This window comes from Camelus bactrianus, chromosome 9 (assembly GCF_048773025.1).
Source record: "Camelus bactrianus isolate YW-2024 breed Bactrian camel chromosome 9, ASM4877302v1, whole genome shotgun sequence".
Taxonomy (NCBI): Eukaryota; Metazoa; Chordata; class Mammalia; order Artiodactyla; family Camelidae; genus Camelus; species Camelus bactrianus.
In genome coordinates, this window is record NC_133547.1 from 20,707,910 (window position 1) to 20,770,771 (window position 62,862).

General features: G+C 39.6%; 1 pseudogene; it reads right to left on the minus strand.

Annotated features, from left to right (window-relative positions):
- Nucleotides 1–36,261: 36,261 nt before the first annotated feature.
- Nucleotides 36,262–60,456, minus strand: LOC105065079 (anoctamin-6-like; annotated as a pseudogene).
- Between the last annotated feature and the right edge of the window lie 2,406 nt (nucleotides 60,457–62,862).

The window sequence follows — 62,862 nt, forward strand, 5'->3', positions numbered from 1 at the left end:
TCAATGTGTGTGGAAGCCTTCCTTCAGGAAAGTTGTTGGGAACACATAGTTTCTGTGTTACAGTTACTGCCCTACCTATATATATCAGGTGCGGCCCTCCCTCAACCTCGGTTTTTGAGCACCAACATCCTTTACATTGATATCGGCTCTAGGAAACATGCTGAGAAATCAGGGTAAGTGCTTCTAGATATATTGTATTTAACCTTGTCATTTATGCTAGATGAATTAACGCTGCTCCACATGTTCTATTCTGGAACCCAAATGTCTGTGGAAGCCGTCCTTCATCTACCTTGTTGTGAACATATATTTTCTGTGTTAAGGGCACTGACCAAAATATATTTATAAGGGGAAGCCCTCACTTCAACTCAGTTTTCCTGTGAAAAATGCCTTTCCCTGAAACCGGCTTGAGGAAACATGCTGAGAAATAAGGGTTAGTGCTTTTTGTTGTACCCATATCCTTTATGCTACATAAAAGAATGCTGCTCCTCATGTTCCATTCTGGGATCTGATAGTGTGTGGAAGCCATCATTAAGCTACCTTACTGGGAACAGAGAGTTTATGTGTTAGGGGCACTGTCCTACCTATGTATAGAGGGGAGGTCCTCCCTCCAACTCGGTTTTCCAGCCAAAAATTTCTTTACACTTAAACCGGCTCTGGAAACATGCTGAGAAATCAATGTAAGTGCTTCTAGGTGTTCCCTTGCCCTTTATGATAGATGAAAGAACCCTGCTTCACATATTCCATTCTGGTATCTGAATGTGTGTGGACGCCGTCCTTCAACTAACTTACTGGGAACACAGAGTTTCTGTGTAAGGGGCACTGCCTTACCTAAATATATAAGGGTAGAACCTCGTTCTAACTCAGTTTTCCAGTGCAAACAGCCTTTACCTTGAAAGTAGAAATGGAAAAATGCTGAGAAATCAGGGTAAATTCTTCTAGAGGTACACTTGCCCTTTATGCTAGATGAAGTAACCCTGCTCCACATGTTCCATTCTGGCATCTGAATGTGTTGGAAGGTGTCCTTCAGCTACCTTTTAGGGAACACAGATTTTCTGTGTTAAGGGCATTGCCGTTCATTTGTATATATAAGGGGAGGCATTCACTCCAACCCGGTTTTTGCATTACACATTGCCTTTACCTTGAAACTGGTTGGACCAGTCTCAGAAATCACAGTAAGTGCTTCTAGTTGTACCCTTGCCCTTTATGCTAGATGAATGACGGCTGCTCCACATGTTACATTTTGGGATCTGAATGTCTTTGGAAGCCTTCTTTCAGCTATCTTGTTGGGAACACAGAGTTTCTGTGTTAGGGGTACTCCCCTACATATATAAATTTTTGTTGGCCTTCACTCCAACATGAAGCATAAACTCCAGCATAAACTGCCTTTATCATGATACCCTCTCTAGGAAACATGCTAAGAAATTAGGGTAAGTGCTTCTAGATGAAACCTCGGACTTTATGCTACATAAATGAATGCTAATGCACATGTTCCATTCCAGGTTCCCAGTGTGTGTGGGAGCTTTCCATTAGCTACCTTGTTTACCTTGTTGGGAACATAGAGTCTCTGTTTTAGGGGCACCCCACTTCCTATATATGTATAAGGGGAGACCCTTTCTCCAAATGAGTTTTCCAACGAAAATTTCCTTTACCTTAAAGTTGGCTCTAGGAAACATGCTGAGTTATCAGGGTAAGTGCTTCTTGATGTACACTTGCAAGATATACTAGATGAATGAACGCTGCTCCAAATGTTCCATTCTGGGATCCGAATGTGTGTGGAAGACACCTTTCAGCTAAGTTGCTGGGAACTCAGAGTTTCTCTGATAGGGGCACTGCCCTACTTATATATATAAATGGAGGCTCTCACTCCAACTCGGTTTTTCAGGGCAAACTGCCTTTACCTTGTAACTGGCCCTAGAAAACACGCTAGGAAATCAGCGTAAGTGCTACTAGATGTACCCTTGCCATTTCGGCTACATGAATGAACGCTGCTCCACGTGTTCCATTCTTGGGTCCAAATGTGTGTGGAAGCTGACCTTCAGCTTCCTTGTTGGGAACACAGTTTCTGTGTTAGGGGCACTGCCATACATATATTTATATATATAATTGTAGTCCCTCACTCCAAATCGGTATTCGAGTGCAAACGGCCATTACCTTCATACAGGCTGTAGAAATCATGCTTATAAATCAGTGTAAATGATTCCAGATGTAACTTTGGCCTTTATGCTAGATGAATGAACGCTGCTCAACATATTCTATTCTGGCATCTGACTGTGTATAGAGGCATTCCTTCAGCTTCCTTGTTGGGAACAGAGTTTCTCTGTTGGGGGCAATCCCCTACGTATATATATAAAGGGAGGCCCTTGCTCCAAAACAGTTTTTCAGTGCAAACTACCTTTAATTTGAACCCAGCTCTAGGAAACATTCTGAGAAATCAGGGTAAGTGCTTCTAGATGTACCCTAGCCCTTTATGCTAGATGAATGAACGGTTCTCCACATGATCCATTCTGAGATCCGAATATGTGTGGAAGCTGTCCTTCAGCTACCTTGTTTGAAACACAGAATTTCTGTGTTATGGGCACTGCCCTACCTATGTATATAATGGGAGGCCCGTGTTCCAAATCTGTTTTCCAGTGCAAACTGCCATTACATTCAACTGGTCCTGTTTTAGAGGAACTGCCCCACCTATATATATACAAAGGGAGACCTTCACTCCAACTCGGTTTTCCAGTGCAAATACCCTTTACCTTGCAACCAGCTCTAGGAAACATGCTGAGAAATGAGGGTAAGTGCTTCTGGATGTACCCTTGCCCATTATGATAGTTTAATGTACGCTGCTCCAAATTGCATTCTGAGGTCTGAATGTGTTTGGAAGCTATCCCTCAGCTAACTTATTGGGAACACAGAGTTTCTGTTTTATGGGCACAGCCCTATCTATATATATAAAGGGAAACCCTAGCTTCAACATGGTTGTCATAGTGCAAATTGCCTTTACTTTCAAACCGGCTCTAGAAAACATGCTGAGAAATCAGGATACTTGCTTCTAGATGTACCATTGCCCTTTATGATAGATGAATGATCGCTGGTCCACATATTCTATTCTGGTATCCTAATGTGTGAGGAATCCGTCCTTCATGTACCTTGTTGTAAATACAGATTTTTTGTGTTAGAGGCATTGAACTACCTATATATATTAGGGGAATCCATCATTCCAACTTGGTTTTCGAGTGCAATCTGCCTTTACCTAGAAATCGGCTCCAGAAAATATGCTGAGGAAGTAGTGTAAGTGCTTCCAGATGTACCATTGTTTTTTATGCCAATTGAATGAACGCTGCTCCACATGTTCATTCTGGGATACGAATGTGTGTGGAAGCCATCTTTCAGCTACCTTGTTGGGAACACAGAGTTTCTGTATTAGGGGCATTGACCTTCCTATATATATAATGGGAGACCTGTGTTCCAAATCTGTTTTCCAGGGCAAACTGCCTTTACATTCAACAGGTCCTATGAATACTGCTGAGAATTCAGGGAAAGTGCTTTTACATATAACCATGCCCTTTATACTAGATGAATGAACGCTGCTCCTCTTGTTCCATTCTGGGATTTGAATGTGTGTGGGATCCATCCTTCAACTACCTTGTTGGGAACAGAGATTTTCCGTGTTTGGGGCACTGCCCTACCTATATATAGGGGAGACACTCAAACTTGGTTTTCTAGCACAAACTGCATTTAACTGGAAACTGGCTCTAGGAAACATGCTCTGAAATCAAGGTAAGTGCTTCAAGCTATGCCTTGCCCTTTATGCTAAATGAATGAACGCTGCTCCATAGTTCCCTCTCTGGGTTGTGAATGTTTGTGGAAGTCATCCTTCAGATAACTTGTTGGGATCACAGAGTTTCTGTGTTACGGACACAGACCTACCTATACATATAATTGGAGGCAATCTCTCTAACCCAGTTTTCCAGTTCACACTGCCTTTACTTTGAAATCGGCTGTAGGAAATATGTTCAGCCATCAGGGTTATTTTTGCAAGATGTATCGATGCCTTTTATGCTATATGAATGAACGCTGCTCCAAATGTTCCATTCTGGGATCTGAATGTGTGTGGAAGTCAGCTTCAGCTACCTTGTTGGGAAAATAGTTTCTGTGTTAGGGGCACTGTCCTACCTATATTTACAAGGGGTGGCTCTCACTTCTACTTGGTTTTCCAGTGCAAACTGCCTTTACCTTGAAAACTGGCTCTAGGAAACATGCTGAGAAATCAGGGTAAGTGTTTCTAGATATACCCTTGCCCTTTATGCTAGATGAAAGCACGCTGTTCCACATGTTCCTTTATGGAATTTGAATGTGTGTGGATCCGTTCTCCAGCTACTTTGAAATGAACAAAACATTTTGGTATCAGGAGCACTGCCTTACCTATGTGTATAAAGGAGGCACTAGCTCCAACTCGATTTTCCAACACAAAATGCCTTAAAGTTGAAACCGGACTTAGGAAATATGATGAGAAATTGGGGTAAGTGCTTCTATATGTACCCTTGTCCTTCATGATACATGAATGAACACTGCTCTACATGTTCCATTCTTGGATCCATATGTGTGTGGAAGCCCTCCATCAGCTACATTGTTTTGAACACAGAATTTCTGTGATAAGGCACTGCCCTAGTTAGATATATAATGGAGAACCTAGCTCCAACTCAGTTTTCCAGTGCAAACTGCCTTTAAATTGAATCTGGCTTTAGGAAACATGCAGAGAAGTCAGGGTAAGTGATCCCATAAGTACCATTGTCCTATATGCTAGATGAATGAACTCTGCTCTACATGTTCCATTCTGGGATCCTAAAGTCTGTGGAAGGTGTCCTTCAGCTACCTTTTTGGGAGAAAAGAGATTCTGTTAGGGGCACAGCCCTACTTATATATATAGGAGGAGGCCCTCACTCCAAGTTGGTATTTCAGTGCAAACTGCCTTTACCTTGAAATTGGCTCTTAAAAACTTTCTGAGAAATCAGGATAATTGCTTCTAGATTTACCCTTGCCCTTTATGCTAGATTACTTAACGCTGCTTCACATGTTCCATTGTAGGACCCAAATGTGTGTGGAAGCCCTCCTTCAGCTACTTTTTGGGGAACACAAGTTTCTGTGCTAGGGGCACTTCCCCATCTATATATATAAGGGTGGCCCTCTCTCCTACTTGATTTTCCAGTGCAAACTGAGTTTACAATGAAACCGGCTCTAGGAAACATTCTAAGAGATCAGGGTAAGTGCTTCTAGATGTAACATTACCCTTTATGCTAGATGAGTGAACACTGCTCCACATGTTCCATTCTGGAATCTGAACATGTGTGGAAACCGTCCTTCAGCAATTATGTATGGACACACTGATTCTGGGTTACGGCCACTTCTCTACCCATATATATAAGGGGAAGCCCTCCCTTCAACTCAATTATCCAGCACAAACTGCCTTTACCATGAAACCGACTCTAGTAAACATGCTAAGAAATCAGGATATGTGCTTATATATGTATCATTTCCCTTTGGTAGATGAATGAACACTGCTCCACATGTTCCATTCTGGGATCCAAATACGTGTGGAAGCCATCATTCAGCTACCTTGTTGGGAACACAGTGTTTCTTTGTTACGGGAACTTCCCTGCCTATATATATATGGTGGATCCTCAGTCTTACTCGGATATGCAGCACAAACAATGTTTACAATTTAAACGGCTCTTGGAAACATTCTGAGAATTAGGGTAAGTGTTTCTAGATGTACCCTTGATCTTTATCTTAGATGAATGAACGTTGCTCTACATGTTCCTTTCTGGATTCAGAATGTTTGTGGAAGCCATCCTTCAGATACATTGTGGGAAAGACATAGTTTCTGTGTTAGGGGCTCTGCCTTACACATATATACATAAGGGGTAGCCTGCTTTCCAACACAGTTTTCCAGCTCAAACTGCCTTTACTTTGAAACTGGCTCTAGGAAACTTGCTAAGGATTCTGGTTAAGTGCTTCAGATGTAACTTGCCCTATATGTTAGATGAATGAATGATGCTCCACATGTACAATTCTGGCATTTGTATTTGTGTGAAAGCCATCCTTCAGATACTTTGCTGGGAGCACAGGGATTCTGTGTTGGGGTACAGTACTACCTATATATATCAGGCGAGGCCCTAGCTCCAACCGGTTTTCCAGCACAAACTGCTTATACCTTGAAACCACCACTAGGAAACAATGTGAGAAATCAGTATATGTGTTTCTAGATGTAATATTGTCCTTTATGCTAGATGAATAAGCTTTGCTCCACATGTTCCATTCTGACATCCAAATGTGTTTGGAAGCCTTCCTTCACCTACGTTTTTGGGAACATAGCATAGTTCCCCTAAAACAGGAACTCTGTTTTCCCAACGAATTAGGTGAAAGATGGCTTCCACACACATTCAGATCCCAGAATGCAGCACGTGGAGAGGCGTTCATTCATCTAACATACAGATCATGAGTATATCTTTAAAGACTTACTCTGACTTCCCAACATGTTTCCTAGAGCTTCATTTCAAGGGAAAGGCAGATTGTACTGGAAAACAGAGTTGGACCGAGTGCAATCCCATAGGTATATAATAATGTAGTTCTTGTAACACAGAAATCTGTGTTCCTTAAAAGCTAGGTGAAGGAAGGCTTCCACACACATTTGGATCCCAGAATGGAGCATGTGGAGAGGCGTTCATTCATCTAGCATACAGAGCATGGGTACATATAGAAACACTTTGATTTCTCAGCATGTCTCCTAGAGCCGATTTCAGGGAAAGTGGTTTGTGCTGGAAAACAGATTTTGAGTAAGTGTCTACCCATAAATATGTAAGTAGTGTAGTTCCCCCAACACAGAAACTCTGTGTCCCCAACAAGCTAGGTGAAGGAAGGCTTCCATACACATTCAGATTCCAGAATGGAGCATGTGGAGAGGCGTTCTTTCATCTAGCATGGTGGGCATGGGTACATCAAGAAACACTTACTCTGATTTCTCAGCATGTTTCCGAGAGCTGGTTTCAATTTTTAGGCAGTTAGTGCTTGAAATCCAGGTTGAAGTGACTGCCTCCCTATAGATATGAAGGTGCCTTAGTTCCCCAACACAGAAACTCAGTGTTCCCAACAAGCTAGGTGAAAGACTGCTTCCACTACTTTCATATCCCAGAGTGGAACATGTTGAAACGTGTACATTCATCTAGCATACAAGGCATGAGTACATCTAGAAACACTTACTCTGATTTCTCAGTTGTTGCCTAGAACCAGTTTCAAAATAAAGGCAGTTTGTGCTGGAAAACCTTGTTGGAACGTGTGTGTTCCCACAGATATGTAAGAAGCATAGTTCCCTAACACACAAAAAAACTTTGTTCCCAACAAGCTAGTTGATGGATGGCTTTCACACACATTCAGATCCCAAAATGGAACATTTGGACAAGCGTGTATTCATCTAGCACAAAGCAGAAGGTTACATCTTGAATCACATACACTGATTTTTAAAAAGTTTATTACAGCCAGTTTGAATGTAAAGGCAGTTTCCACTTGAAAAGCAAATTGGAGCGAGTGCATCCCTGTGTGTATATATATATATATATATATATATATATATATATATATATATATATATGCCTGTGCCTCTAACCCAGAAATTTTGTTTTCCCAACTAGGTATTTGAAGGACTGCTTCCACACACATTCAGATCCAAGAATGGAACATGTGGAGAAGTGTCCATTCTGCTAGCCTTAAAGACAAGGTTACATCTAGAAACAAGTACCCTGATTTTTCATCATGCTTTCTAGAGTCAGTTTGATGAAAAACACAGTTTGCGCTGGAAGACAGAGTCAGAGACTGTGCCTCCCTTTAGGTATATAGGCTGGCCTGTCAACTTAACACAGACACTCTGTGTTCCTAACAAGACATGTGCAGGAGGTCTTCCACACATGATCATATCATAGAATGGAACATGTGGATTAGCGTTCATTCAGCTAGCCTGAATGGCAAGAGTACAGCTAGAAACATCCTGATCTCTCAGTATGTTTCCTACAGGCAGTTTCAAAGGAAACAATTATTTCGCTGGAATACATATTTTGAGGGAGTGCCTCCCCTTATGTATTTAGGTTGGCCTGTCAAAACAACAGATACTCTGTATTCCCAAGAAGGTAGGTGAAGGAAATCTCCCACACACATTCGGATCCCAGAATGGAACATGTGGAGAAGAGATCCTTCAGCTAGCATGAAGTACAAGGTACATCTAAAAACACTTACCATGATTTCTAAGAATGTTTCTTAGAGCCAGTTTCAAGGTAAAGTCATTTGTACTGGAAAACTGAGTAGGACCGATTGCCTCCCCTTAGGTGTATACGTAGGCCTGTCAACCTAACACAGAAATCCTGTGTTCCCAACTAGGTATATAAGGATGGCTTCCAAACACATTCGGATCCCAAAATAGATCATGTGGAGAAGCATTCATTCAGCTAGCCTGAAGGACAAGTGTACAAGTAGAAACAATTATTCTGATTTCTCAACATGTTTCCTAGTGTCAACTTCAAGATAAAGGCCAATTGTGCTGGAAAACTGAATTGGAGTGCATGCCTTCCCTTATGTATATAGGAATGCCTGTCAAACTAACACAGAAACAATTTTTCCCAACAAAGTATGGGAAGGATGGCTTCCACACACATTCGAATCCAAAAATCGAACATGTGGAGAAGCATTCATTCAGCTAGCCTGAAGTGCAGTTGTACATCTAGAAACACTGATCCTGATTTCTAAGCATGTTTCCTAGAGCTGGTTTCAAAATAAAGGAAGCTTGTGCTGGAAGAACGAGTTGGAATGAGTACCTCATCTTATAATACAGGTATGCTTGTCAATCTAACAACAACAACAACAACAACAACAACAAACTGTGTTCCCATTAAGTTAAGAAAAGATCAGCTTCCAAACACATTCAGATTGGAGAATTCGACATGAGGAGAAGTGTTCATTCAGCTAGCCTGAAGGGCAAAGGTACATCTACAAATACCCTGATTTCTCAGCATGTTTGCTACAGACGGTTTCAATGTAAAGGCAGTTTGTTTTGTAAAACCGAGTTGGAGCGAGGTCCTCCACTTATGTATATAGGTAGGCCTGTCAACTTAACATATAAATTCTGTTCCAAACAAAGTAGGTGAAGGAAGGCTTCCACACACATAGGGATCCTAGAATGAAACATGTGGAGAAGAGTTCCTTCAGCTAGTCTGAAGGGCATGATACATCTAGAAACAATTACCCTGAGTTCTAAGAATGTTTCTTAGAGCCAGTTTCAAGGCAAATGCAGTTTGCAATGGAAAACCGAGTAGGAGCAAGTGCCTCCCCTTATTTATATAGGTAGGTCTGTCAACCTAACACAGAATCTTTGTGTTCCAAAGTAGTTGAACCTTGGCTTCCACACACATTCAGATTCCAGAATGGGGCATCTGAAAAATCGTTCATACAGCTATCCTGAAGAGAAAGGATACATCTAAAATCACTTACCCTGATTTTTCAGAATCATTGCTACAGCCAGGAGCAATGTAAAGGCAGTGTGCACTGGACAACCGAGTTGAAGCGAGTGCCTCCACTTATGTATATAGATAGGCCTGTCAACCTAACACAGAAACTCTGGGTTCCTAAAAATGTAGGTGAAAGAAGGCTTCCACACACATTGAGTTCTCAGAATGGAAAGTGTGGGGAAGTGTTCATTCAGCTAAACTGAAGCACAAGTATACATCTCGAAGCCCTTACCCTGATTTTTCATTAGGTTTCCTACAGCTAGTTTCAAGTGAATGGCAGTTTGTGCTGGAAAACTGATTTGGAATAGTGCCTCCCATAATGTATATATTTAGGCCTGTCAACCTAACACAGAAACACTGTGTTCCCAGCAAGGTAAGTGAAGGACGGCTTTCATGCACATTCAGATACCAGAATAATACTTGGGAAGAAGAGTTCATTCAGCTAACCTGAAGGGCAATGGTACAACTATGATCAATTATCATGATTTCTCAGAATATTTCCTTGAGTGGATTGCAAGTTAAAGGCCGTTTGCACTGGAGAAACAGTTGGAGCGAGTGAATCCTGTTATGTATATAGGGAGGCCTTTCAAAATAACACAAAAACAAATTGTTCCCAACAAGGTAGGGGAAAGACGGCTTCCACACACATTAGGATTCTAGAATGGAACATGTGAAGTTGCAGTCATTCAGTTAACCTGAAGGGCAAGGGTACGCTATAAACACTTACCTTGATTATTAAGCATGTTTCCTAGAGCTTGTTTCAAGGTGAAGGCAACTTGTGCTGGAAAACCTAGTTGCAGTGAATGCCTCATCTTATATATAAAAGAAGGTCTCTTAACATAACAACAACAAAAAAAACTGTGTTCCCTACAAGTTATGAAAAGTCAGCTTCCAAACACATTCGGATTCCAGAATTAGACATGTGGAGTAGTGTTCATTCACTTAGCCAGAAAGGCAAGTATATATCTAGAAACACTTACCATAATTTCTCAGAATGTTACCTAGAGCTGGGTTCAAGGTAAAAGCAGTTTGCATTGGAAAACCAATGGGAATGAGTACGTCCCCTCATGTTTATAGGTAGGCCTATCAACCTAACACAGAAACTCAGTGTTCCCAAAGATGTAAGTGAAGGACAGCTTCCACAAACTTTCAGGTCCAAGAATGGACCTGGTGGAGAAACGTTCATTAAGATAACCTGAAGGGCAATAGTACATTTAGAATCACTTACCCTAATTTCTCAGCATGTTTACTAGAGCCGGTTTCAAGGTAAAGGCAGTTTGTGCTGGAAAACAGAGTAGGAGTGAGTGCCTCCACTTATGTATATAGGTAGGCCAGTCAACCTAACACAGAAACTCTGGGTTTTCAACAAGGTAGGTGAACTACGGCTTCCAAACACATTGAGTTCCCAGAATAGAACATGTGGGGAAGCATTCATTCAGCTAGCCGGAAGGACAATAATACATCTAGAAACACTTATCCTGAGTTCTCAGCAAGCTTCTGAGAGGCGGTTTGAAGGGAAAGGTAGTTTGTGCTCGAAAACCGAGTTGGAGTGAGTGCCTGCCCTTATGTTTATAGGTAGGCTGGTAAACCTAATGCAGAAATTCTGTGTTTGGTAGATGTTAAGTTAAGGATGGCATCCACACACATTTGGATCCCAGAATGGAACATGTGGATAAGCCTTCATTCAGCTAGCCTGAAGGACAAGGGTACATCTACAAACACTTACCCTGATTCCTCAGCATGTTTCCTATAGCCAGTTTGAAGATAAAGGTGCTTGTGCTGTAAAACTAAATTGCAGCAAGTGCCTCCCCTTATATATACATGAAAGCATGTCAACCTAACACAAAAAAAATCTATGTTCCCAACAAGTTATTTGAAGGTCGGCTTCCACACACATTTGGATCCCAGAATTAGACAAGAGGAAAATCGTTCATTCAGCTAGTCTGAAGGGACTAGATTAAATCTAGATACACTTACTTTGATTTCTATGCATGTTTCCTCGAGCCGGTTTAAAGATAAGGGCAGTTTGCACTGGAAAACCGATTTGGAGTGAGTGCCTCCCCTTATGTATATAGGAAGGACTGTACACCTAACAGAAATTCTGCATTCCCCGCCTGATAGGAGAAGGACTGCTTTCACACACATTCGGCTTCCAGAATGATATGTGTGGAGAAGCATTAAATCAGCTAGTCTGAATGGCAAGTGTGCATAGAAAAAACAATTACCATGATTTCTCAGCATATTTCCTAGAGCCCTTTTCAATGTAAAAGTAGTTTGAGCTAGAAAATCGAGTTACAGCGAGAGTCTCCCATTATGTATATATGTAGGCCTGTCAACCTAACATAGAAACTCTCTGTCCCAACAACGTAGGTGCAGGATGTCTTCCACACACATTCAGCTCCCAGAATGGAACATGTAGAGAAGAGTTCTTTAAGCTAGCCTGAAGGGCAAGGGTATCTCTAGAAACACTTACCCTGATTTCTCAGCATATTTCCTAGAGCCGTTTTCAAGGTAAAGGCAGTTTGCTCTGGAAAAACGATTTGGAGTGAGTACCTCCCCTTATGTTTATAGGTAGGCCAGCCAACCTAACACAGAAAATCTGTGTTCCCAAAAAATGAGGTAAAGGAACGCTTCCATACACATTCGGATTCCTGAATAAAACATATGGAGAAGTGTTCATTAAGCTAGCCTGAAAAGAAGGGGTACATCTAGAAACACTTACCCTGACTACTCAGCATGTTTCATAGAGCTGTTTTCAATGTTAGGGCAGTTTGTACTGGAAAACCTAGTTGAAGCGAGTGCCTTCTTTTATTTATTTAGGTAGGCCTGTTAAATTAATACAGAAACTATGTGTTCTCAACAAGCTAGATGAAAGAGGGCTTCCCAACACACTCGGATCCCAGAATAAAAAAATGTGGAGAAGCATTCATTCATCTAGCCTGAAGGGTAAGTGTACATGAAGAAATACCCTAAATTTTCAGCATATTTCCTAGAGCCGATTTCAAGGTAAAGGTCGTTTGTGCAGCAAAACTGAGTAGCAGTGGGTGCCTCCCCTTATGTATATAGGTAGGCCTGTAAACCTAACCGAGAAAATCTCTGTTTCCAACAAGGTACTTGAAGGAAAGCTTCAACACACATTTGGATCCCAGACAAGAACATACGGAAAAGCATTCATTCAGCTAGCCTGATTGGCAAGCATACATTAGGAACACTTACCCTTATTTCTTAACAAGATTCCTAGAGTCATTTTCAAGGTAAAAGTAATTTGTACTGGAAAACTGATTTGGAGCAAGTGCCCACTCTTATGTATATAGATAGGCCTGTCAACATAACACATAAACTGAGTTCCCAACAAGGTAGGTGAAGGATGGCTTCTGGACACATTAACGTCTTAGAATGGAATATGTGGAAAAGTGTTTATTCAGCTAGCCTGAAGAGCAAGCGTACATCTAGATACACTTACCCTGATTTCTCACCACATTTCCTAGAGCTGGTTTCAAGGTAAAGGCAATTTTCCCTGGAAAAACGAGTTAGAGCGAGTGCGTCCCCTTACGTTTATAGGTAGTTCTGTCAACCTAACACAGGAACTCTATGTTCCTAACCCTAAATTGCTGGGAACTCAGAATTTCTTTGTTAGAGTTATAGGCTGACTTATATGCCTTATGGGAGGCACTGACTCCAAAACGGTTTTCCAGTGCAAACAGCTTTTACCTTGAAACTGAGTCAAGGAAACATGCTGAAAATTCATCTTTTTCTAGATATAACCTTGTACTGCAAAATAGCTGAAGGAAAGCTTCTCAACATGTTGCATTCTGTGATCTGAATGTGTGTAGAAGGGAACTTTCAATTACCCTGTTAGGAACATAGACTCTGTGTTAGGGAGACATGACTACCTAAATACATAAGGGTTGGCACTCTATCCAACTCGGTTTTCCAACTGAAATTGGCTTTACATATAAACTGTCTATGGGAAACATGCTGAGAAATCAGGGTAAATGTTTCTAGATGTACCCTTTTCATTCAAGAAAGCTGAAAGAATGCTTCACCTCATGTTCCATTCTGGGATCCAAATGTATGTGGAAGCCTTCCTTCCCTTACCTTGTTTGGAACTCAGAGTTTCGGTGTTAGGGAGACAGGCCTACCTATATATATGTGGAGAGGCACTCGCTCCAACTAGGTATTCCATTGCAAACGGCCTTTATCTTGAAACCAGCTCTAGGAAACATGCTGAGAAATCAGAGTAATTGTTTTTTAGAAATTTCCTTGGAATTCAGGCTAGCTGAATGAATGTTTTCCACATGTACCATTCTGGAATCTGAAAGTGTGTGGAAGCCGTCCTTCCCACCTTTATGGGAACACTGTATTTGTGTTTTAGGGAGAGAAGCCTACTTGTGTGCATAATTGGAGGCACTTGCTCCAGCTCAGGTTTCCAGCACAAACTGCTTACCTAGAAACCAGCTCTAGAAAACATGCTGAGAAATCTGGGTATGTGTTTCTAGAAGTACTCTTGCCCTTTAGGCTAGCTGAATGAACACTTCTCTGCATGTTTGATTCTGGAGTAGGAATGTGTGTGGAATCCGTCCTTTATGTTCTTTGTTTGGAACACAGAGTTTATGAGTTAGGGAGGCAGGCCTACTTATATGCATAAGGGGAGAAACTTGCTTCAACTCGGTGTTCCATAACAAAATTCTTAAACTTGAAACTGCTTCTAGGACATATGCAGAGAAAACATGTTCGATTCTGAGATGGGTATGTGTGTGGAAGCCGTCCTTGAACTATTTTATAGGGAACAGTGTTTCTGTGTTAAGGGGAAAGGCCTAAGTACACACAGAAGTGGAGGCACCCAGTCCAACTTAGATTTCCAGCATCAACTGCCTTTACTTTTAAACTGGCACTTGGAAATATGCTTAGAAATCAGGATAAATGTTTCTAGATATACAATTGCCCTTCAGGCTGGCTGAATTAATGCTTCTCCACATGTTCCATTCTGGGATTCAGATACGAGTGGAAGTCTTCCTTCACCACCCTTGTTGGGACTCCAGAGTATATGTGTTTGGGAGACTGGCCTACTTATAGGTATAACAGGAATCATTCACTCTGACTTGGATTTTGAGCTCAAACTGACTTTAACTTGAAACCAGCTCTACAAAACATACTGAGAAATCATGGTAAGTTTTTCTAGATGTAACGTTGCCTTTCAGGCTAACTGAAGGAACGCTTCTCAACATGTCAAATCAGGGATACAAATGTGTGTGGAAGCTTTCCTTCCCCAAACTTTTTTGAAACAAATTGTTTCTGTGTTAGGGAGACAGGCATTTCAATATACATAAATGGAGGCATTCACTCCAAAAAAGGATTCCAGCACATACTACATTTACCTTGAAACCAGCTCTAGAAATCTGCTGAGATATACACTTGCCCTCCAGCTAGCTGGGCATACACTTGCTCCAACTGGGTTTTTGATCACAAACAGCCTCTACCTTGAAACCAGCTCTAGGAAACATGCTCTGAAATCAGGGTAAGTGATTCTAGATGTACCCTTGCCCTTTGTGCTTGATGAATGAATGGTTGTACACCTGTTCCATTTTGAGAGCAAAATGTGTTTGGAAGCCTTCCTTCACCTACCTTGTTGGGAACACAGAATTTCTGGGTTCAGGTCTCGAGCCTACAAATATATAAAAGGAGAGGGACTCACTCCAAATTGGTTTTCCAGCACAAACTGCATTTACCTTGAAACTGACTCTAGGAAACATGCTGAGAACTCAGGGTAAGTGTTTCTACATGTAACCTTGCTCTTTGTGCTAGATGAATGAATACTTCTGCACATGTTCCTTTCTGGGATCCGAATGTGTGTGGAAGCTGTTCTTCACCAACCATGTTGGGAAAACAGAATTTCTTGGTTAGTCTCACTGGAGTATGTATATATAAAAGGGGAAGAACTCACTCCAATTCATTTTTCCAGAGCAGACTGCCTTTACCTTGAAACCAGCTCTAGGAAACATGTTGAGAAATCAGGGTAAGTGTTTCTAGATGTACCATTTCCTATTGTGCTATATTAATCAATGCTTCTCCACATGTTCCCTTCAAGGATCTGAATGTGTGTGGAAGCCTTCATTCACCTACCTTGTTGGTATCACAGTATTTTTAAGTTAGATGCACAGGCGTACCTATATTTATAAGGGGAAGTAGATGCTGCAAATCAGTTTTCCAGTGCAAACTGCCATTACCTTCAAAGCGCCTCTAGAAAACATGCTGAGAAATAATGGTATGTGTTTCTAGATGTACCCTTTCCCTTTGTGCTAGATGAATGAACGCTTCTCCACATATTCCATTCTGGGATCCGACTGTGTGTGGAAGACATCCTTCACCTACCATGTGGGGAACATAGAAATTCTCAGTTAGGGGCATTTGTCTACCTATATAGATAAGGGGAGAAACTCGCTCCAACTCGGTTTTCAAGTATAAATTGACTTTAAATTCAAACGGGCAACAGGAACCTTGCTGAAATTCAAAGTACGTGTTTTAAGACATATCCTTGCCCTTTGTGCTAGTTTTATGAAAGTTTCTCCAAATGTTCCTTTTGGGATCGGAATGTGTGTGGATGAATTCCTTCATCTATATTGTTGAGAACAGATATTTTCTGGGTTATTGTCACTGGACAATCTATACATATATGGGGAGGCAGTCGCTCCAACTAAGTTTTTCAGCGCAAACTGCCTTTAATTTGAAAAAAAGACTCTAGGAAACATGCTGAGAAATCAGAGTAAGTGTTTCTAGATGTACCCCTCCACTTTGTACTAGATGAAAGAATGCTTCTCCACATGTTCCATTCTAGGATCCTAATGTGTGTAGAAACGATCCTTCATCACCTTCTTGTAACAGTGATTCTGGGTTACAGGAACTGGCCTACATATATATATATATAGGGAGGGACTCGCTCAAACTCAGTTTTCCAGGCAAACTCTCTTTAACTTGAAACCAGCTCTAGGAAACATGCTGAGAATTCATGGTATTTGTTTCTAGATATACCCTTGCTATTTGACCTAGATGAATGAATGCTTCTTCACATGTTCCATTCTGGGACCCTAATGTGTTTGGAAGCCGTCCTTCACAACCTTGTTGGGAACACAGAGTTTCTGGGTTAGGGGCACTGGCCTACCTATATATATAAGGGGAGGCACTTGCTCCAACTCGGTTTTTGAAGACAAACTGCCTTTACCTTGAAACCAGTAGTAGGAAACATGCTGAGAAATCAGGATAATTGTTTGTAAATATAACCTTTCCCTTTGTGCTGAATGAATGACAGCTTCTCATCATGTTCTATTCTGGGATCCGAATATGTGTTGAAGCCGTCTTTAACATACCTTGTTTGATCACAGAGTTTCTTTGTTAGGGTCACTGGCCGACATATATATATAAGGGGAGGCACTCGCTCTAACTCAGTATTCCAACACAAACTACCTTTACCTCGACACCAGCTCTAGGACACATGCTGAGAATTCATGGTGAGAGTGTCTAGATTTACACTTGCGTTTTGTGCTAGATGAATGAACGCTTCTCCACATGTTCCATTCTGGGATCCGAATGTGTGTGGAAGTCGTCCTTCACATACCTTTTTTGGGAACACAAGAGTTTCTGGGACAGGTGCACTGGCCTACCTATATATATAGGAGGAGGCACTTGCTCGAACTCAGTTTTCCAGTGCAAACTGCCTTTACCTTGAAAATGGCTCTAGGAAACATGCAGAGAAATTAGGGTAAGTGTTTCTAGATGTACCCATGCCCCTTGTGCTACATGAATGAACTCTACTCCACATGTTCCATTCTAGGACCAGAATGTGCGTGTAAGTCGTCCTTCAAACTCCAACTTTTGAACACAGAGTTTTTGGGTTAGGGGCACCAGCCTACCTTTATATATAAGGGAAGTCACTCCCTTCAACTCGGTTTTCCAAGGTCAATTGTCTTTACCATGAAACCCGCTCTAGGAAACATGCTGAGAAATCAGGGTGTTTCTAGATGTACCCTTGCCCTTTGTGCTAGTTTCATGGACACTTCTCCACATGTTCCACTATGGGATCAGAATGTGTGTGCAAGCCGACCTTCACCTACCTTACTGGGAACACAGAGTTACTGGGTTTGGGGCACTGGCCTACCTGTATATATAAGGGAAGGCACTCACTCCAAGTTGGATTTCCAGTGAAACCTACCGTCACCTTGAAAGCGACTCTAGGAAATTTGCTGAGAAATCAGGTGTAGTAATTCGACATGTACCCTAGCCGTTTGTGATAAAAGAATGAACGTTTCTCCAGAAGACCATTCAGAGATCCAAATGCTTGGGGAAGACTTTCTTCACCTACTTTGTTGTGAAAACAGAGTTTCTGTGTAGGGGCATGGACATACTTTTTTTTGTAAGAGGAGTCACAAGCTCGAAATTGCTTTTGCAGGTAAAGCTATCTTTATATGGAAATCGACTCTAGGAAACATGCTGAGAAATCACTGTAAGTGTGTCTAACTGTATCCTTGCTTTTCATGCTAGATGAAACAACACTACTGCCCATGTTTCATTCTGGGATCTGAATGTGTGTGGAAGCCCTCCTTCACCTAACTTGTTGGGAACACAGAGTTTCTGGATTAGAGGCACTGGCCTACTATATATATAATAAGAGTCAATCGCTCCAACTCGGTTTTCCAGTACAAAGTGCCTTTACCTTCAAACCGTCTCTAGGAAAAATTCTTAGAAATCAGGGTAAGTGTTTCTAGATATTCCATCACCCTATGTGCTAGATTAATCAACACTTCTCCACAAGTTTCATTCTTGGATCTGAATGTGTGGAAGCCATCCTTCACCTACTTGGTTGGGAACACAGAGATTCTGGCCTAGGGGAACTACGCTACTTACATATCTATGGGGAGGCACTTGCTCTGACCCGGTTTTCCATGGCAAACCACTTTTACTTGGAAACCGGCTCTAGGAAACATGCTGAGAAATCACAGTTAGTATTTCTAGATGTCCCTCTGCCTTTTATGCTTGATGAAAGAACGCCTCTCCACATGCTCACTTCTGAGATCTGAATGTGTGTGGAAGCCATCCTTCACCTAACTTGTTGGGAACACATAGATTCTGTGTTAGAGAAACTGTGCTACTTCCATACCTGTGTGGAGGCACTAGCTCCATCTCCGCTTTCAAGTGCAAATTGCCTATCCCTGGAAATGATCTAGGAAAAATGTTGAGAAATCAAAATATTTCCACATGTACCCATGCAATTTAAGCTAGATGAATGAACACCACCCCATTTGTTCCATTCTGGGATCCAAATGTGTGTGGATGCTGTCTTTCACCTAGATTGTTTGGGAAGACAAAGATTCTGTGTTAGGGATATTACGCTACATACATATCTATGGGGAGGCACTCACTCCACCTTGGTTTTGCAGCGCAAACTGCTTCTCTCTTGAAACGGGCTTTAGGAAACAAACTGAGAATTCAGATTATGTGTTTCTAGATGTAAACATGCCCTTTATGCTAGATGAATGAACGTCTCTCCACATGTTCAATTCTGGGATCTGAATGTGTGTGGAAGCTGTGCTTCACCTAGCTTGTTGGTAAAACATAGTTTCCATTTTAGGGGTATTACACTACATACATATATATGGGGAGGCACTTGCTCCAGCTCAGTTTTGCAGCACAAAATACCTTTCCCTTGAAACCCAATCTAGTAAACATGCTGAGAAATCAGAGTAAGTGTTTCTAGATGTACCCATGCCCTTTATGCTAGATGAATGAACGTCTTTCCCCATGTTCCATTCTGGGATCCTAATATGTTTGAAAGCCTATTTCACCTAGCTTTGGGAAAACAGAATTTCTTTGATTGAGGAAATACACTACTTACATACCTATGGCAGACACTCACTCCAATTACTTTTCCAGCAAAACTACCTTTACCTTGAAAACAGCTTTGGGAAATATGCTGAGAATTTAATGTAAGTGTGTATAGATGTACCCATGCGCTTTATGCTAGATCAATGAATGCCTCTCCACATGTTCCCTTCTGGGACCTGAATGGTGTGGAAGCCATCCGTCACCAAGCTTTTTGGGAACACAGAGTTTCTGTGTTAGGGGAACTACGTTACTTCCATACCTATGGGGAGGAACTCGCTCCAACTCGGTTTTCCATCACAGTCTTTCCCTTGAAACTGGCTCTGGGAAATATGATGAGAATTCAGAGTAAGTATTTCTAGATGTACCCATGCTATTTATGCTTGTTGACTGAACACTTCTCAACATGTTCCATTCTGGGATCCAAATGTGTGTGGAAGCTGTCCTTCATCTAGCTTGTTGGGAAAAAGATTTCTGTGTTAGCTGACCTATGCTAATACAAACCTATGGGGCAGCACTGGCTCCAACTTGGATTTCCAGGTCAAACTGTCTTAACCTTGAAAACGACTCTAGGAAACATGCTGAGAAATCACACTAAGTGTTTCTAGATGTACTCATGCCCTTGATGCTAGATGAATGAACGCCACTCCACATGATCCATTCTGTGATCCAAATGTGTGTGGTAGCCATCCTTCACCTAGCTTTTTTGGAACACATAGAATCTGTGTTAGGGGAACTATGCTTCTTACATACATATGGCAGAAACAAGCTCCAACTTGGTATTCCAGCTCAAACTGCCTTTCCCTTGAAATCTGCTCTGGGAAATATACTGAGAAACTGAAGTAAGTGTGTCTATATGTACCCATGCCCATTATGCTAGATGACTGAATGCTTCTCCACATGTTACATTCTGGGATCTGTCTGTGTGTGGAAGCCATCTGTCAACTAGCTTGGGAACACAGTGTTTCCGTGTGAGGGGAACTACGCTAATGATATATCTGTGGTGAGGGACTCGCTTCAGCTTGGTTCTCCATTGAAAACTGACTTTCCCTTGAAAAGGTCTCTAGTAAACATGCTGAGAAATCATAGTGTTTCTATATGTACCCATGCACTGTAATCTAGATGAATTCACGCCTCTCCACATACTCCATCCTGGGGTCTTAATGGATGTGGAAGCCATCCTTCATCTAGCTTGTTGGGAACAAACAGATTCAGTGTAAGAGGAACAACGTTTCTTACATACTTATGGGGAGGAACACACTCCAGCTTGGTTTTGCAGTGAAAATTGCTAGTACCTTGAATCCGGATCTAGAAAACATGATGGGAAATTAGAGTAAATATTTCTAAATGTACCTATGCCCTTTATGCTAGATGTATGAACACCTCACATCATGTTCCATTCTGGGATCCAAATGTGTGTTGAAGCCATCAATCACCTAGCTGGATGGGAACACAGAGTTTCGGTGTTAAGGGAATTGTGCTACATACATATTTGAGGGGAGGCACTCACTCCAACTTGGTTTTGCAGTGAAAATTGCCAGTACCTTGAATCTGGATCTAGAAAACATGCTGAGAAATAAGAGTAACTGTTTCAGGATGTACCCATGCCCATAATGCTAGATGAAAGAATGCCTTTCAACATGTTCCATTCTGGGATCTGAATGTGTGTGGAAGCTGTCCTTCAACTAGCTTGTTGGAACACAGACTGTCCAAGTTAGGGTAACAACGCTGCATACATATGTATGTGGAGGCATTAGTTACAGCTTGTTTTTTCAGTGCAAACTGCCTTTCCCTTGAAACAGGCTGTAGGAAACATTTTGAGAAAGAATAAGTGTTTCTAGGTGAACACATGCCTTCATGCTAGAAGAATGAATGCTACTCCACATGTTCCATTCTGGGATCTGCATGTGTGTAGAAGCCATCCTTCAACTAGCTTGTAGTGAACAAAGATATTCTGTGTTTTTGGAACTATGCAACTTATATACCAATGGGGATGTAAAAGTTCCAGCTGGGTTTTGAAGTAAAAAATGACTATCCCTGGAATCCAGATCTAGGAAACTTGTTGAGAAATGTAAGTAAGTGTTTCTAGATGTACCCATGGCCATTATGCTAGATGAATGAACACCTCTCCACATGTTCCATTCTGGGATCTGAATGTGTGTGGAAGACTTTCTTCACCAAGCTTGTTGAGAACAAAGAGTTTTCGTGTTAGGGAAATCATGCAACTTACATATCTATGGAATGATACTCCCTCCAGCTCGGTTTTCCAGCTCAAACTGTCTTTCCCTTGAAACTGGAAAAGGAAACATGTTGACACATCAGAATATTTGTTTCCAAATGTACCCATGCCCATTATGCTATATGAATGTACGCCTCTCCACATGATTCATTCTGGGATCCAAATGTGTGTAGAAGCCGTGCTTCACCTAGCTTGTTAGTAACACAGAATCTCCATGTTAGGGGAATTATGCAACATACATATCTATGGGAAGGCACTAGATCCAGCTGAATTTTGCAGGAAAAATTGCCTGTCTCTTGAATCTGGATTTAGGAAACATGCTGAGAAATGTAAGTAAGTGTTTCTATATGTATCCATGCTCTTTATGCTAGATGAATGAACGCCTCTCCACATGTTCCATTCTGGGATCTAAATGTGTGTGGGAGCCGACCTTCACCTAACTTGTTGGAAACACAGAGCTTCTGTGTTAGCAGAATTATGCTACTTATATATCTATGGGGAGGCTCATGCTCCAGCTAGGTCTTCCACTGCAAACTGCCTTTCTCGTGAAACGGGGTCTAGGAAATATGCTGAGAAATCAGTGTAAGTGTTTTTACATATACCCATACCCTTTATGCTAGGTGATTGAACGTCTCTCCACATGTTCCATTCTGGGATCTGAATGTGTGTGGAAGCCGTCATTCACCTAGCTTGTTGGGTACACAGACTTTCTGTGTTGAGGTAATATGCTACTTATATACCCATGGGGAGGCACTCCCTCCAGCTCGGTTTTCCAGCACAGACCACCTTTCCCATGCATTCGGCTCTAGGATTCATGCAGAGAAATCAGAATAAATATTTCCAGATATTACAATGCCGTTTATGCTATATGAATGAAGGCCTCACCTCATGTTCCATTCTGGGTTCTGAAAGCATGTGGTAGTCGTCCTTCACCTAGCTTGTTGGGAATGCAGAGTTTCCATGTTAGGTAAACACTACTTGCATATCTATGGGGAGATACTCGCTCCAGCTCGGATTTCCTGCACAAACTGCATTTCCCTTGAAACCGTCTCTAGGAAACATGCTGAGAAATTAGAGGAAGGGTGTCTAGATGTACCCATGATGCTTATGCTAGATGAATGAATGCCTCTCGAGTTGTACCATTCTGTGATATGATTTTGTGTTGAAGCCGTCCTTCACCTAGCTTGTTGGGAACACACAGTTGCTTTGTAGAGGACCTATACTGTTTTAGTGCCTATGGGGAGGCATGCACTCAAATCTGATATTCCAAAACAAACTGCATTTATCTCGAAACCGGCTCTAGAATACATGCTGAGAAATCAGAGTATGTGTTTTTAGATATACATATGCCCTTTATGTTAGATGAATGAATGCCTTTCCACATATTCCATTCTGGGATCCAAGTGAGTGTTAAGCCATCCTTCACCCTGTTTGTTGGGAACAGATTTTCCGTTTTAGGAGCACTAAACTATATTCATACCTGTGGGGAGGCAATCACTCCAGGTTGGTTTTCCAGTGCTAACTGCCTTTCCCATGACACCGGCTCTTAGAAACATCTGAGAAATTAGAGTAAGTGTTTTTCAATATACCCATGCTCTTTATGCTAGATGAATGAACACCTCTCTACACGTTCCATTCTGGGACCCAAATGTGTGTGGAAGCTTTCTTTCAACTAGCTTGTTGGGAACACTGAGTTTCTGTGTTAGGGGAAATATGCTACTTACATATCTATGTGGAGGCACTCACTTCAGCTTGCTTTTCCAGCACAAACTTCCTTTCCCATGAAACTGGCCCTAGGAAACATGCTGAGGATTCATAGTAACTGTTTCTAGATACATTGTCATTTATGCTAGATGAATGAACGCCTCTCCACATGTTCCATTCTTGTATGCAAATGTGTGTGGAAGATCTCCTTCACCTAGCTTGTTAGTAACATAGAGTTTCTGTGTTTGGGGGTGTACGCTACTGACATGATTATGGGGAGACATGAGCTCTAACTCGGTTTTCCAGCTAAGCTGCCTTTCCCTTGAATATGGGTCTCAGAAACATACTGAGAAATCAGAGTAAGTGTTTCTAGATGTACCAATGTCCATTATGTTAGATGAATGAACGCCACTCCACATGTTTCATTCTGGGATCCAAATGTGTGTAGAAGCAGATTTTCACCTATGTTTTTGGAACACATAGTTTCTGTATTACTGAAACTATGCTACTTACATATCTATGGGTAGGCATTCGCTCCAACTGTTTTCCAAGGCAAATTGTCTTTCCCTTGAAACTGGCTCTAGGAAGCATGCTAAGAATTCAGAGTAATTATCTCAAGATGTATCCAACCCTTCATGCTAGATTAATGAAAGCCTTTCCATATGTTCCATTCTGGGTTTCGAATGTGTTTGGAAGTGGTCCTTCAGCTAGCTTATTGGTAACAGAGTTTCTGTGTTACTGGAACTATGCTACTTTCATACCTATGTGGAGGGACTCACTCAAACTCAGTATTTCTGCGCAAATGGTCTTTCCTATGAAACTGGCTCTAGGAAACATGCTGATAAATCAGAGTAAATGTTATTACATGTAACTGCCCTTTATGCTAGATGAATGAAAGACTCTTCACATGTTCAATTCTGGGTTCTGAATGTGTGTGGAAGCCGTCCTTCACCTAGCTTGTTGGGAACACAGCGTATCTGTGTAAGGGGTACTACACTTCTTACTTATGTATGGGAAGGCACTTGCTGCAACTCAGTTTTGCAGCACAAACTGCCTTTCCCTTGAAATTGGCTTTAGTAAACAGGCTGAGTTATCAGAGTGTTTGTAGATGTAGTCATGCCCTTTATACTAGAAGAATGAACACCTCCCCAGGTGTTCCATTCTGGGATCCCAATATGTGTGGAAACCTTCCTTCACCTAGCTTGCAGGGAACACAAATTTACTGTGTTAAGAGATTATACCACTTAGATACATACTGGGAGGAACTCATTCCAGCTCACTTTTCCATCGCAAAATACTTTTCAATTCAAACAGGCTCTAGGAAACATTCTGAGAAATTAGAGTAAGTGTTTCTAGTTGTAACCATGCCTTTTATGCTAGATGAATGAACGCCTCTCCATTTATTCCATTATGGGACTCAAATGTGTGTGGAAGGTGTCCTTCATCTAGCTTATAGGGAACACCAAGTTTCTCTGTTAGGGGAACTATGCTACTTACTTACTTATGGGGAGGCACTTGCTCCAACTTGGTTTTCCTATGCAAACTACATTTCCCTTGAAACCAGCTCTTGGAAATATGCTGAGAATCAAAGGAAATGTTTCTAGGTGTACCCATGCCCTTTATGCTACTTGAATGAACACGTGTCCATATGATACAATCTGGGATGCCAATGTGTGTGGAAGCCTTCCTTCACATTGCTTGTTTGTAACACAGAAACTTTCTGTGTTTGGGGAACTGTGCTACTGACATAGCTATGGGGAGGCACCGCTTGAACTCAATTTTTCAGTGCAAACTTCCTTTCCCTTGATACTGGCTGTAGAAAACATGATGAGAAATCAGAGTAAGTCTTTCTACACGCACCCATGCCATTTACACTAAATGAATGAATGCCTTTCCATATGTTACATTCTGGGATCCCAATGTGTGTGGAAGCTGGACTGCACCTAGCTTGTCAGGAACACAGAGTTTCTGTGTTAGTGGTAATACTTTAATTACATACCTATGGGAGGCACTTGCTTCAACTCGTTTTTCCAGAGCAAACTGCCTTTCCCTTCAGATCTACACTAGGAAACATGCTGAGAAATCTGAGTAAGTCTATCTTGATGTACCCATTGCCTTTAAGCTAGATCAATGAATGCCTACCCAGTTGTACCATTCTGGGTTGTGAATGTTGTGGAAACTGTCCTTCATTTAGCTTGTTGGGAACACAGAGTTACTGTGTTAGGGGAACTATGCTACTTACATATTTATGGGGAGGTCTGTGCTCCAACTCGGTTTTCTAGTGCGAACTGCGTTTCCCTTGAAACTGGCTCTAGGAAACATGCTGAGAAATCAGAGTAAATGTTTCTAGATGTACCCATGCCCTTTATAATAGATGAGTGAACAGCTCTCCACACGTTCAATCCTGTGGTCCGAATGTATGTGGAAGCTGACTTTCACCTAGCTTTTGGGAACACATAGTTTCTGTTTTAGTGATACTACTCTACTTAAATATCTAAGTGGAGGCACTTGCTCCAACTCGATTTTCCAGCACAAACTGCCTTTCCCTTGAATACAGCTCTCAGAAACAAGCTGAGTAATCAGTGTAGCTGTTTCTAGATATACACATGTCCCTTAGGATTGATGAATGAATGTCTCTCAAAATGTTCCTTTCTGGAATCTGAATGTGTGTGGACATCTTCCTTCACCCAGCTTCTTGGGATCCCAGAGTTTCTGTGTTTGGGGAACTACGCTACTTACTTACCTATGTGGTGGTCCACGCTTCTTCTTGGTTTTCCCATGCAAACTTCCTTACCCTTGAAACCAGTTCTAGGAAACATACTGAGAATTCAGAGTTAGTATTTTTACATGTACCCATGACTTTTATGTCAGAAGAATGAACACCACTCCACATGTTCCGTTCTGGGATCCTAGTGTGTGTGGAAGCCGACTTTCACCTAGCTTTTTGGGAAAACATAGTTTCTATATTAGGGGAACTATGCTACTTACATATCTATGGGGAGGCACTCGTTCCAACTCAGTTTTCCAGCACAAACTGCCTTTTCCATGAAACCAGCTCTAAGAAACATGCTGAGAAATCACAGTAAGTGTTTCTAGATGTACCCAAGCCCCTTATGCTAGATACAGGAATATCTCTCTACTTGTTCCATTCTCAGATCTGAATGTGTGTGGAAGCCATTCTTCACCTACCTTTTTGGGAACACAGAGTTTCTGCTTGAGGGGAAATCCGCTACTTACATATCTATGGGGAGGCACTCGCTCCAACTCGGTTATCCAGTACAAACTGCCTTTCCCATGAAGCCAGTTCTAAGAAACATGTTGAGAAATCAGAGTAAGTGTTTCTAGATGTAACCATGCCATTTATGCTAGATGAATGAACACCTCTCCACATGTTCCATTCTGGAACAATGTGTGTGGAATCCGTCCTTCTCCTGTCTTGTTGGGAACAGAAAGTTTCCGTTTTAGGAGTACTACACTACTTTCACACCTATGGTGAGGAAATCGCTCCAGGTTGGTTTTCCAGCACTAACTGCCTTTCCCTTGACACCAGCTCTAGGAAACATGCTGAAAATTCAGAGTGTTTCTAGGTGTCCTTTATGCTAGATGAATGACCGCCTCTCCACGTGTTCCATTCTGAGATCTGAATGTGTGTGGAAGCCGTCCTTCACTTAATTTGTTGGGAAGACTGATTTTCCGTGTAAGGAGAATTATGCTACTTACATATCTATAGGGAGGCTGTCGTTTCAGCACTCTTTTCCAGTCAAAATGCCTTTCCCATGAAACGGCTCTAGGAATATGCTGAGAAATCAGAGTAAGGGTTTCTAGATGTACCCATGTCCTTTATGCTAGATGAATGTACACCTCTCCTTATGTTCCACTCTTGTATGTGAATGTGTGTGGAAGCCGTCCTTCACCTATCATTTTGGAAACACAGAGTATCTGGATTAGGGGAAATGGGCTACCTCTTTTTAACAATTCAGGCACTGGCCCTAATCATTTTTCTAGCACAATCTGCTTTATCTTGAATCCAGCTGTAGAATACATGCTGAGAAATCAGCATGTTTTTATAGTGTATCCTTTCCCCTTGTGCTAGATGAAAGAAAGCTTTTACACATGTCCCATTCTGATATCCAAATGTGTTTGGAAGCCGTCTTTCGTCTACCTTGTTGGATCACAGACATATATATATATATATATATATATATATATATATATATATATATATACACATACATATATATATACACATATACACTAATATATATAGGTAGGAACTCACTACAACTCAGTTTTTTAGCACAAACTGCATTTACTTTGAAACAGACTCTAGGAAACATACTGATAAATAAGGGCATGTGTTCTATGTGTAACTTTGTCCTTTGTTCTTGATGAATTATCGATTCTGTACATGTTAAATTCTGAAATCCGAATGTGTGTCGAATACTTGCTTCACCTACTTTTTGGAAACAGAGCATTTCTGGGTTGTTGGCACTGGCATAGATAGATAGATAGATAGATAGATAGATAGATACAGATATAGATATAGACATAGACATAGACATAGACATAGACATAGACATAGATATAGATATAGATATAGATATAGATATAGATATAGATATAGATATAGATATATGTATGTGGAAGCATTCATTCCAACTCAGTTTTCCAGCACAAACGGCCTTTACCTAGAATTCAGCTCTTAGATACATGCTGAGAAATCAGGATAAGTGTTCCACATGTACCCTTGACTTTTGTGCTAGGTGAGTGAACGCTTCTCATCTTGTGCCATTCTGGGATCAAAATGTGTGTGGAAGCTGTCCTTCAACTATCTTGTTGGGAAGAGAGAATTTCTGGACTATGGGCACTGGCCTACCTGTATATAAAAGATGAGCAACTTGCTCCAACTCGGTTTTCCAGCTCAAACTGCATTTACCCTGATACCATCTCTATGAAACATGCTGAGAATTCACGGTAAGTGTTTCTAGATGTACTTTTTCTCTTTGTGCTAGATGAATGAACTTTTCTCCACATGTTCCATTTTGGAATACGAATGTGTGTGGAAGCTGTCCTTCTCCTCCTTTGTTGGGAACACAGTTTCTGTGTTAGGTTCACAGGCCTACTTATATACATAAAGGGAGGCAATCACTCCAACTCGGTTTTTCTGTGCAAACTGCCTTTATCTTGAAACCAGCTCTAGGAAGGCTGCTGAGAAATCAGGGTGTGTCTTTCTAGATGTACCCTTGCCCTTCAGGGTAGCTAAATGAACGCTTCTCCACATGTTCCCTTCTGGGATTCGTATGTGTGGAAGCTATTCTTCACCAACATTTTTGGGAACACAGAGTTACTGTGTTAGGTTTACTGGCCCACCTATATATTTAAGGGGAGGCACTTGTTCCAAGTCGATTTTCCAGCACAAACCTTTACCTTGAAACCTTCTCTAGGAAGCATGCTAGGAAATCAGGGTAAGTGTTTCTCAAAATACCCTTACCCTTCAGGCTAGCTGAAAGAATGCTTCTCCACATGTTCCATTTTGGGATTGGAATGTGTGTGGAAGCCATCCTTTACCTAGCTTGCTGGGAACCCAGAGTTTCTCTGTTAGGTTGACAGACCCTATATAAATAAGGAAAGGTTATCACCCCAACTCAGTTTTCCATTGCAAACTGCCTTTACATTGGAACCAGCTCTAGGAAACATGCTGAGAATTCAGGGTAAGTGTTTCTAGATGTATGCTTGCCCTTCAGGCTATCTGAAAGAATGATTCTCCACATGTTCCATTCTGTGATCCAAATGTGCATGAAAGCCATCCTTCACCTTCTTATTGGGAACACAGAATTTCTTTGTTATGTTGACAGGCCTACCTAAATACATAAAAGGAGTCACTCCCTCCAACTTGGTTTTCCAGCACAAACTTACTTTCCCTTGGAATCTTCTCTAGGAAATATGCTGAAAAATCAGGGTGTTTCTAGATGTACCCTTGCCCTTCAGACTAGCTGAAAGAATGCTTCTGCACATGTTGCATTCTGGGATCGGAATGTGTGTGGAAGCCGTCCTTCACCTAGCTTGTTGGGAACCTATAGTTTATGTGTTAGATTGACAGTCCTACCCATATACATAAAGGGAGGCACTTGTTCCTACTTGGTTTTCCAGTGCAAACTGCCTTTAACTTGAAACTGGTTCAAGGAAACATGTTGAGAAACCAGGGTAAGTGTTTCTAGGGAGTATCTTTATCCAGCCTAATTCACATAAATATTTCCTTTCTGAAATCTATAAGACCAGCACAATTTACTGTAGAGGAATTCAATGACATTATCTTGTATATCACCTCTCTGTGAAACTTTAAATACATAATTCCCTGATATACCTCCCATGTAATACTTATTCTCTTAAAGATTTAAAAAAACTTACTTCTTATAAACTCATCAAGTTTTCTTTTGATATTTATGGCAAAAGAAGAGTGACTGTGTCACTTAGTCCCTAAGACCTAACAGATTGCATGCAATGGCTATTTATAAATGTCACTGGACTATCACCTTATTCTTTAAATACCCTAGGCAACTTAGCTTGTGAATACTCTCAGGTTCTTACAAGAAAAATCACCAGTGGGCAACATGTTTTCCTAGAAGCTAGTTTGTGACTTTCTGCTTTACCTTCCACTTCTAGATTCACTCTCAAGTAGCTGGCATAAAATTAGAGTAATTATGCAACTTTGAACCATAAAGAAGTGGAATAAAAATATTGGTCAGGAAAAACAGTGTATAAATAAATAAATCAAGAACCATGCTGTATCTACAGCTAGTATTCCATGGGACAAAACCTTTCCAGTGTTAGTATGTCCCTACTCTTCTTACAGAGTGATGAGAAGTCGAATTCTGGAAATTGGAAATTGGATTATTCTCCATTGTATCTTTAGCACAGAGAATCTAGCACATACAGGCACTCAGTGAAGTAGCAAAGTAAATTTAATGTGATTTTTTATACACACAAACATATACCACACAAGTGAGCTATAGGACACATCAAGTTTATTGAAGTAAACTTGGAGGTAAACTTAGAGGTAACTTAGATAAAAGGAAAGAAAGAAAGAAAGAAAGAAAGAAAGAAAGAAAGAAAGAAAGAAAGAAAGAAAGAAAGAAAGAAAGAAAGAAAGAAAGAAAGAAAGGAAGGAAGGAAGGAAGGAAGGAAGGAAGGAAGGAAGGAAGGAAGGAAGGAAGGAAGGAAGCTCTGAACTTAACAATTGGTAAATTGGCTTGATTTATGTCAAAAACTCTTAGGCTTCCAAAATGCACATTTCTCGACTCTCATCTGTGTACCTATGATTTAATGGAAAACCATAGCATCTCTCCTTCTTGTGCCACTCTTTACTTCCAACCTTAGAACATTGCTCTGCATTCAGTAGTATCTTTATTTCAATATTTATTGACAGGCAAACTATTCTCAGCCAATTCAAATAGTTCTGTCAACAAAATACTTCTGTGCAGGGCTGCTGATCTGGCTGGCTCCTGTATAAAACTGCCTGGCCAAAAGAGCTTGAAATGTAGTGTCTTGGCGGTTGCAGGGAGCCTCGCCATCTGTCTAACCAATCACCCTCCTCTCCTACTGTTGTGACTTCTCTCCCACACTTACCAGCATGGCCACCTCAGCTTAGGTCTGTAACTTATTTGTTCAGTTGTCTCCCACAGATTTGGACTTTTTTCCATATTTCTTTGTTCAAAGCTTAAAAAAGATTTCCAGTTTCTAGTTCCACATGCAAGGAGACTGGAAGTCACTACTTCATTCTAACAATAAGTAAAAAGTTTAATGGATTGAAAAATCAGCAACTCTTCTAGGATCAATAAGAAAAGAGAGGAAACATTGCAAGCTGTTACCTCCAAGTTTGGAGAGACATACAGGCAAATATAGGGAGACATGGCTTACTAGAGCAGAGACTCACCAGGAGAAACTGCCACAGGAACCAGTGCTGGAGCAAGAAAACCTGGGCTGTAATGGGTAGATATTAACCCAGATATATCAGTGATCACTTTGAACATCAATATTCTAAGTGCATCAGTTCAGGGTGGGGGGCATAGCTCAGTGATTCAGCACATGCTTAGCATGCATGAGGTCCCGGGTTCAATCCTCAGTCTCTCCATTTGTAAAAAAAAACGATATTCAAATAATGACTGAAAATATAAATACATTGCTAGGGGCAGTATTGTTTTGTTTTTTGGTTTTTTTTTTAATTTACAAACAACATTCTTCTCAGTCATCTCAGAAGTCAATAAAAGAAGTGTCTTAATGGGGAAAGAAGTGTCTTAATGGGGAAAGAAGTGTCTATCTTTCACAAATTTCCCTGGCATTTTGTTTTAGATAAGACCAGAGACTGTCCCAAAGACAGTTTCTTATCTACTTAGCACCAAGCTAGAGTACGTTTTGTGATCTTTTTGTTTTCTAAAAATGCATCATTAGTTTCACATTTTAAAGGAGACACTGAGCCCTAGTGGTTATGAATATAATTAAGTGTATATTCAAAGACTCAAATTTCAAGAACTGAGCCCAAGGTAAATTCATTCTTCTGGATCATTGTTGAGTATTTCCACTATGTAATTTTCCCAACTCTGTTGTTATGCCTTAAAGAAATAAATGTATAACTGGTGGATGAGCCAGTGCATTTGGATTATTTTATTTTCTATTAAAAAAGAATCATAATATCTGGATCACATTGTGGACAAGAAATTCGAGTTTAACTTCATCAATACATTTTATATGCTTTTCTATTTCTAGCAATATTTGAGTCTTCTTAAAATTTTATAAACTTGAAAAGTTTATATAATGTATAACCCACTGATTAAAGGGGTTAATTGTAAAAAGCAATCATGAATTTCACAGTCATTGTTTCTAATTTAAAAATATGTTCCTTGTGCATATCTCAACATTTGTAAAGTTAAAATAGAAATTTCCCTTTCCTTCACTCCAATTTTACATGCCAGAGATAACCATGGTTAAAATTTTGACATGTGTCTTCTCAGATTTTATTTTCCTATTCACATAGAAACATGCATGTATATATATTTTAATTTAGTCTAATCTTTACTGTGAAAAATTTCAAAGTTGAGGAAATTAGAATATTATAATGAGCCAATATATACCTTTCACCCAACTTGAACTCTTTCCATTTTTCCTCAGTCTTGCTTCATCCACACTCCCACCCACTTTCTTCCATCCCTCACTGGGTTATTTGTAAAATATATACATATATACATATAAAATATATACATATATGTGTGTATATGTATGTGGCATAATATTTTATTAGTCAATACTTTACTTTAGTATTTAGAGTCAATAAAGTATGTATAGTCAATACAATACTTTATTTATTTATCTCTAAAACATAAGATATTTAAAAACCATTACCATACCTAAAATTTTCTAAATAAATAACTTCAATAAAATGAAGCAGTGTTCAAGTATTCCTAAAAATCTGAAAATATATATAAACTATACGCATGTATACAACAGAACAATACTAGACATAATTCTAGTTTATTGCAGAAAAATTTAAATTTTAAAAGTAAATAGTAGATGAAAGAACATTATTAGGATCCATTGGGATCTTTGAGCTTATGTTTTATACTCCTATTAATTTATGAAATTCTATCTGAGGTCATGCTTAAAGCTCACTTCCTCCATAAATGACTACTAATATCACCTATCTTTTCATGTGTGTATTTTCCAATCCGATATCATTAGTGAAATGTTTTTTAATGACTTTTGCCCATTTTTTGAATTGAACTGTCTTTATTTCTTTATTTTACTGTGGAGTTATGATATGGACTTAAGAGATGACTCCTTGGTCAGATGTGCAGTTTGCAAATATTTTCTCCCTTGCTCTAGCTTGTCTTTTTATCCTTTCAACAGGCTCTTTCATATAGCAAAAGTTTTTCATTTTGATGAAGTCCAATATGCTGGTTTTTTTCATTTATGGGTCATACTTTTGGTGTCTAGTCTAAGAAGTCACCACTCAGCATCAGCTCCCCATGGTTTCTCCTATGCTATCATCTAAAAGTTTTGTAGTTTATGTTTTACTTGAAGGTCTATGATTCATTTTGAGTTAATTTTTGCATAAGGTGTTAGACTTAGGTCAAGGTTCATTTTTTTCTATGCATATCCAATTGTCCCAGTACCATTGGTTGAAAAGACTTTTCAAAAATAGTTTTTTTGTATATTTGTCAAAAGTCAGTTCCCTGTTCTTGGTTGGGGGCTATTTCTGGGTTTTCTGTTCTGCTCCACTTACTTATGTGTCTATTGACTTATAAATTTTATGTAATGGTTCTAAATATTTCCTACTATACAATCTAGTCACCTGTCTACTGTAGTCTCCTGTTCATTGCTGTCCTCAACCAGGGACTTTTATCATTATGTTCCTAGTGTAAGTTTTTTGTTTTGGGGTTTTTTTGGGGTCTATGAAGAAGATATAGAGAATCTTGTATATTATTCTATTTAATGGTATTTTGTGAATTTCCTTGTGAAGAATTTAGTCTCTTTATTAAGCTTTCTTAGAGGGAAAGCTCTAAGCCTCACCATTGAGTATGTTAGCTTTTTCATATGTAGCATTTATTATGTTGAGGTCGTTATCTTTCATTCCTAGTTTGTTAAGGGTTTACATCATTAAAAGGTGTTAAATGCTCTTTCTGCAAAAACTGAGAAGATCATGGGTTCCCTTCACCTTTATTCTGTTGCTGCGGTATATTAAATTGATTAACATTTGTATGTTGAACCATTCTTGCATTCCAGAAATAAATTCCACTTGGTGACAGTGTATACTTAAAAATGTGCTGTTAAATTCTGTCTGCTGATATTTTCTTGAGAATTTTCTTCAGGGATATTGGTCTGCAATATTTATAGTGTCCTTGTCAGGATTTGGTATCAGTGTAATGCTGACATCATAAAATGAGTCTGGAAATGTTCTCTCCTCTTCAAATTTTTGGAAGAGTTTGGGGGAGAATTAGTGTTAATTCTTCTGTAAATGTTTGGTAGACTTCACAAGTGAAGTCTCTGGTCTTGAGCTTTAATTTGTTTGAATTTTTTTGATGACTGATTCAATCTCCTAACTAGTTTTGGATGTTTAGATTTTCTATTTCTTTATGGTTCAGTCTTGGTAGGTTTTGTGATTCTAGGAATTTGTCCATTTCATCTGAGATATATAATTTTTTGGTGTATAATTTTTCATAATGCTCTTATAATACTTTTTATTTCTGTAAAATTTATTGTAATAGCCCTTCTTTCATTTATGATTTGAGTTGTTTGAGTCTGTCTCCCTTTTTTCCATAGTCAATCTAGCAAAAAGTTTGTCAATTTTGTTTATGTTTTCAATAAAGCAACTCTTGGTTTTATTGATTTTTCTCTGTACCTTTTCTGTTCTCATTTTGAATATCTCTACTTGAATCTTTATTATTAACTTCCTGCCACTAGTTTTGCATTTAGTTTGTTCTTTTTTAGTTCTTTAAGGTGTAAATTGTTGATTTGGGAATCTTTCTTTTTTAAATATAAGCATTTGAAGGTATAAATTTTCTTCTTATTACTACTTTTACAGAATCCCTAAGTTTTATATGCTAGGTTTTCATTTTCATTTGACTCAGTTTTCCTAATTTTTTTTATGATTCCTTCTCTGACCCGTGGGTTGTTTAAGGGTGTTAATTCCTCACATTAGTGGATTTTCCCAGTTTTTCTTCTGCTATTGATATCTAGTTTCATTCCATTTTGATTTAAAAGATTATTTGTATGATTTTAATCTTTTTAAATTTATTGAGACATTTTTTGTGGCCTGACATATGGTGTAACATGGAGAATATTCCATATGTACTAGAGAAAAATATGCTTTGCTGTTGTGAAGTGGAGTTTTCTATCTACATCTATATCTATATCTTAGGTTCAACTGAACTATAATGTTGTTCAAGCCCCCCATTTCCTTATTGACCTCTGTCTTGTTCTACCTAATATTGAAAATGTGTTATTGATGTCTCCTACTATTATTGTAGAGCTATCTATTTGTCCCTTCAATTTTGTCAAAGTTTGCTTCATATATTTAGGAGCTTTAATGTTTGTTACACATATCGTTATAAACTATATTTGTATAATAACTCAATTGAAAAATAGGCAGGAGAACTGAATAGACATTTTGCCAAATAAGACATACAGATGGCCAACAAGCACATGAAAAGGTGCTCAACATCACTAATAATCAGAGAAATGCAAATCAAACCCACAATGAGGCATCACCTCATACCTGTCAGAATTGTCATCTGAAAGAACACAAACAACAAATGTTGGCAGGGATATGGAGAAAAGGAATACCTCATATGCTGTTGGTAAGAATGTAAATTGGTGTAACCACTGTAGAAAACAGTATGGAGGTTCCTTAAAAAGCTAAAAATGGAACTACCATATGATCCTTTGTGTATATATATATATATATATATATACACACACACACACACATATACATATATACACACACATATATATAATGGAATACTAATCAGCCATAAAAAATGAAAATTTGCCATTTATAAAAATATGGATGGACTTGCAGGGTATTATGCTTGGTGAAATAAGTCAGACAGAGAAAGACAAATATTGTATGATATCACTTATACATGGAATATAAAAAATACAACAAATTATAAACTAGTGAATATGGCAAAAAATAAACAGACTTATAGAGAACAAACTAGTTGTTACCAGGTTACATTGTCTTTGTGTTGCTTTGTTAAGTGACTGTGCTAATTTGTCATCATTCAGGATCATCAGGGTGTGCTTAAATAACACATTACTCATAACAGTTGAATTATCTTACTTTTTGGAACTCTTAAGAGTTTCTTCATTTATAACATATAAGAGTTTTCTCTTGCACAGTGAAGAAAAGTGACAATGAATAAAGGTATGTTCATGTATAACTGAAAAATTGTGTTCTACACTGGAATTTGACACAACATTGTAAAATAACTATTGCTCACTAAAAATTTAGAAAGAGAAAAAGAAGGATAAAAGAAACATTTTTAACACAAAATAAAGCAGTCAGATGTAAAACAGAAAAAAAAAAAAAGACAAAGAGTTTTCTCCTGGATCGATCTCCCTGTAATCACTTGAAACTCTCATTTTAAAATGTTGCTTTATGGTTTGGTTTGAAGGTTCTAACCCTAGTCTGTAGTAACTTTTATATCTTTTCCTTTTTTAAGTTTAATTGAAAAGAAAACTGGAAAAAAAAAGAAAAGAAAGAACCTCTGGCAGCTGTGATACCAAACAGAATTATATTACAATAAAAGTCCTATAAATGATTAAATGCATTTTTAAACAGCTATAAACAGAACTTACCTCCATGAGGTATGGTTACTAAGCCTAATGTACAGATTTTCCTTGCTTTTGCTTTTGAAGTCCATGATGCTGAACTAGCAGAGTGTTTTGTTGATGTGTCCCTCCATGGTGTCATGCAGGTGGTCCCCCTAGGGTTGGATGGAGAAGGACCAGTAATACACCAGGCAGGAGATCATGTCTGGTGTGAAAGTGATGATCATGGCCTATGCTGGGAGGAAAACAGTAAAGGGAGCATTAATTTAGAGACTTTATAGTTATGGTCAACAGACATGACAGAACTTCATTTTCAGCAGTCAATTTTTTTTTAAGATTCAGAAAAATTAATTATTTCCTGTAACTGGATATAGATAGTGAATGCCTTAAAGTCTTTGAGCAACTGCTTTAAAGTAGAATACTTACTTTGCTTTTGGTCTTTAACCTAAGGGAATATCCAGAAGTCCAGAGACAGTTCAAAAGCAAGGGCCTGAACCTTGCCTATTACATTTTTTAAGTACAGTAAGAATAACTGTAGAATAGGGTACTGTGGATAACTCAAGATCTGCTTGGATATGTTATATGTAAATTATATTTTCAAAAATTAGAAATATCATGAAAATCAATCAACCTTGGAGACCTATTTGGTATAATTTAATCTTAAATAGTGTAGATTTAGATAGCCCTTTTGTATATGTAACATTTATGAAAATAAGTTGGCTTTATATAACTCCTTTGTAGATAAATGATTAAAAAATTGTTTTTTTATCATTTGCTTCTTAAAAATAGAATATTAATTGCATAAAATATATTTTCCTTTAAATTCATACTTTTTTCCCTATACTATCTTGACTTGTTTAGATAAGTCAACCCATAGTCTTATCTATTTTAAACACTCAGTATGTGCTTCTGTCTGTTGCTTTATTAGAGAAGAAGAATTCTTTATTATTTTTAATAAAATATACTAGCAGGAAGCTATACTGGGATTCTTCCATTCACACAGTTAAGCAATGATACCTGTTTTGTTACAGCTAGTGTTTAAGCCTCTCAACTTCCAAAAGATTACATGGACAAAGTTAAAATTGTCATAAATGATCAACTAACAAAGTTTAGTGTGTTCCTTGATTAAAAGTATAAATATGGGTCAGTCTTAAATTAGGATGTAAAGCTCCTATGAATTACATGAGTTTTCTCCAAAATTCTTTAATTTGGGCTTTAAACCCTCCAGTAAAAAACTGGTTTGAAGGAAGAAGAAAGTTGAGAATAGAATCAATCCAAATTCTATGGGAATAAACAAAGCTAAATGTTTCAGTCATTTTTTGAAGCAGAACAGGTATGTTTTATGCACCATATGATTTTAATTGTATTCATTTGAACATATGTTTTAGACACTATGAGACCACAAGCCAACAAACAAGATCTCAGGCAAAGCAAGAAAAACAACCAAGGGGATTTTCTATTGCAAAATTTCCCACAACTATAACTGTAATAGAAGAGAACAAATCTGATGCCATTTTGGATCTGTTCCTTTAGTTTTAACCACTGTGCCCTGTTTTCCAGGCTTAATCTTGCTGGCTCTGCACCTTTTGCAAAACAACGTTGCCTTTAGCCTGAAATCTACAGGCAAACCTATTCTCAGGGCTCTGACCTTTAAGGATGTTAGCACTTCTGCACTTATGCAGAGATGGCAAGTTGCAAAATAGAGAATAACCTTTGTTTCTTTGGAGGTTTACAGGGACACCATAGCCTGACGCACATGGATGGCTGCAAGAACAAAGAATGCCTGCAGCAAGAAGTTTGCACAACCAACCACACTCCCTTCCCTTTTTAGTTTATAAGAAGCCTGAAATCTGACTTGGGAAAAGATGGTTCTTCAGAGCATTAGTCCCCTATCTTCTTGGTCTGCCAGCTTTTGAATAAAGTCAATATTCCTTGCCCCAAAACCTCATCTCCTGATTTATTTGTTTATAACTGTTGTGCAGTGAGCAGAACATGTTTGGCCTCGGTAACAGAACCAGCTTTATCATTTCCTCTGATGTGAAATCTCTGGGTGTACACGTGTTTTCCTGGTGGTGGTGGTGGTGGTGGTGGTAGACAAAACTATTTCACTTCTCCTAGATTTCAATAGACTAAAATTTCCTGCTATTTAATTCAACTCTAGATTTTTACAGAATCTCCTGCAGATATGCTTCTGGAAGCTACAAAAATTCCAACAAGGAAAATAATTCTATTGTCTCCTGAATAGATACTTTTCCTCAAAACTGAGCAGCTCTGAGACACACTGCAGGAGTACAGATAGATGCAGTATGCTTCACTTCCCATGCTGTTCCAACACAATTTTCCACTTACATCAAAGTAAATTAAAATCGGTCTTCAATAGCAGATGCTCTGGCATGATACAACAATGTCAATTCCACTTATTTATTGAGCCAGAGCAGTTTTAGAATGAATGATTTTATACCAAACTCCTGCTTGGTGCCCTGTCTTCTCCCTGGTGGCTAATTCCTTCTTCTTACTTCCTAAAAGTTCTCCTGTTATGGGAAGTTAGCCTTTACTGTGCACATTCAATTGGGAAGGCACAAATCAAATATGTGAGGGGATGACATACATATTTAATTCTTACTTATACATATATACAAGCACACAGGACCTGTGTCTTGGAAGATGTCACTTCCTAATGTGGGCAAAAGGATGGTCTGTAGTTTAATCAATGATCTAAAAGCAGTTTTCTAGGATATAATAAAGCAATGCCTGAGTTATAAGACAGAACAACTACTGGATATGAATCAGTGTCACCAAACAGTGGGTGCACGTGTGTGCATACACACGCCCATGCACACGGAGCAGCCTTGGAGACACTCCATCTGTGCTGATGGAGCAAAGTCATGCTGGGGAGATGAGGAAAAAGTGCCTAATACAATCAAACCAGGACACCTGGGTAATGGATAATAGGTGTCAATTGAAATTTCTGGTTAGCTGAAGGTCTGAAAAAAACCACTTTTAGTTTCAAACCTTGTTGCCAAAAATTTTCTTAAAGCACAAGAGCCCACTTTCCTCCCTTGCTTCATGTCATAAGGCATATTAAACATGACAGATTCATACTTCTCTGACTGTGAAACTGGAAAGGCCTTGCTGTCATATTTCTGAACATTAGTCTATGTTTTGCAGCACAGTGGATACTGAAAACGGGGCAATTTGAGTGAATGGAAATGGACATAACCTAGCAGTAATTGGCTGTGTGTGATTGGCCAACTTTCTCCTAAAAGTAGGGGTAGCAAGCAAATCAGATAAATTGAGAGTTCTTGGGGTGGGGAGTGGGGGGTGCTGATAGCTGGGTGGTCACAGGTAGCTTGTTTTACTGTGTAAAACTGTGACTATGATCAAGACAGTGACACATTGTCAAATTCTTGTGCCTGTAGCTTTGATACCTGGCCAAGTCTATGCAGCCAATTTTATCGATGGTGCATAATGAAGATAACTAACATTCCCTGAGGACCAGGCTGTGTGACCTCCATGCATTAACTCACTGAATTCCCTAAGCACACTTTGTGGTACATAACAGTCTTAAAATATGCAGCAGGGAATTATTCTGTTTGCAGATGATAAAATGAAGATCTGAACTGTTGAAGCCTGGCCTGAAATCATGCAGATGGGATGATGCCGTTCTGGGAGCTGAGCTTGGGCCAGACTCCAGAACCTGCAGTGCCCAGCAAGTCCTCTCACCCAGGAGCCTGGCTCACAGCAACTGCCAGGCTCTGTTCTGTTTCTATGAGTGCTCATGGGAAAAGACCAAGACTCAGGGCCATCATGACTTGATTAAGAAATCCAAACTGGGATAGCCTTTTGTTGGGGACTGTAACCTGGGAGAGAAATTGGCAGTGAATTAAGGAAGGAAACAGTACTGGTTGTAAGGGTATTTCTAGGGAAGGAGGTTCCCTGATGGGCTGGCATGGGAATCACTGTGGTTGTGAGCACCCTGTTGTCCTGTTGGGGTGGGGGCAAGTGAGAAGAGAGACTGTTCAGACTGATCATAGTCAATACAGATTGTAAACAGCTGAGTTCTCTTCCCTCGCAGCTCAGACACATGCAGGGCATGAGGATGCTTAGCTAATGACAAACAGTGGGTAGTAAATGCCAAGAGTAGGGTGGGGAGGAGACATGGGACCACCTCATGGAAGAACCTCTGCCCCAGGGGACCAGGAAGGTAATGAATGATTGAGGATGCACAAAGAGTTTATATGGCCTCATCAGGTAGTTCCTACTTTAAACTGATAGTCTGGAATATATGGTAAAATACGGTGGAATGACTGCTTTTATTTTAGGTTATACAAACTCTAAATGGATAGATTTCTATCTCCATTATACAAGCACTGCTGGATAACTTTTATAGTCATGTGAGGCTTAAAAGACTGAGTGCTTATTAATACTATTATCATGCTTCTATTGAATTAACACTTTAGCAACAGTATAATGGTCATGCTTCTTAACAACTGCCTCTGTAAGAGGTCTTGTAAGTCACAAATAATAATTATAAAGAAAATACATTAAAATAATAATTACAGTTACAACAACTATGTTGTTTATAGAATGATAGTGTTAGCATCTCCCTCTCATATTAAACAATACTGAACACTGGATTCCTTAGGAAGCAATGCTAATGCATTTTTAGACTTTTCAAGGTCTTCACCCCGTGAAGACTTTTTAATCACATTGGTCCACCTCAGCCAGAATTGCTGTTCCTTGAATAATGAGCTGCCATGCTCCAATGTCCTGGGCTTTTTCTGGCACTATGCGTCTATACTGGGTAGTCAAGTTTCCACATGTCCATTCTGATTTCCAATATATTGTTTCCCAGAGTCAACAGAGGGGCCAGTGGAAAAGAGGCCACAAATAAGGTGGTGAACCGAAAATGAATAACTGTTGAAGGAATGGACACACATCATGGAGTGATGGATGGACAGAAGGACAACATATATTCCTTTACTCCTGTAAAAAGAGAGAGGCAAATGACGAACTAAATCCCAAAGAGAAAAGACATACATGGTAATAATAATGTTCAACAGTGAAAGAATCCAAACAAAAGACAAATATAAAGTCTCTGGGAAGAAGACTAATTACAATCTGTTTCTTTCACATATATACACTTAATAGGAATAACATACTTTAAAATCTTTAACCAACCATATTGATTTGCTGATAATAAACTTGGGAATCTTGAAGCATATTATTCATTCTCAATGTTGAAATAATACAATCTTGGAAGATGATTTGTAATTGAGGATTAAAAAAAGAATATTGTGAAAGTATCTAACAATTTAAATAGAAATAAGAAATACACCTTTGTGAAAGCTATGCATAGAGAATTCTGGAGGAAATATGCTGAAAATAGGCAAGTGAGAAAGCTCCCTTGAGTCTGGGAAGGTGAGTGCAGCACATTCGGAGAGTCTATGAAGTCATTACAAGTCACAGAAAGGTATGCAATTAAAGTGTCTTAATAAGCAAAATAGCCTTCTTTAGGAATTTTTATCTTGATATTTCTATAGTCTGTGTGGTCACAGGAAGTTAAAATTATGGCGGTGGCTTAGAAGTTTTTTCTTTGTAATTTACACGGCGTTGCTACAGATGGGGCAGCAGAGATCTGTGATAAGCTGTTCCATGGGGTGGGGGAGTGGTTAGAAATGATAAGGCCAGAGATCTAAAAGACTTTTAGACCCTCCTCTCCTAACTGACAGACCTTTAAAGTAAACTAGCACAGGTATGTAACTAAGACAGTGGATGAGAGGAAAATTTATAGTCCCTTTAGGGTTACTGCTCAGTCAAGGGATAGGGACCACTCTGGCCAGGAAGGGCAAGACCGTGGATGGGTGGTTGGGTAGGAGGAGCTGACATTTGCTTCTGACCTAAGAGGCAAGGGTGTGTTGCAGAAAAGCAGACAGTGCTGGAAAGATGCAGCAGGTCCACAGCCCAGAGGGAGCTGTCATATTCAGGGAGGTCAGAGAGGCAAGAACCAGAGTTAGTGACACCACAGAGTCAGCAGCATGGCAGCAGTGTCAGTATCTGTGTCCATAACCCATCTAACCCTACATGAACTCACCTGCCTACAGGGGGCAGGTAAGTAGCAGGAATGTGTGGAGTGGGTGCAGCCACTGGCAAATTGGCAAGTGGACATCCTAATGAAATGCACTGCTCACAGTCACCATATTGGAACGAGGGCCCCACACTGTCAGATCTCCTTCTCATTCAAGAGAAGCCAGAAATTAAGACTTTATTAACAATCAACCCAGTTCAAAATCCAGAAAAGTCACCATTTATAATGACAACAAAGGCACAGATTATTTAGAAATAAATTAGTGAAGAATGTTAAGATGGTTCTGATAAGTGACTTAAAAAAAGAAAAAAAAAAAAAGATGATTGAATGAACAGTAGAATGCACCATACTCTTCATTGGGCAGACTCAAGGTTTGGGGACATAGCAAATTTTTTCTCCAAAATAAGTTTAGAATCTGAATGAAAATTTAGTTAATAATTCCATATGGATTTAAGAAAAAAGCTGAAAGGTGATCCTAAAATTATTACAGAAATATACACAAATATACAAGTAAAATAATGAGGAGGGGTGTTTGAATTGGTAGTATCAAGGACAGTCCTGTAAAGGATAAAATAGGACCAACTCTAGGAGGTATTAATCTATGGTCATGGAAACAGTTTAGAAATAGTGCACTGAGAGTATGAATGAAATAGCATACATTTCAAGAATAGACATGGATATTTATGAGATTTTAGTAATATTATAAAACTGACACTTCAAATCAGTGGATTCAAGTACTTGAGTAATTAGCTAAATCATTGGAAGACCTGGTACATTGTCCTCACTTTTGACATTAAAATAAATTCCAGATAATTTTTTTAATTAAAAAATAAAACACCAGAAAAAAACCCAACATGATTTAATCTGTTCAGATATTCAAGAGAGAAGAACTTTCTAAAAAACTTTTGGAACCGAGACCAACAACAGCAAAGGCCTAGCAACTCAGCAAGTCCAGAAACACCCACTGTAAAACAAAACAAGCCCTCATCTGACCCTCTCTCACGGTCTTGTATTGCTCTCTGACACTTTCTACACTTTCTTCTTCCTTTTAAAGTCCAGTTTCTTGGAGAAGTACCTGCACTGATGACTCCTCCAGGGCTCAGAGCCCTGCATCCCCCATGGCCCTCATTGCGGCACTGAGACAGAAGTTGCACTGTTGGTGGCTGCATGTTCCAAAGCCAGTGGGCATTTTGAGTCCCTGTTTATTTGATTACCAGGTAGCTTTTGCTGTGGACAAATATATTCCTCTCTGTGGAATGTTTTTCCCCTTTGATTTTTGTTTTACTTAAATAATTTTAAAAGCCCAGGCAGAAAAGTGTGTGTGTACATATGCAGACACACACATATATACACAGATCTGTTTTTTAAGGCTACCTAAGTATAGCCTTCCTCCTCCTTTTCCCCGGCCTTAGCAATTAAAGGTGGGCTTTAGCTCTTGCTTTTTTGCCCCCCACACCCACCTTTTTCACTATGCTCCTTTTAGTCAGTGTTCAAATCCCTCTGAAGCCAGGTTACAGCATTCTCTGTGTTGTCTCAACTAGTTTTCTCCCAACTGCTCTTCTATTCTTCTTTCTCTTGGTGGATTTCTCTTCTCCCACTTGCCAAGTACATGGCCCTTTTCCCCAGGGCCTCGTCTTCAATCCTCTGCTTGGGAGGACTGAATCACCCCCATGGCCTCACCCACAGCTCCTCTGAGCTCCTGACTGGTGAATCCAGCTTAACAATGGACATCATCCTTCAGATCTCCCATAGACAATTCACACTCAAAATGCCACGCATGGAACCATCTCTTCAAAGCCAGCTCCTCCCCTTACACTCCCCCTGCAGATCCACTCTCCAGATGGGTCACTGGAAGGTCATCTCAGCAGCTATGTGTCCCCCCCACCATGCAGTCACCTCTGCAGCACTTACCACATCTGCCTCCCATGTCTCTATCCCTCTGCCCAGGGCCTCTCTGCAGGCATGTGTCACTTGTTGTCTGGGTTACCTGGGGTGGTCCTCTGAAATATCCTCTTCCCCCCAAATATGGGGCTCCTGCCCAAAATATTATCATCCATTCTGCTGCCAGAATAACCAGATCTTCTCCAACATAAACATTATGCAATTCTCTTGCTTACAAATATTCCAATGTATCCCTGTTTCTTTAAGGACACATTCAAGTCTAAGCTCACAAGACCCATCATGACAGAGGCCTTGTGTACCTGATATTCCCACCTATGGATACTTTGTTCTAGCCTTACTTGTCATTCTTAAGTCTGGCCATGCTGCTTCATGCCTGTGTACTCTTATATATTTCTACCTCTCTGCATGAAGTGTCCACTCCCTCTACCACATGTTAGAGAGCTAACTTCCATTCACCTTTCAAAATCCAGTTCAAATATCTCCAGCTCTAGGAAGTTCAATTTGTGTTCACTTGCTTATCAATCTATCAACTACTCACCATGCCTCATTTGGCCTGGGGAGTGCAGATACCAAGTCTTACCTGTCTTGGTCTCCCCAGCAGTTGATGCAGTGTTTGGCATAGCAGGTGCTCAATGTTTGTTGGATGGATAAATGAATGAATGAATGAATGAATGAATGAGTAAAGAGATAAGAGGACTACAATCCCCCCCATTATTCAGCTGCCATTTTGAAAAGTTCATTCTTCAGAGATGAGGAAATATCAGTGCACGTGGTGGGCAGACAGAGCAGAAGTAAGGGCATGGGGGAGACAGGCCTGCTCCTGGAGAGCACAGGGGACACATGGGTGGGATAGCACAGGAGAGAGAGGGAATGAAGGGGGTGGTTGCAAGGAGATATTGAAGAACAACTGATATTAACTGCAGTAAACTAAATGAGGAAGATAATATATGAAGGGAAGATCAAGTTAGCACAGGAAGGGTGGAAGAGCCAGTACCAGAGGCAAAGGGCTCACTTCATCACTCACTGCATTTCACTTAGGGCACCTGTCCTCTGGGAAGGCATCGCCAAATTCTTGAGAGACTGGTGTTTGTGCTGTGGGTGCTCTAAGTACAAAACAGTATCTTATGGCTTCCATATTTTGAGGCTGATAGATTATTTCTCTTATGTCCCATATCTGAGTTCTCAGATGGCAGGATCATTCACTGGTGGGGGGAGAGCTACTTTGGTTAACAACTCAGGGTTACTCTCATAATCTCAAAGGACCATGGGGAATTCACTAAAACAAATAAAAGAGAAATTTCACTCAAAAAAATGTGCCATATAGAACCTTGTAGGGGCCTTGGGGGTAATGTTACCACAAACTCACCTAACAGTTGTATGTGAGTGTGTTGAAACTCCAAGCTCAAGTCACTTAAACACATATGAGAATGAGGGTCCAGGCTGTGGTGCTCTGGACAAGGACAGGAAGATGCAAAGCCTGACTACTGCCTCCAACATTACCAGTCCAGCCAGGGAGCACAATGGATACACGGACACGATCACACACCATGAAGACAAGAATCAAGTGCAATTAATGCCTAGAAATAAGAGCAGAAAATCTGTAAAAAATGGAGGGTTTCCTGCCAAAGCTTGGCAAGAATCCTTCCAGGTAGAAAGCCAGAGAAAGGTACTTCAGGCTAAGGAGCCCATGGTTGGTGGCTAGGTGTGATGCCTAACTAAGCACGGGTGGAGGGCTCCAGGGTCATCTGTCAGAAGCTGTTCCCCTTCAGCAGCTAAGAGGCATAACTAAAAAGGCAGGTGGGGTGTCATTAATCATCATGGGGAAAACTGGGAGGAGGAAACTGTGGTCAGGAGATCACCATCAGTGGCACTTTATTTTAGAGGGACAAAAATAATTCAAAAAGCACTTGGAAATTCTATCTCTCATGAACCAAAAGAAAAGAGATAGGTTTTACTCTAGTGTTGAATACAGAATAACAGATTGCCTAAGCTCAGAAATGGATTAAATTTTCTAATTCATTAGGGATTATTTAGATAAAAGGAAAACAATTTAATAAATCTGAAAAATCTCTCTAGAATGGCTGTTACTCCATCCTTTTATGCAGGGTAGGGGGAGGCTGAACTATTTAATTGGTATTTTAATGAGACTGTAAAGTTCTAAAAGTCCTATCAATTTCTCCCCAAAGCATATAGCTTTTCCTTTCAATGCCCTTTATTTGACATAACTAGAACAATAACTTTTTTCCAATGCTTATTTTGTGTGTGTTAAAATAACAAATGATATGCTGCCCCAAGAATGTTGTTGTTATTATTAATGCTGATAGTAGCCCTAATAAGAAATATTTACAATTATGAATCATTTTGGAATTACAGGTTATTGGCTTATAGTCCTTTTGAAAATAAGCATAATAAACAAACATAACTTCTACACCAGGGACTGCAGCTGCACCCTTAATGGAACCTGGCCATGAAACACAACAAAAGCAAAAATGAAACTCAAATCAGACACCAGGCCACAAAGCATCACTGACTGAAGACACCACAAGATGGCCTTTCACTCACCGTAGGAACCAGATGTGTTTCCATGTATAATGTATATTTTTAAAAGCAATTATTTTATATATAGAATGTGATTTAGTAAAAAAAACAAAACAAAACAAAACACCTCCATCTGTAGACTTATAAACAGGAAGCACAAAGGGGTGCCTTTGCAGACATTAACCCACATGCATAAATGCAAAGCCTGTTGACCAAACTCCTTTCCTGTTCTCCTAAGCTTAAAAAAAAAAAAAATTCAAGGCAGTGGTGAGCTGAAAGGGCTCAGATACAAAACGTGCACATCATCAGCCTTCTAGTAGATAAAAGCGTGCCATGCATAATGGAAAAGATGACATTTCCTATGGAAATCTATTTTGAGATGCAACCATTTAATGGCAACCAAGAGCTCAAAACCAAGTGTCAACTGAAGAGAAACAGAGCCCAAGAAAATGTACAGAAATGGACAAAGACACTGGAGAAGGAGGGGATTTGTGCTCAACCTTAATTCCAGACTAGCAAATTCATCCTGAATTGAAGCCACTGATGTGCCATGAGGTCACTCAAGGTACCAGGCAAAAACTATTGGCCAGAGGAAATAGGGACAATGTCAAAGGCAGGTGTGAGATGTGGAAGGGGTGACCCTGTGAACCTTGCTGCCATGAGGCAGGATGCTCTTGCGGGCTTTCTGCACAGTCTGGCTGGCTCACATGACTCTGTTTAGAAGGATACCAGCCAACAGCTGTGCCACACGGGCTACAGCCCTAGCCGAGTCACATCTAGTAGCAGTTCTGAGTTCATCCTTAGATGACATGGTCAGAAGGGTCTGAGAATTAATGGTGGAGACATACCTGAGTGAATATTCCATTTCATCCCTTGGAAGTAAATCTTCAGCTTTGTACAGCATAAATATTGACAAAGATGCACACAGGCACCCTATCTGAAGGCCTGACTGCATAATTGTATCTAATGGAGAAAATTTGGCTCCATTTCCATATGCTAGGTCATTGTTTGGTTTGGTAACTGATTCTTCTGAGACCCAAAACATACTCTAGTATAACCGACAGCACCAAAATCTCCACTGATGACTTACTCACTTCAAGGTATTCATAAAATAACCCCAGTATGCCCATGGGCTGCAGATGGTACTCCCGTTCCCATCATGGGGTGTTCTGTTCTGCTCCTGAAACTGCAACACCTTTAGATTCATGACCCAGCTGCCAAACAGATCAAATTATAAGGCAGGATATTATCAGGCCAAGGTCATAAAACTATTACTGAAATTTCAAGCTGAACACATCATCTTCCCAAGAATTTAATTTCTTGTTTTCAGGATAAATTTCTTTTTACTGCTGCCTCCCTACCCCCAAATATTGTGAAAACTAGTCCTGACTACGTACCTTGGGTTTACCAAAATTGTAACGACTACTACTTTATCTCCTACCTCCTTTTCAGGTGGGCATTTGAGCTTTTAGAAGATACCTTCCCTCTTTTGTATTTTTCCCCCCATTTCTCTGCTATTATCCGCCATGGTCTTTCCATTTTGAAAATCATCAGAGAAAATAAGTAAAAGAAAGAAAGACAGGGTCTGTGAGCTGGTGTTAAGTACTGCAGAGGAAAATAAAGGAGGGAGAGGAATGAAGAGTGCTTGCATTTGTGGTAGGGAGGAGTGGGGAGGGGGCAGTGACCTTTGAATAAGGCAAAGAAGGAGGCAAAGGGGCAGGCAGAGGTGGGGCAGAGGGAATGGTGATCACAGGCCTGGTGGCCCCTCACGCTAGACAGACACCATTGAGGCTGGTGTGGGCCAGAGTGAACAGGAAATAAGTGGTGGTTTTGGGGGTGAAACCTAAGAGAACTCAGTGAAGATGTGGGTGTTTTTCCCTTTGAAGGAAGTGGGGAGCCATGGAGGGTCAGGGAGCAGAAAAGTGATACTCTAACATTGGATAAAACAGGTCCAAGACCCTAATTTAAGCTGAACAATTCAAGGGCCAAAGTAGTGACATGCTGCCTCAAAGTCAGTGCAGGGCTTGGAAGAAACACAGCCTCGACTTGCAGCCCAGTGCTCTGACCCTTCCTGGGTGCTGTCCCACAGAGCTGTCTCTAAGGTTATCTTTTTTCCTCACTCAGAGTCTTGTGGGCCAACTGAATGCTTCCTCCTTTTTCAAATGGCAATTTGTCCTGAAAAGAAATTGGAGTTGGCAGTGAAACAAGGCATGAACCTGTAGCCTACAGAGCTGTTGTCCCTGAAAGCAGCAGCTGGTGTGTGGTTTACTCATGGAGTTCAGCAGAAGAGACAGAGCAACAACAGACAACTTAGCATCTGGCTGAGCTTCAGCTGACTGCACTGCACGTTTGGATGGATTTCAAATTTGGACAATGAGGCAGCTTTACATGAAAGGCAGGTGTATACACTGTACATGCACACATATGTGTATGCACACACACATGGACACACAGAGTATACAATGTGACTTGTAAGGAGCTGCCCCTGCTAGGTTTCCCACTGCCTCTGATCTCAGTGTTAACTATTCACTGACCACGCTCCCAGGTTTGCTATGAGATTTCTTTGCAATGGAACATACCCTTGGCTTCACAAGCTTTCCCAATTCTTTCAGTGATATTAGGGGAAGAGCAGGGAGCTCAGGGAAGTGGTGGGGATATGGATTCAAGATTCCCCTGGATCTGAATACACACTTTATGGCTTATTTGTTATTTAACTTTATTTACATTCAAAATGCAATTGTTGCAGATCTCAGAAGATGATTTACACTCACTGCTATTCCAGAAGGTTGTGGTTAGTCGACCCACCACTGGATCCTCTTATTCAACATGTTCTTCCAATAATTCAGATATTACTGCATCACAAATATCCATTTCTATATTTTAATATGTGCTTTTCAGTATAATTATCTTCCTTCTTTAGTCTCTAAATCTTATGATTTTAAAACACTTTTCTGAGAAGGGGTCCACAGGCTCTTTACCTATGATAAATTGATAAAGAGATCCTGGAGACCGAAACCACATTTAAATCCTGAGATAAAATCAAATCTGTCATATACATGGCTAGATTTAGTTTGCAAATACTTTGTTTAGAAATTTTCACATCAAAAAACAAGGTCCTGTATAGCACAGGGAACTAGATTTCATACCTTGTAATTGCCTATAGTGAAAAAGAATATGAAAATATATATATCTGAATCACTATGCTGTACACCAAGAATTAACACAATATTTTAAATCAACTATACTTCCAACAAAAAAAAAGTTGAAATAAAATTGGGAGATGAAACCTACACTCCCCAGGCTGCTGTCAGGATTAAATGATTCAAAGCAGGAGAGGTATTAGCAAACCCCGTAAAACATCAAAACCCCATGTGGGATCTTCCTTTTGAGTAGCACAGGCTAACTGATTGTGGCCAACTGTAAGTAAGGGTGAAGTCACTTAGACCCTTGGTATGGGGACACCGTGTCCACAGGGGTGGGAGTCACTGCAGCACCTATGAGAATGATGGGGACTGCCTGCTGCTGACACTTTTCTCCAGGCCAAAGCCCAGAGTGCTGCAGTCAGGTCTGAGGTTCGGCCAGGAGCACGCAGCTCAGCAGCCACTCCAGGGCCCTGCAGTGCAAGTGGTGCTGGGACCGTGCTCATCCATCACCCTTCCTGGCACCCAGACTCGGGAGTCTCCTGGGAGACTTTTTTCTCTGCCTCACACTTCCTGTCTCAGCCTCTTGTGGAATCCAGTCCACACCCCAGGGAAGCAGGGCTTTTACCCTCTGGGACCCAAATCCATCACGGTTTGGATTCAGGATGGAACTTCCATGCTAACTCATCTGGCACTCCCTTCTTTGCTGAACTGCCCTCCAATGCCAATGGCATTAGGTTGTATTAGATGTCCCGACTGGCTTGTCCTTCTTAGCTAAGACTCTGAGCCACTTTCTTAGTCTTCCTGAGTAGAACCACTCATCTGTGGCAGAAAAGCTTGGGTTGTCATCTACCCAAAATTGTCCTCTGTCTTTTGGGTTTTCTGTTGGATTATGGTTCTTGTGCAGGGATATCAATTTGCACATAGGAGCACCTGTAGGCATTTTTAAAAATTCAGACACTGGATCCTCAGCCCCCCTCCCCCGGCCAAGGCTGGAAGCTTTCTCCCTCTAGCAGGGGTTACACAATCATTTGCTTAGGAATTGACCACACATATTAGCAATAGTCATAGTAAATTGCCATTTACTCAGTACTTGCCACTTAGCACTTTCTACCTCATGTTGTCTTTATACCTTCATTATCACATTTAATCTCTGCACTATAGATAGTCATTTCTGTTGAGGACACTACCACTTGCTAATCTTAAATACAAGTATCTTTGCTTCTCTGAATCTATTTCATTCCTGAGTTTCCTGTTTCTGAATTTAAAGAGTGAGTGAGGGACACTTGTTTTTAAGATTCTCTTATTATATGTCTCTGACTCACCCTCTAACCAAATCATATTTGGAGAAGAGAGATTTTCTCTTTTAAACATTTGCTTTTTCTTAATATATAGTAGTGCATAACTGTGGTGGAAAATGTAGAAAACATATAAAATAAAGTAAGAAAATTACAGCCATACATTATCTAAACACCAAAGGACAATGCTATGTCATTTGGGGCATTTAACTATTTTTCTTAATATTTTATCATAAAATTTTTCCAGGGCAATTTGCTTAACCCTGGAATTGTACTAGCCTTTTGTCAAATACAGAATAAAATTCCCAGAAGTGACCCCAATATCAAAATAGTATGTGAGGCTGGGGAGGCCACAGGGCTCTCAGCTTATTCTCTGAGTCCTAGAAACAATGCTGTTAATTCACTGATGTTATGCATTCAATGTCTGTGAGTCACTCACTCAGCTGGCTCGGACTGACTACTATATACCAGATGCCGATCCAAGTGCTAGGGAGACTCCAGAGGGAGCCTGGATCAGAGCATCACTGTCCTTCTTCATTTGCTTACAGAATTCTCAAAAATCCCACATGGAATTGGGGGGTGGCGGCAGGTGAGTTATGGTGAAATTAATTTTATTATGTTCCTTTGGACATATTTAAATAGCATGAAAATAGTCGCTAAATTTGATAAGTTTTCTTTTCCCTTCCTATGTATTTTTGAGGATGGGTATAGTTTTGTCATAGCAAGAGTAACTGATAGATCTTTGGTATGTTAGGATTTTATATGAAAAAGTAAGGAGGTAACTGGCACCTTATACAAAGAGAAGAGGCAGTGAGGAGAACACAAGCCACCCTCAAGCTTGGCTATAATTCAGCATTCCAGGGTTTTCAAACAAGAGAAACATAATTCAAAACATATTCCCTAAATATTTTAGCCCATAGTAGAAATACATGGAGGCAAAGTTCAGCTCACTGGAACCTACAATGTGCTTACTTAAGTGAAAGTATAAACAGACCACAGATACTATAATGCATCCTTTACTTTAAACTATTTCATGTGAGCAAGTTTCACTTCACATGAATTTCTCAGTACAAATTTAGGAAATATATCCTTCTCCTTGATTGGTTAAAATAGCTCACTGATAACCAGATTCATCAAAATTTAGTGTTAAATAATTAACCTATTTCCTTCATGAAATGCTTTTGAGTAATGTGAGTTAAGTATTTCCTCTATCTGATCTATTTCTTTTCACACAGGAAAATAGTATGACTTGCACATGACCTAATTTTACTCCTCTGGAAAAATCTGACTGTGAGCTCAGGGTAAGAGTTGTCTACTGCACAGTAGGGAAAAAAAAAGATTCATTTCACAGTGAAGATCAGAATCTTTTCTTGAGGGGCATGGTGAACTGGGGGACAAGGGAAGTGTCTTTGTTTAGAAACAGACCCCAGTAATTCATACTGAAGTTGAAAAATGAAGCCCTTGTGAAGAAATGTGGAAGGACACATTTACACCCAAAGGAGTTCACTCTGCAAAAACAGAAAGAAAGAAAGAAAAAAGAATTTAACTGCCCTATAAAGAGAATGGACAGAAACTTGGTATTAAGGGAGAGAGAAGGAAGGTTAGAGAAGGGAAGAGAAACAATGAAAGGGAACTTGGATGCGGTGGGCAGAATAGCAGGATTCTGGAGCCTACAATGAAGGATGATAAGAAAAAAAAATTAAGTTTTAAAAAATTAACAAAGTTTAAAATAGTTTAAAAATTAAAAAACAAAGTTAAAAAAAATTTTTATAGTGGCAAGAAAGACTTGAAAATGATGGAGGTTTTTTATTACAAAATTCAAGTTGTTTGAGTTTCTCCTCCATGCTCCAAACATCACTAAGGCCTGCTTGTGTAAGTTGTTTTGGGGGACACCACAGAGAAGGGTGAGCTCCGCAGTTACGTTGGCCAGGAGAAGAATGCTGGTGTGGAAGACAAGACAGAAGAGAGATCAACAGTTTCATGAGAACAGAAACTCAAAGCCAGAAATTATCTTAAAAAGGTTAGTGTGGTAGGCAGAAAAATGGTCCCCCCCAAAGATGTCCATGTCCTAACCCCCAGAACATATGAAGAGGTCAGGTTCCCTGGCAAAGGGGGACTATGTTTGCAGATGTGGTTATGGTTGCTAACCAGCTGACTCTAAGAGAGATGAGCTGGATTATTCAGGTGGTCCCAGTGTAATCACCAGTGTCGTTAAAGGAGGAAGAGGGAGGCAGAATAGGGGAGAGAGGAGAGGAGATGTGACCACAGAATCAGAGTCAGAGGCACACAACCTTGCTGAGCTTGAGAAGGAGAAAAGAGGTCACAGGCCAAGAGACACAGGTGGCCTCTAGAAGCCAGAAGAGGCAAAGATACAGGTTACCCTGGGGCCTTCAGAAAGAAGCAGCCCTACAATGAGGTATCACCTCACACCAGTCAGAATGGCCGTCATTCAAAAATCCACAAATGACAAATGCTGGAGAGGCTGTGGAGAAAGGGGAACCCTCCTACACTGCTGGTGGGAATGCACTTTGGTGCAGCCACTATGGAAAACAGTGTGGAGATTCCTCAAAAGACTAGGAATAGACATACCATATGACCCAGGAATCCCACTCCTGGGCTTGTATCCAGAAGGAAATCTACTTCAGGATGACACCTGCACCGCAATGTTCATAGCAGCACTATTTACAATAGCCAAAACATGGAAACAGCCTAAATGTCCATCAACAGGTGACTGGATAAAGAAGAGGTGGTATATTTATACAATGGAATACTACTCAGCCATAAAAACCGACAACATAATGCCTTTTGCAGCAACATGGATGCTCCTGGAGAATGTCATTCTAAGTGAAGTAAGCCAGAAAGAGAAAGAAAAATACCATATGAGATCTCTCATATGTGGAATCTAAAAAACAAAAACAAAAACAAACAAACAAACAAAAACAAAGCATAAATAAAGGACAGAAATAGACTCACAGACAGAGAATACAGACTTGTGTTTACCAGGGGAGTGGAGGATGGAAAGGGATAGACTGGGATTTCAAAATTGTAGAATAGACTACACTGTATAGCACAGGGAAATATACACAAAATGTTATGATAACTCACAGAGAAAAAAATGTGACAATGAGTGTGTATATGTCCATGAATGACTGAAAAATTGTGCTGAACACTGGAATTTGACACAACATTGTAAAATGATTATAAATCAATAAAAAATGTTAAAAAAAAAAAAAGAAAGAAGCAGCCCTGCCACACCTTGACTTCAGCAGACTTCTGTGTTCCAGACAACTACGAGGTTAAATTTGTGTTGTCTGGTGGAGACTTCTTCTTTTTGCTTCCTACTAGCATGACTTTTGGGGATACTTGTTACAGCAGCAACAGAAAGCAAATACAGTAAGCTCCTTGAAATGTGCAGAAATTGCAGATAACCCTGGACTGTCCACTTTGATATGGGACTGGGTTTATATGAAAATCAAAAGGGCAGTATGAGCTTAGCTAACTTCTGTTTTTCTCATTTTTAGGAAGAGAACAGTAAGTCAAAACCTCTGTAGTTATTATTTTAGACAAGTGTCTCTTAAAACTTTATGTAACCCTGTGCCTTAGGATACCAAGGGAGTCTCTGTTCTTAGAAGCACATGGTTTCAGAGAGACAGGGTCTTACATCTGAGTCCCACAGTGGTCTCTTATTGGCAATGAGAGCTTGGGCAAATCATTTACCCTCTTTAAGCCACAGAATCTTCATTTGCAAAAGGGAGATAAGAATAAGGATTGTTTGGGTGATTAAATTAAACACACACACACACATATGCACACATATATGTACAACACTTAATAAAGTGGCTAGCACATACTAGGCATTCAACAAATTCCTATTATGGATTTTTAAATGCATATATAAAAGGAGGAGAAAGTTGTGGGAAGTTGTGGGAAAACTTAGTTCACGGCCCAAACAAGGGCCATCTCTCAAAGTGCTCTGATCAGTCAGCCCCCAGTGATGGGTTAATAAGCAGAAACTATAGCACTTGGGGATTTAAGTTAAACATAAAAAGGAAGGTATTTAAGCATAATTATTAAACAGCAGGTACGTTTATGACTGTTGGCTGGATCATCTTATCTGGAGACCTTTAATAAGCAGAGAGTCTCCCCTGTTTTAGAGATGGGCACACAGCTATTTGGACTTGCATGAAAATGATGTGGATGGGTGGGCCGTTCTCACCCCAAGATAACATGACTTAGTACTCATGGAAGTAACACCTCTTGTATGTTATTCCAGATTGACGGTCCTCCCATGATTATTGTCAGCTGTGTCATCAGTTCAAGGAGACAGCCACCTGGGTCACACTGGAATATTAGAAAGAAAATCTCATTTAAATTTTAGATAGGTCTAATATGAAATAAAGTCATTATTTTATGGCTAAAAAAATCTAAGGAACAGACAGTGAAGACACTCTTCATGGGGCAACTAAGAGAAAACACGAAACAGGTTAGACTGTCAGAACACAAAGCTGTATTCACACCTCTTCATTTTTGTATTTTCACAGCCAATACACCAGATCTCCCTGATAAGTCACAAATCTCTTAAAGAATGTGATATAGAAACACGAAGAGTAGTAGTTGACAAACTGGAACAAGAACACCTTCATGGTTAGGCTGTTCTCATAGTCAGTCTGGTCCTTGGGAGCTCTGCAGCTAGAATAAAGAAAAGTTAAGTCTATAAAACTGTGAACGGCTTTGAGACCCTAATCAAAGCCATGTTTACATGAGTTAACATGGTATATATATATATATATATACACACACAATTAACACTGTGTTCATTTAAGCTGTTTTGAATTCCTTAACATAGCTGCTATGTCAATTCCAAGTTTACACTCTGTTGTAAGAGTTTCTCCCACTATGAACCCAATATCTTGCAAAGGAGAAAAAATAGTCAGCTGTTCCTTAAAATTTATAAGTATAACAGTATCCAATGGGCAAGAACTGTCCTCTGTCAGGTGTAAGTTGACAGAAAACTACTTTTGAACATCCTGCTAAGTGATATTCTCTTTTCTCCCTGAATGGCAGTAAGGTAGGACTATTGAAGAAAACAAACAAAACACGGGGCAACTTGCTAGAAGCATTTGGGGAACATAAAGTGGGTCATCCTCCTAGTTTAGAATTTGAATCATTCTTAGTGTTTGCAGAAGATGACAACTGAGCAGACCACTGGGAGAACGACCCAGCCACATGCAACGTGTGGGAAGCACTTAACTTGGGCCGCTAAGCCGCTGGCTGGGATACAAGCCAGAGAAAAGAAATATTTATTATAGAAGCCATAGGTGATGAGAACGGAGCTACACTAACAGGAACAGCATTGGGGAAGACACATAACACTGTGATTACTTGTCCTCTCTGTAACAGACGAGAAAATCTGCCACTGGAACCATGAAACTCTTCCACTTATTTGCAATAAAGAGACTATTTACTTTCAACAATAGGGTACATGATCTAATGTAATTGAAAATATTATTCAGCACTGACATGTTTACATAAAATTTGGACATTCTAATGCAAAGCTGGAGCTAATTCACTTCTCACATAGTCTAGAGAAAATATGTTTACACTTGAAGTTTTCTAAAGACTGTAATGTACTGGAATTGAAGTGCCTAAAAGATACAGTCCCTGTTTTGACCTGGTTCTAAAACTGGTGTAGAAATGACCTCAGCTGCAGCAGGAGCTTACCAGAATCAATCGTCATGATTGCCACTTCCTCATATATGGTGTTCAGGGTCACAATGATGATAAAACTGATGAGGGAAGCAATGATGGACGTGGCCCATATGCACTGTCAGGTACTTCTGGATTAGGTCTCTTCCATTCAGGTTCTTTAGAAGTTTTGCAGAAAATACAATGAACACTGAAAGCCTGTAAACAATGACCTCAATAACTGAAGCATCGGTCAACAGGACCTGAAAACACAATAAACACAGCAGCATGATACTCACTAGTGATCATATTTTTACCCAGAAATTTTGCCCCCAACCTACACTTAAACTGACAACATACCATGTGCTGTAAACCTCACATAAATGTGAGAAGTGATGTAAATCACACATAAATGCCATAAGAGATGTGAATATCAGGCATGTTAAACTTCAGGGGAGGAGGAATGATGGATGTCAAAAAGGATGAGTGCATCCAGTAATGTAACATGCTGACAGCAGAAGCAGCTGTGTGCATGGCATAGGGAATATACAGGAACTCCCCTTTCTGTGAATATTTCTGTAAACCTAAAACTGCACTAAAGAAGGAGGCCTGTTAAAGTATATCTTTAAATGGGGTGGAAATGGAGTAACTAGTGGCATGTTCTTTTGGAGACAAGCCTGTGATAGCAGAACCAATGGAAATATCCCTTCTACATCTATAGAATTACTTAGGTTATGAGCTAGTTGTAACCCATGAAGGGGATATGCTTCCTTTCAAGGGAGAACCTATCACTGATTCAGAGGTCAGCAGGTGTTAGCTGTCATCTTCATTCTGAATAGGACCAGTGAAGCTGTGGACATGCCCTGAGGGAACCACAGGAAATGACAGCAGGTCTCTGCTAATGGAAGCTTCACATGCTTTTCATACTCCTTGAGATCTTAAAATGGCAGGTATTCATACTCCCTGCATTTGCACAAGGTTCATGTCCCTGATCCATTGTAGTTCTGACTGTGTGGATCCAAGGGCAGCGGGGGTGTCTGAAGCATAATTTGCACATGCCTGATAGGGTTTCAGTTCCTCACTAGGCAGGGTTTTTTTCTGGCCACTGAAGAATGCACATTAAAACTTCCCAGTTTTAAACTGTTTTCCTTCCATCTACCTTCTTGGTCATAGTCCAGAAGCATGTACTCAGTGTCCCTGGCTGCTCCTGATGGCTGCCCCAGAGAGAAAGCTACAAAGAATGTGAAATTCAAGTGAACCACATCATGTTATTTACAGTAATAGCGGGAGGATGGCTTGCACCTGCAGGGGAGAGCAGAAGGATTGTTTACAAGCCCCTCCTAGAGCCACAGTCCTGCATCTGGATCCCAGCTCCGATGCTAGCTGTGGGACTTTGTGCAAATTACTTAACCTTTAGGGACTTCAATCTCCTCACCCATGTAATGGGGGGATAATAATAGCAATTTATAGGATTATTGTGATGACTCGATGATTTACTACAGGTGAAAACAATTAGAACATTAACCCCAGGCATGTGAATAATTCTAAGTATTAGCTATGAATATGGTGACCAAAGTGTTAAAAGGTGTTTTTCTTAGTTTTTTAGCCATAAGTTTGTAGAGAAAACATTTTATTTCCTCCTCTACCCTCTCTCATTATCCTTTTCTTCACAGTTAAGGCTTCATGCTTGTGAAAGGAATAACTTGTTGGTGTGTGTGTGTGATTAAATGTGAAAATTAGTTAAGGCAGAGAAAAATGCATTATAGAAGGTATATTGAGCCTTCCTCTCTTGTACAGCACATATAGGCCACTTGTTTAAAAGTCTGCATAATAATTTTAAAAATTATGTATTGAGTAATCATAATGGTTAAGATTATTTAAATGCTTACTATTGCTTCAGCAGATTTCTATTTTTTTAAATCCTCACAATCACCCTGTGGGGAAGGTAATATTATATTTCTTTTACAGATGAGGAAATAGAGTCATGTAGAGATGATGCAATTTGCCCCAAATGAAGCAATTATTAAGTGAATGAACTGAAATACTCAAAGAGCCCAAAGACACACTAACTCTGTATAGCACTGCCTCCAACATGGTCTGTGATATCAATTCTAATTCATTTCAGAACTTTTACAAACTTGACACAATTCCATTTTTCTTCCAAGCACTTAATGGGTTCAACATTTCTTAGGAAATAGGAAAGTTTTCCATTCTCCTTCCTCAAGTTTCTTCTTACATATCATCTTTTCTTATCATAACTTTAATATTTGCTCATTAAAGAAAATTTGAAAGTACTCAGAAGTGGACAGAACTGCTTTCCTGGATCTGTCTCCAGTCTTAGAAGAGGACCCAGATTTTGCTTTAGGATAAATAACTTCCCTTCTGTTTTTAGTCCTGTGATTTGAGCTTGATGGACCCACCCTTTCTGAGGCACCAGAGATAGATCCTAGTTGGTTTAAGACAAATAATCCCCCTCATTCTATTGGCCTTGCACCTGATTTGAGGATTGGCAAATAACCCAGTAAGAGCCACTGTTACGTGCTGGTGCCCATGTGAATGATGAGCTTCCTCTCTCAAGAGAGGAAGCTGCCAAAAGAGACTTCTCTTGGCTTGGATGGATGTGTGATCTGGGATGCTGAGTGCCTAGAAGCAGCACGCTGGGATACCCTTGGACACAGAATGAAGACAGGACAAAACCAGCCCTTGACATCATCTGGGCTACAGTATCTCCTTGACTGAAGCCAGACCTCAGACCTGAGGTTTTCAGTTACAGGAACCAATAAATCTCATCCATCCCCATTTTTTGGTTGTTGTTTAAACACATTGGAGATTGATTTTGTCACCTACAATCAAAAGACTCCAACTCTGAAAATGAATAAAAAATAAAATAAGAAAAAATGCTTCTACCTATAGGCATAATTCCTTAAAAATCATTTTATATATTAATTTTATTCTCAAGCCTATCATAATCATAACACTTTGACATGTTATAAAATATTTTCATGGACACACTTTTTCATGGCTGCTTAATATTCTACTATGTGAAGGGTTGGAAGGAGAATATTTTGGCTGAGATTTTTTTATATATACATATAAATATATGTCTGTGACTTACATCCATACAGACTTTTCCCTGCCATTTTGAAAGACTTCCTGATTAAAAGTTTTTCAAAGCTGAGTTAGTGGATTAAAGCATATGAATATTTTTGACTCGATATGAACTGCCAAACTGCTTTCTAAGGAGGCTGGAGGAGTACACCAGAAATTAACACAGTGTTGTAAATCAACCAGACTTCACAAAAAGTATCCAAAAGCCTAGGCATGGGATTGGTGATCACGGGCACTTCATCCTCATAAACAGAGCTGCATCACTTGAGAGGTGGAAAAGTATTTCATTTTGATGTTCACTAACTGAATTACCATTGGAGCCTGACATCTACTTTTTTCCTTTGTAAATGTGTGTTCATCTTCTCTGTCTTCTTCACTCCTGAGATTTTTTGGTGTTATCTTTGAAGTGATCTGAACTCTCTATGTATGGAAGGAATTAGTTCCTTGTTGGATTTGTTAACAAATAACATCCTCTGGTGTTTTGTTTAAACTTAGGATGTTTCTGATGCATAGAAATCTTTATATATTTTCCTCTGAAACTTATTGCACATCTAGAGGTTGTATATTCATCCATATTTATTTCTAGTTTTTTTCTAATTGTGTTACTTTTTTAACATTTTTTATTGATTTATAATCATTTTACAATGTTGTGTCAAATTCCAGTGTTCAGCAAAATTTTTCAGTCATACATGGACATATACAAACTCATTGTCACTTTTTTTCTCTGTGAGCTACCATAACATTTTATGTATATTTCCCTGTACTATACAGTATAATCTTGTTTATCTATTCTACAATTTTGAAATTCCAGTCTATCTCTTCCCACCCTCTGCCCCCAACTAATTGTGTTACTTTTTTAAATGTTTCTGGAATTTATCACAGTATATGGTTTACGTAGGATTTCAATCTTTACTTTACCCCCAAGTAGCTAACAAGTTTTCCATTTATTCAATAACCTCTATTTATCTCCCTGATTTGTAACACCTTCCATCTCATATATTAAATTATTATTGATATCAGAGCCCATATCTGGACTTCCTGTCCTATTCTCTAATCTGGCTATTTTGGAGCTAGTGAAATTCTCATTATCTTATTAATTATTATATTACTAATATGATTTTATTCACAATAAACCCCAAATTAATTTTATAAGTTCTGATATTTTGGAGATATGGTCTCTTAATCTAGAATCATGTGTTTAAAGCTTCTTTTATGTCTTTCAGTAGTTTTCAATTTTTTATTTGATAGTTCCTACTATCCTTTTGTTAGGCTATTCTTACACATTTTACCTTGGTTCTCACTCTTGGAAAATTTTAGAATTGTTAATGCCTCCATGTGGTCTCTTAATCAGACCCTGGAGAATCCTGAACCACTGATCTGATTTGAACAAATAAGGTGAAAAGAACTGGGGGAAGCACTGTGAGCAGAAGAGACTGTGAAACCTTGTTGAGGTGCCAGCTGTGTTTGGGCACTGAGCTAGGCATTTTATATAATTGGAAAGGTAAATTTATTGCTGCCACTCATGCTGCAAAATTAAAAAATAAAACTATGTATCTTTGTATAAACATTCCAGAGCTATGAAAGATGATTTTTTGAGTCATCTGTATTATTGCTTCTTTCCATCAGCTGAGATAATTTAGAGCTGATGGTACTTGCAGTCAGCAGCAGCAGGACAGTAGGTTGTGAGCATGAATAACTCTTTGAAAGAAAATGCTTTTACCAGGAGCATCTGAAAATTTCTCCAACTATAGATTTTATAAATTGAATTACAGATTTACAGAACGTTGGCACTGGAAAGGTCTGGAGGGAGCAGGTCAACCTCTTCTTTTCATAAATGGAAAAAAAATGAGGTTCAGTTACCAATAGAAAATGATATTTGTCTTTTACTGTGTAGTAAGTTTCTAACAATCTCCATTATGAATAGTTCCCATTGTTTACAACTGAAGACAGGGGTCAAAGCATGTGTTGGTGAAAGACTGTACATTCAGAGATGAAATCAGTAAGACTTAAGATTTACCTGGATTATAAAAGCAGATATAGTATAATAATAGCTGTAAATAAGTACATGGTCCTTCCTTTGTGCCAGGCAGTGTCCCAAGTAGATTCTTTACATTAACTCAGCCCGTCCTTACCACAGTCATGAGGAAGCAACTCTCTTATTCTTATTTTATAGGAAACTATGGCACAGAGAAGTTAAGTTGTCCAAGATCACTCAGGGAGCAAGCTACTGTGTTCAGATATGAATTTAGGCAGCTCTTTCAAATGGTCTCACTACCACACTGTTGGCCTCTCTAAACAATGGAGTATGCATTCACAATTAAAGTAAAATACTTCAATTACAAAACTAAAAAAAAAAAAACAATTTTTTAAATAAGGAAGAATGACAAAGAAAAATGAGCCTTCATCTTCAATTTTTTAA